Genomic DNA, 72,089 nt, shown 5'->3' with positions numbered 1-72,089 from the left:
TGCAGGCCGTAGTATTTTCGTAGCCTCTCCAGGCCGTAGTATTTTCGTAGCCTCTCCAGGCCGTAGTATTTTCGTAGCCTCTCCAGGCCGTAGTATTTTCGTAGCCTCTACAGGCCGTAGTATTTTCGTAGCCTCTACAGGCCGTAGTATTTTCGTAGCCTCTACAGGCCGTAGTATTTTTGTAGCCTCTTCAGGACGTAGTATTTTCGTAGCCTCTACAGGCCGTAGTATTTTTGTAGCCTCTACAGGCCGTAGTATTTTTGTAGCCTCTTCAGGTCGTAGTATTTTCATAGCCTCTCCAGGCCGTCTGCTGGTGTTGATGATGTGATTGCCCCTTGACGAGGATTGTTGATAAGTGGTGCCCTTGTGTTGGTGGGAAAAGGAGTAGATGGTTGACAGAGATTCTGGTGTTGCCCCTGCCATGTGAGTATTGTGATGTCTCTCCAGGCGAAATGCTGAGTCCTTTTGATTCATTGATTGTTGTGGAATGGAAGACTGCCCCTAAGTGGATGGGCAGGAGATGTTTGTTGTGCCCCTGTGTTGGTGGGCAGGGAAGTGGATGGCTGGCGGGGATTCCAGTGTTGCCCCTACCACGTGAGTATTGTGATGCCTCTCCAGGCGCTGCTTGTGATAGATTTTTTTTGAAGTTCATTTTTGTTTAGCTTCGGCTCTTTCATGTTTGAAGCTTTCCTTTTTCTGCTATTTTTATAAATGCTTCGACTTTTTCAACATGTATGAAGCTTGCCTTTTTCTGTTTTTTTTTTTATCTTTTGTTGTCATCATTGGTGGAGGGATCACATGATGATGTTATTTGTTGAATCTTTATTGATGAGTGTTATTTTGGAAGCCACTCCTGGCTTTGGTTAGGAAGTCGTTCCTGGTCTTGGCATTCTCTTAGATCATCCTTCATTCGGTTGAGGAGTAAGGCGCGATGGCCTCTTCATGCTTATAGGCTTTCTTGTTTAATTGTTGAGCTTTTATGAATGCTTCGGCCTCTTGATTCCTCCAGCAAGTGATGGATAGACACACACAAAGAATGCAAGAATGCAAAAAAAAACATGCAAAGCAGAAGTGGATTGGATTTTTTCAAATTTCTTTTTTTTTTTAAAATGAACTTATACCCTTTTGTGCACGCTTGTGCCATATGCATGTTATGCAGTGATGCTTCTATGCTAATGCTTAAAATGCAAATTTATTTTTACTTTCAAGAAATTAATTTATGCGCATTGATCAATGACATGGACTGTTAGCCTTTAGCCCTGTCGAATTCAGTGTTGCTTCTTGAACCTGAGGTTTGTGTAGTTCTGCCCTCTTGCTTGTACCGAATATGATATGTTAGCTCTTAGATTAGGTGTACCTAGACTCTGTTCTAGGACACCTCCATCTTCTCCTTGTGAGTTTTCACTGTGCATACTCCGTGTATCTCTCAAATTTATCTTAATGCCATATAGGTCAAGAGGAAAGAGAGGAAGAGGATATATATATATTTTTTGTAAAAGTTTTGGTAGAAAGGATTTTTTTCAAAAATGGTTTATAGAAGAATGGTTGGCCGAGGTAGGCTAGTGGTTTAGGCTGATGAACAAGCACATTCAAAGTGAGGAAATCATTTTCTGCGTTAGCTTATTATTTCCTTCAAAGTTAAGCGATGACTTGGGATTGCATATTGATTAAATGATCTTCTCGAGCCGCCTTTCATTTTTCAGCTCGGGATGCTACTTTGTCCTAACTTTTGCCTAGGTTACCCTTTTTGTTTGTGAGTCTCCTAGCGAACCTTGCCCTAATTTTTGCGCAGCCCCCTTAGTGGGTTTCCTGCCAGGCTTTTGTCTTTGCAGCATTTGTGATCATCTTTCATTCATTCATTAAAGGGGGATGCCCCTTGCACTGATTTCATTTGGACTTTTATCCACAAGTCATGCCCAATTCGATTGATCTTTATGTGTTTTTTTTATTGCGTATTAAGCCATTGTTTTTGACGACGTCCTTATTTCAAATGTACTTGTTCATTTAAGGTTTGATGACGAGGCTTAGAGTAGATAAAAGGGAGAAGAGAAATGAAGTAGAAAAGTGTATGGCATTAAAATATAATTGTCAATTTACACGTGCCCATTTAATGTAGCTTGAGGGCCCGGGCATGCCCCAAGTTCGTGATTCGTACACAAAGGAAAAGAAGGAGGTTGCCCCTTAGAGAGGCTTAGGTCATCTAACTGTAGAGCTAGTCCTTCACTTGCTTGGATGTGGCGCTTCAGAAGATTTTGTGTAGAGGGAGGGCCTTTGGCTTCTTCTCTCGTGAAGGTTTTCTCAACCCATATCTTTCCTGAGATGTAAGAAGAGGTAGAAGCGATGATAGAGCTTTCTATGAAATCTCGAGAGGAACGTTCAAGCTGTCTCTCAATTTTCAGCTCGAACAGACAGTGTTTTTTTATTTTTTATTTTTATTTTTTTATTTTTTTGCCTAGAACGCCCTTTGCGGGTTTTCATTCTAGCAGCTTCTTAACAAGTAAAGCTTCTCTCTTGTTGAAATCACCTTTCGAGAAAGCTCTAATCGTTTTGCCTCAGTGTTTGAGAGATTCGTCATCCTCAGGTTCTTACAACTCGTTAGGAGTGTGGGTTCGTCCATCCCTATTCCGCCTAGATTTCACGGTTGCACGACACGGCTTTGTCCTCTTAGGGCATCTTGATGATTTACCCTAAACTCTTTATGCACGGTTTGCTTCCATTACTTCCGACTAATGCACATAGGTTAATTTCCCTTTTTATTCTCATTTATTCTTTTTCAAGGAGGGATATGCTCTAAATGAATGAAATGCAGAATGTATAAAAAGTTGAGAATAATAAATATCAGTCTCATTGATTTATTTATATGTGAATGCTCAAATAGATTTTGACAGTATTAAGTGAGAGTCTATATTAGATTCTAAGAAGACTTACTTTAAAAAACATATCAAAGCAAGTGCCCCACTATAGTATTTTTTTAAAATCGATTTGGGCTTTTCTTTAGAGCACAGGTACTGTCGTATATTAGAGCATTCACTTCTCTTAACTTTCTATACATACTGCAACCTAATCCTCCTTAGCTAATAAAATAAAATGAATGAAATTAATGAGCTAATCTAGAATGCATGTCATCTTTTTTTTGCCTAATCTTTATCATGTTTCTATTATCTAAAAGGGAATGATGCATGGTAAATAAGAGACTTCTTTTATTGATTTTTTTTTTACAAAAAGGAAACTATCTATATGATGTTAATGAAATGCTGACCTAAGAATGTACGAAGGGGTATAAAATTTTTATTATTATTTTTATTATTTTATTATTATCTATTTGCTCATTTTAAAATTCCAATCCACTTTTATTAGAAGAAATAGTACAAACAAATGCACACACACATGCTCAATCAATGTACACCCACGAACGATTGTGTTCAAATCCTTGGTCTGTGGTCCCTGTCAAGAAAAGTGTGTGGTATAGGACGGTTCTAATCTCACTGGTCTTTAAGGCCCCCAAGGTGCCCCCATTACAGGGACCCAATATCTCTGTCGCCGTCACCTGACAAACTCTAAGGTCTGTCACAGTATTTCAGGCTAGAGTAACCGGTTATCACCTTGAGTGTGATTTTCGACAAGGCTCGCAGGCTCTAAGGCCAAACTTGGGCCGGTCGTACGTCAACCACTCCCTATGGTTAATACCCTCATGCCCCCGGGTGTAGGGGGAACTGTTGTGTGCAAAGATTTGTGTACAATTTTATTTCAAATAGGTGCGGAATTTAAATAAGCAAACAGATATCAAAGCCAAACAAAGAAAACAAACAAGGTAAAGGGGAAAAATATTTAAATTATTTTTTTTTTATTTTATTAACTTCATCAATTAAATGGGCCTGACCCTCTTTAAATTTCCCCAGTGGAGTCGCCATCTGTCGCAACCCGAAAATTTCCGATCTTGCAACCTATGGTTTAGATATCCTTTTAAAGATCTCATCAATTAAGGAATGCCCAAACACCAGACTAATCCTTAATTAATGGTTTTGAAAATAGGTTCATGGAGTCGCCACCAATATTTTACTCAAAACATTGGAAAAAGAAAAGGTTTTTAAAAGTCCAATAATGGCCTTGATAACCAGAATTGGGTTCGGGGGTCGGTTACGTGTAGGGAAGGTATTAAGCACCCCTACAACGCCCTTAATCGGTACCCTATGACGAAGTTTAACATTATAAATAATAATAATATAAATATTAAATCCCCTTTTATTGATGATTATTTACATGCTTGAAATTTAAATTAAACAATTGACTCTAAAATATCTACATGATTATTTTTAATTATAACAATGTAAAATAAAAGAAGAGAAAGATAAAACCAGAGATTGATGAGTAATACCTCGTAACAAGCTTTATTGGATCTTCAACTATGGGGATTTTAGGTGCTTTGTGGCAACCTTTCACACTACAATAAGCCTCACAAAATTCAAGAAGTACAATAGGAGAGAGAGAGAAAAAAAAGGGAGAAATTTCGAGCTCTATGGAGCTTCAGACGAAATTTTGAAGGTCCCCTTAACTGCTGGCCAAGATTCTCTATTTATAGGCATCAGATGTGGGCCGGAACGGCCCGTTCTGGATTCGGAACGGCCCGTTCCGGATCCGAACGCTATGCAGTACATTTGCACCCTAGAACGGCCTGTTCTGAAACCAGAACGGCCCGTTCCGGGGAACCAGAACGGCCTGTTCTGATTTCAGAACGGCCGTTCTGGGGTACAGATTTTAAGCCCCCTTGATTGGTTCGGAACGGCCCGTTCTGGTCTAGAACGGCCTGTTCCAACCTATATTTTTTAGGGTTTTTAGAAGCCCAGAACGGCCCGTTCTGATTGAGAACGGCCCGTTCCGGACTTGGGAACGGCCCGTTCCGATTTTGGAACGGCCCGTTCCGGGCCACTAAAAAATTGGGCCCTCTGATGTCCTATCTTGTTATTTGTATGCCCCCCGGACGAAATTGGGTGTCTACAATTAGGAATACACAACCTATCCTTAAGTTTCAAAACTCCATCCACTCCAACTTTAAACTCACTAATCACACCTTGATTCAATTTCTCTACCTGTCTCAATAAGAAAAGATCTACCTTCTGACCTTCTCTAATCTCATCTATCAAGCTATTAGTCACTCTCAAAGCTCCCAACTTAATACTCTTAGAGGTCAACTCACACCCTAAGCTCATATCCCTAAACTCCTCAATCATTTGCATTTCCCTAATCATCAAGGAAGACATTCTTAAAGATTTTCTACTCAAAGCGTCAGCTACAACATTAGCCTTGCCAGGGTGATAATTCAATTGAAAGTCATAATCCTTAAGAAACTCTAACCATCTTCTCTGCCTCATATTCAATTCCTTTTGGTCAAACAAGTACTTAAGGCTTTTATGGTCACTAAAAACCTCAAATCTAGACCCAAACAAGTAATGTCTCCACAACTTGAGCACAAAAACTATTGCAGCTAACTCAAGGTCATGGGTAGGATAGTTTTGCTCATGAATTTTAAGTTGTCTTGAAGCATAGGCTACTACTTTACCCTCTTGCATAAGCACTCCTCATAAACCCAATTTAGAAGCATCACAAAATACCTCAAAAGTCTTACTAGGATCAGGTAACACTAACACAGGAGCACTAGTTAATCTCCTCTTAAGCTCTTGAAAACTCTCCTGACACCTAGAATCCCACACAAAAGGTTGGTCTTTCTTCGTCAGCTTAGTCAAAGGAAGAGCTAGCCTAGAGAAATTCTCTATGAACCTTCTGTAATAACCAGCTAGTCCTAGGAAACTCCTAATCTCAAATACTGATTTAGGTGTTCTCCACTCTAACACAGCTTCTACCTTAGCAGGATCTACAGCTATTCCACCCTTGGATATCACATGTCCTAGAAAGTTCACACTATCCAACCAAAATTCACATTTTGACAATTTAGCATACAACTGTTTCTCCTTAAGGGTTTGAAGAACGATCCTAAGGTGCTCAACATGCTCTTCCCTAGTCTTGGAATACACTAGGATATCATCTATGAAGACCACTACAAATCTATCCAAGTAAGGGTGAAAGATCCTATTCATGTAGTCCATAAAAACACCAGGTGCATTAGTCACACCAAAAGGCATAACTAAATACTCATAGTGCCCATAGCGGGTTCTAAAGGCAGTCTTAGGAACATCCTCAGTTCTCACTCTAATCTGATGGTATCCTAACCTTAAATCTATCTTACTGAACACACAAGCTCCAACTAGTTGATCCATAAGGTCATCTATCCTAGGCAAAGGATACTTATTCTTAATGGTCACTTTATTCAGTTGCCTATAGTCTACGCACAACCTCATGCTCCCATCTTTCTTCTTAACCAATAAAACAGGCGCTCCCCAAGGCGAAACACTAGGCCTAATGAATTGTTTTCCTTGTAGTTCCTCTATTTGTTTCTTAAGCTCAACTAACTCTTTAGGGGACATCCTATAGGGTGCTATAGATATAGGTGGGGTACCTGGTACTAAGTCTATGCTAAACTCAATCTCTCTCTCAGGTGGTAAACTAGACACATCCTTAGGAAATACTTCTGGAAATTCTCTCACTAAGGGAATCTCATCTAGCTTACTATCAGTCTCAAGTGTTAAAGAAGCTAAGATCATGTACACTCTTTCATTGTCTTTTAAACAAGTTTTAATGTCAGCAGCACTAAGAAATTCCGTACTCTTACATTCACCAAAGGAAATAGATTTCTCAAAGCAGTTTAAAAGGACATGGTGAGAAGATAACCAATCCATACCAAGAATTACATCTAATTGACTAAGAGGCAAACAAATTAAGTCAACTAGAAACTGCTTATCAGAAACTGTCAAAGGACATTTCAAACACACTAGGGATGTAGTCACAGGACCATTAGTAGGGGTTTTAACAACTAAATCAAAATCTAACAAAGACACAGGCAAATTCAATTTTTGGACACAAGAGACAGAAATAAAGGAATGAGTTGCACCAGAATCAAATAGTACAACAAAAGGAGTCTCAACTATGAAACAAGTACCTTGTATCAAATTTTCTGACCGAGAAGCTTCAGCACCACTAAGAGCAAATACTCTCCCTACAGTCTTTAGACACTCAATTTGCGAACCCGATCCAATAACACGTGTTCTTTGTGATTCAGGACATTGGGTACTGATGTGACCTTTACCATTGCAGTTGAAGCAGGTAACTTCCCTGTCACGACACTCAGACTGATTATGACCAACAAGTCCACACTTCCAGCATCTTACTGAAGGAGTGGACACAGACCCTCCAACACTTCCAGTAGCACTAACAGTGGATCCTCTAGTAAGCAACTTGCTTTTATTAGCAGCAGCTTTACTCCCTTGAAATCTATTAGAAGCGGAGTAAGGCTTGCTCCTACCCGAAGTACTAGAACTCACAGCACGGATACGACCTCCAACTCCTTTATAAAAAGCAGCACGAGCACGGTTGTCATGATCATAAATGCTGCACTTATTGACCAGAGTGGGAAAGTGATATATCTCCTGATAGTTAATTGCAGTTTTTACTTCCGGACGCAGACCATTTACAAATTTTATGCATTTAGCTCTTTCACCAACCTCACCATGGTAGTGTGTGCAATTACGAACCAAAGCATCAAATTTGGCAGCATACACAGCCACTGTGTCGTTCCCTTGATTCAGCTCAAGGAATTCCATTTCTTTCCGACTTCTCACATCATCCGGGAAATACTTCTCAAGAAAGACCTTCTTGAAGTTGTCCCAATTCAAGTGCACCCCTCCATCAATCATCCTCCGAAGTGCTCCTTCCCACCAAAAGTGAGCATCAGCAGTCAACATGAATGTGGCCAACTTCACCTTCTGAGCGATAGGACAATCCATAACATTGAAAATTTTCTCTATTTCTGTTAGCCAATTCATAGCAGCATCTGGGTCATATCCTCCTTTAAAGGTAGGTGGGTGATTTCGTTGAAATTGCTCCAACCAGTTAGGAGTAACTTCAGTCCTATTGTTATTATTCATAGCTTGTGCTAATGCTTGAAGAGCATCGGCAATCGCACGATCATTTCTACCAGCCATAGTCTAAGAAAATAATACAATCAATAAACATAATCAATCATCATACTAGCATACCAACAAGTTTTACAATCAGTTCAGTCCATCATTCATGTACCAAATAAACATAGTAAACTGATAACTCACGGTCGATTAGATCGACCTGCTCTGATACCACTAAATGTGACACCCTCTACCCCATTATTAATATACAACAAATGTAACAATAAAATATTTCTTTTCTTCTTATTGGGTAAATAAAATTTTTCATAGTTGACAAATATTTCAGATATCACAAGGTAGAAGATTCACATTCGTAACTCATAAATCATAACTCCAGTGTAAAAAATTATAAAAGAAAAGAAGTTAAGATTTTCAATACAATTTAGTGAAAAACAAGAAATCATATATATACAAATAATAATAAAGGAAATATAAATTAACTCCAGTAAAGGTGGCAGTGCCTCCTAGTTAGGAATCAATTTATATTTTCCAAATCATGTAATAAAATATAACAAAGATATTCATTCTGGTCTTTTATCAAGAACGTTCAAATTACAATTCTTAACATACATTTTCCTTGAATTATAAACTTTATCTACGTTATCTCTTCGTTAGAAATTACAAAGAAGAAAAACTAAAGTTATTAAAACAATAACATATTAAACTAAAAATAACTATGCCCCGATGTCACATCCTATCAGAGCATGCCCAATTGAAGCCTTTAAGCCTCATCACCAACATCCTCATGATGTTGATCACCTGCAACATAATTTAAACATATACAAAAACTACAAGGGAGTGAGAAACATCTCACTCAGTTTCAGGTGCAGAAATAAAGGCTAGATAGCACCCACACACACAACAAATATAAGTCACTTATAAACAATACACATACATCATCAATATCACATATATATTCATTTATCATGCAATGATGTCATGATCTTGACTTATAAATGCATGCATGTGGCGCCATAAGGAAGTTTCACATATCATCACTGGTGACCCTAAGGCACACCTGGTTACATCACTGGTGACCCAAAGGTACACCTGGTTACATCACTGGTGACCCTAAGGTACACCTTGTTAGCAAGTTACATCACTGGTATGCGGCCTCAGCGGCACACCTGGAATAAGATATGCATATGATGCATGTCATACATTCATTATTTCATTGACTCAACATTTAACTTGTTACATAATTTCATTTAGTACATCATGTCCTCATTTGTTATAGTCTCATAATCATATTTGTCTCAATAGTCCATGCTTAGGTCTCATGTCATTTGTCCATATTTCACATGGTCATGTCATCAATACTCCTCATAAGGTCCGCATAGGTATTCATAGAGAGCATTCTTATTCATATTAAAACTTATTTATTATTAACATTAATTTCATACTCATTTATTACTTTCAACAAAGAACAAAGTAGAATAAATAGAAAATCGAACAGAACAACGACACCTTCAACAAAAACAAAGTAGAGTAAATAGAAAATCAAACACAACAACGGCACCTTCAACACAGAACAAAGTAAAATAAATAAAAAATCGGACAGAACAACGACACCTTCAACAAAGAATAAAGTAGAATAAATAGAAAATCAGACAGAACAACAGCACCTTCAACAAAAACAAAGTAGAGTAAATAGAAAATTAAACAGAACAACGGCAAAGGATTGGGGGCCAATCTGACAAACAACTATCCAACAATTATCCCCACACCCCTGAGCGAGGTTCTCACTCCCCCCTTACCTGGATAAGCAGGAGCTGGAACTTGGGCAGGGCCTCCTCCTCTAGATTATCTCTTTCTCCCCTCTCTTTCTTTCTTTCTTTCTTTCTTTCTCTCTCTCTCTCTCTCTCTCTCCTCTTTCTCTCTCTAAGATTTCACCTTCTCACTCAGTATATAATTTTTCGCCTCCTATTTATAGGCAAACTGATGTACCCGGAACGGCCCGTATTGAATTCGGAACGGCCCGTTCCGGATCCTTCAAACATGGGCAAATTTTTCAGCTGGAACGGCCCGTTCCAAAATCGAAACGGCCCGTTCCCGAAAAACCAGAACGGCCCGTTCTGAAACCAGAACGGCCCGTTCTCAAATCTCAGCAGAACGGCCCGTTCTCCCTCCAGAACGGCCCGTTCTCCATACCAGAACGGCCCGTTCCAGGCCCGTTCTGGGACTACAAAAATTTCACATTTTCAACATTTGGAACGGCCCGTTCCACTTTTGGAACGGCCCGTTCCGGAACCCAAAATACCCCTATAACTTTATTAAAATTACGAAAATGCCATTAAAATAATAATAATAAAAATTTGGGTGTTACAATGAAACTATCATTTACATAGCAGAGTTTCACAAAATAGGGGAATGATATGAGAACAATACTACATTATTATATATGAGCAATGAACAATAGTGTAGTATATTATTAGTAGAGAAAAAATGAAGAAAACAGGAGCATAGAAAAAAAAAAGATGAAAAACTCACTTGAAAATTCTTGAAACACTTGAAAAATCACTTCAAACAACCCTTCAAAATTCGATGGGTTTGGATGAGATTGTTTTATGAATCTGGTATTTATAGATAACACTAGAAAGTCCTTCAAAATCCCTCTCACACAACAATCCTTTAAAATCCTTATATTTTTGAATACCAATGGATTGTTTTTAAGTTGTAAAAAATCTCAAATGAATATCAGTAGATTTTAATGGACTCTTTAAAAAATCTTGAAAATTCAGATTGAATACCACTGGATTGTTTTTAAGTGACATAAAATCATGATTGAATACCAATAGACTTTTTTACTCAAAAAAAGTCTTTTAAAATCTTACGAAATCCTAAACCAATACACCCCGTAAGTATACTTTTTTACGTATGTTCGTTCAATCCAATTTTTTGTTTCTCTCTTACTTAGCTTCATCTCTTTGCTTGTGGTTGTGGTGAGTGGTAACACAAACCATATGATGTTGCCTTGGTTCAAATTCGAGGGTATAACGTCTTTGGAACTTCTTCATCTCTTGATATCTCACAACCACACTGGAGTTTCATGTTCACGATTGGAAACACTATTGTGGTGCATGCTTAAAACTTGTTGTAATCCACCCGACAAACCCGCAATCTGTCAAGTTAAAAAACCTGATCGACTGAGTTTTGGTCAGATTATACAACTTTTATATTTTTAATATTTTTAAGTTCTTTAAAATTATACAGCTTTTATAACATAGTTTTATAAAATAATAAAAAAAATGGAATGAAAATTTAATTTTTAATTAATACTAATATTTTTCATACAGTATATAAATTCCTTTCCACTTTCTTTTCTACTCATCCAAACTGATGAAAAGAAAATTTTTCAATCATTTCTTTTTTATTCTATTCTTCCAACCAATACACCTTTTGCACTATGTTTCTCTTTTATTTTCATCTTTCTTACTTTTTTTCCCTTAATTCATTTCTCTCTATTTCACTTGTAATCCAAACAAAGAGTTAGAGAAAAGGAAATAGATTAGTGTGATGTTGTTAGGAGGTGTAATGAAAAAAAAAAAAAAAAAAGAAGGAATTCTTAAGCAAGTGGATGAAAAAGTAATAGAAACACGGAATTTTCTGTGTTTATTTTGTGGGTGAATATTAGGGTTTCTAAACCCTAATATTAGTGTTTATTTTTTATTCTGCGTTTTTTTTTCCTTTTTTGCGAATATATTAGGGTTTCTAGGTGATTTTTTGTTATACTTCATCAGATGTTTCACTTGATTGTATTTTGGGGCTTCTTGGTTGTTACCTCCCCTCGTTTCTGTTGATTTTTCCCAAAAGTTGTTTCTTTTAAATTTTAAAAGGGTTAACTATGTTTTTGACCCTTTAAAAATTAACTCTATTTAATTTTAATTCTTAAAAAACTGGTCTCATAGAAAAATCAGTTATATTCTCTCCAACTGTAGAAGTAGAACAACATAAGAACGATTCTTACTCTTAAGAACCCAATTAACAATCATGCTTCTAAAGATGCTCTTAGAAATTAATATTAAAAGTTAACAAGATCCGAATGTTCAAGCTGTTTTCGACTAGAGAAAAAATTACTCTTCAATTAAAATATACAGTTACAAAAATCATGATAATTACGTAATTTTTTTGACAAAAAACCAACAGCCTAGAAAAAATAATTGTTTTTCCATAACTTGAAAATAACTTTATGAAATAATAAATCAAGCAAAAACATTCATGACCTTAGTACTCATGCTTTTTTGAACCTACTAGAAGCTACGATAATCAAGTGATTTGTAATAGTTCTCAGCATATACATCGGCCCAAATCTTATTAAAATCTGCACGACACCTTCTCCACTCTTTCCGTTTCTGCTTCAATCTGGTTAAAATGACTGGCAAAACTTGAGATGCATTATTCCTTGCTGCATCCAGCACATTAAGCCCTTCATCGCCATATAAACGCTCAATGCACCTAAGATTTTGAGCTAAAAGAAAAGACAAAAACAATCCGATCTTAATATAGAAAAACATCAACAAATATCTGACACAGCAGAACGTGTTTTAGAACATTTCTTTGATCAATTGAAAAGCTCATAACCTGTAAAGTGGTGCTCAATGTTAATTGGATTGTCTCTTTCAATTATATTGGTGGTGATCTTCTCTATGAGCTCTTTAACTTGCTTAGTTGTTGATTTTGCAATCTCTATCACCATGTCAAGTTCAAACCTGCGTGTCATAGGGTATACTTATATCAGCGACAGCAAGTGCTAGTGATAGAGAGCATGTGGAAATAACAGGTAAATTAATTAAGCTACGCCAAAACTAATCAAACTGTGAAGTACAGCAATTATGACTGCATCTAATAAAAGATATATCAATAAGAAAAGTACTTAAAGGGAAAGAAAAATCATTGGTATGCTCAAACCTGTCATCTTCGCATTTAAACAAGATCTTTTCGTATGGATTTATGCTCTTGTGTTTGAAAGAAGAGTCCTTAGTTCTTGAATTTACACATATCCAATGATCATTCAATACTTCTGCATCAAATTTTGTTCTCTGGCTAGAAGACGGTGTTTGGAACTGTATGAACATAAACAATACACATGAAACACAATCATCAAGAAAATCCCAGATATTCCCTTAGGAAATAAACAATATGGCAAAAAGATAAGCAAATCAACTATACCTCTTTTGGTAGAAGGTAGTAACTTGGAGTGCCCTGTTCACAGATAGATACATCCAGCTCCATAACAGATTTTGCAGAATAGTTCTTCTTATTGGCATATAGAGACAACTTAGGACCAGAAACATTCTTGTTGACAACTGCACTAGATTTGTCCCATTTTCGGCATTCACCAATCATTTCCTTTACCCGATCATCACTATCATGATGTCGTTCTTTGTCCCAATCTTCCACCTTCAATCGTTTCGGCCCATGTTCTTCATCCCAAGAGGATTCTGAAGCTGATAGATACATACAAAAGTTTTAGTACCAGAAGATGTAGCTGAAAATGTTAATATTTGCCCATGTTACCTAAAAGTAAAATGTGAGCATCACCAGAAGACAAAAAGAAGATAAAAACATGTTACATAACTTGAAAAAATAACAAAAAAATATTCAGACAGACAAAATATTGGGTTGAAAATTACCTTTCATCTTCTCACATGGGGTTACACATTCATTAAATCCCTTCATGAGATCTGGGGATTTTTCTAGGAAATCAGTCACCTGGAAGAAGCAACCACACATTAGTTATTGTATATCATGGTTTGTCTTCTAGAAAAAATTTCCTCTGCATAAAATTAAAGAAAATCAAGCCCACCTGTTACTTGATTCAATGGAGTAAATTTCTACTATCTCCCAGCAGATAATTTTGTGCAAAAAATTATTCAACACTTTCTATGCTACATTCACTATTTGATTTTTAGCCTAGAAGATTTAGAAATGATCTTCATGAAAGGACAAAATACATTAAAATTTGTTATTTCATTTCTAGCTATTTGAATTTTCAAATTCAGTTTCAATTAATCCAAAGCTTAGGAAAGTATAAAGTTGAAGTAATTTAACAAGGCAATGAAAATAGATCCTTGAAGATGGATAAATATGGTTTTTCCCAAAATTTGTTCTTATATAATACTGGACAAATCATGCAGGTAACAGAAAAATTAGAGTGAATAAAGAGTGAAGAACCACAAGTTCTTTGTCATGTAAGTGATTAAAATTGAAAGTTCGTTAAAAAGCCAACGCTCATTTAAGAAACAATATAACTCATTGCTGAATCTTAACATTCACCCCTAATATAGCCGTTATGATTACTTCCTCTTATGAGAGAGATGGACACGTTTAAACATGCATGCATGACCTTATCATGATAAAATTTGCATTAGAGGAGCCATTTTCCACTCTAAAATTGTTACTCCTTTCATGAAACAAGCTCAGTTTTATGCAGCAATTTTTAAGGTCAAAGTTCAATGCCAACCAAATTAAATTTAACCATATAGACATGGAATATGAGAATAAAACCAATAAAGCAGCTAATAAACATTATATGAATAAAACTTACCGACGACTGCAATTTTTGTTGAGTAGTTTTTTCCTTGCTCTGGACATCCACATTCTTAGAAAAGCAATTCTTATGATTTTGTAATTTTTCATTGCCTTTTGCACAGACAAGAAACTCTTCACTACCTGAGATGATCAGATGACAAAATTAAATTAAAAGAAATTGTAAAAGGGAGATAGGGAGTTAAAGGTATACTGTCCAAAAAGGACTTGCAAAATAACGATAGAATGAAGGTTTTTCCTTTAATAAAAATATTGAAAATTAGATAATGACTTATCCAGTGTTGTGCTTTTTTCTCTTTTTCCTTTCATTTATTACTTACATGAAAAAGATACTGAGACATAAATTTATGTTCCAAAGCTAAAACATTGTTTGTCATAAGTTTGTAACATCTGTTGATGGTAAGAAAACATAAAAAATAAAAAATATAAAAAGTAGGTCTGGATCAGAAGTATTGGCACACTTACTTTTCATAGAAGTTTTATGATAACATGTGGATGACATCGGGTCCATGCCAAAAATTTTATCAGCATTACAAAATGGTTCAGCCCTAGGGTCTTCAGCCATACAACTAGAACTGCCTTTCAGTACAAGCCTCTGGATACCATCTTGATAATAAATTCTATTCTCCTTTTCCCCTTCACTCCAATCTCTATCTGATCTATCATCAACACTGTATTGGTGATCATCATATGTAGTTTTTGTAAGCTTTCTCTGGCAAGTAGATGAGAGAAATTTCAGCTTCATGACCAACTATAAATTCAAAGAGACATAAAAATATTGAGATAGATAAACCTTGCGAGCATGCCCTTGTTTCCCTTTTGGCACGGCAGAGCTCCTTTCACGAAACACAGAATTTTGACCATGAACAATATGAATAGAGTCTGTTTTTGAAGTATTAATAGATAAACGAGATAACCCATTAAGAAGATCCACAGAGTTCTGAAGAAGTTCAGTGATCTGGAGATGTCCAATATATAATTAAAATGAATGTCTTGAGCAATTTAAAACTCTCATACAATATCAAGATAACAAAGTCATAAACAGTTCAAACCTCCTTGTAAGCTGTGGTGAGAGTCTTATTGCCGATTCTGAACATCCTCAATACAGCTAGAAACGACTCATAAACATGATCTTGGCCTTGAAATCGTGTCTGCATGAAAAGAACTAATTATTCTCAAAAATTGAAACTGTCCATTCTGTGTTGAACTTCATGAAAGAAAATTTCAACCAAAATGCAAAAGGGGATTGTTGTGATGTGGCAATATGACTGCCAAGAATTCAATAGGTATACACCTAAATAAGCCAGCACAGCACTCAAGTTTTCAATGTGTGCATGGGTGTAGGCTTTTTCTTTTGTGTGGGTGCATGTGCAGCATAAAATACCTCACATTCAAAGTTTTCACCTTAATCATGAGAAGAAATTTTTCAGCTTCTACAAATGCATCAGGCTTCCTTTGTGGAGGTTGTTGATCCTGCAATGGAATTTTGATTTCATATCCCTTTGGCAAGAAGATGTTAAATCCCAAAATTAGATCTCTATGCCCTTTAAACAGCTCCTGCACTTCTTCTATGACTCTAACAATGTTGAATCTGTTGGGATTCATCCCAAGTCCCACATCTGTAAAATGAAGGAACATTGGCTAGTTTATAAGTGTCCACCATTCCACATAGTATGAGGCCTTTTGGGAAGGAGCCCAAAAACAAAACCGTGCGGGCTTGGGCCCAAAGCGGACAATATCATACTATGGTGGTGCAAAAGGTGGACAATCGGTCCCTACAAGTGGTATCAGAGCCAACGGTTCGTCTGGGTTTGATGCGGGAAGACCCTCAGTGTTGTGCCTCGCGATGGAGATTCGAACTTGGTGCCTTGTGTCGAAAGTCTTCCTGATATTGTGGTGTTCAGGCGGCGTGTCCCGTAGAGTTAACGGCGGTACAAGATGGTGACGGATTATCGCTTGAGGGGAGGAGATCACGAGACATGTGGTCCTTGGTCTGAGGGGAGGTTTGTTGGGATTCATCCCAAGTCCCACATCTGTAAAATGAAGGAACATTGGCTAGTTTATAAGTGTCCACCATTCCACATAGTATGAGGCCTTTTGGGAAGGAGCCCAAAAACAAAACCGTGCGGGCTTGGGCCCAAAGCGGACAATATCATACTATGGTGGTGCAAAAGGTGGACAATCGGGCCCTACAGAATCTACAAATGAACAATAAAATTCATTCATATATATCCATCTCACAATAATATACAACTATAAACTAAAGAACAACATGATCAAACCTTTCAGTTTCAGCAGTGAAATTTTTCATGAGTTCCAAAAATTTGTCATATTTTTCCCTCTCATTTTTAAACGCATCCTTGACTGCATTGAGATATGCTAAGCCACTATATGTCATTTTTGTTTCGTAGCGGCACTTCCTTTCACTTATGCTTGACAACCTGTTTATACCAAAAATTTCATAAAATGTTTATGACATTGGCATTGAAGAAATTTATCAATAATGATCAAAAACAAAATCATGAAAACTTAGGTTTAGAGTGAACAACATCTAACCATTGTGGAGATGTATATGCAAATACTCTCATAAAAAGAATAAAACCATGAGGGTTTAAACAGAAAGCAGATAATATTTTCTGTAAAATTGTGTATGAAATAATGCGATAAGAACAACAAAAATATAACCCTCTTTTTCGATAAATGCATCCTCTCAAACAAGAGTACAAAAAATAAGCCTAACACTCCGTTGTGGAGCTGTGGAACGACGAGCGCACGCTTATGCAAACACAGCCAAGGCTGGTTGACGGAGGATATATATCCAGAACTGAAAAACATGTGAACAGAAAAGAAAGAAAAGCATATATTGAAAGGCTTACTCTTTGAGAGAATGAGTGTCGTTGAAACGGTGGACCTTGAGTATGAATGGAGGCGTGTAGTGGTTGAGTGACTGTTGCATGAAGAGCGAAGGCGGGTTAAGAGACGAGTTTACAGTTGACACCGGTCACCTTGCGATCATTGTTATAATATAGTATCAAATTTTTATCTAAAAAAATTATAAAGATAAAAAAAATAAATTGGGTTTTTAAATTATTTTGGTTTAAACTTTTTTACTTTTGAAACAATGAGAGGGAAACTTTTTAAAAAACTAATTTATTCTTTACTTTTATAATTTTAAATTTAAAATATAAATAAAGATATATATTAAATATTATATTAAAAATAATTTATTTATTTTTTAAAATTTCTTAATATTAGAGGGAAATTCAAATTAGACGAAAACTTACTTCTTTTTATTTTTATTCTTTTTCTTCCTAAAAATTAAATCAAATAAATAAAATTATAAAAAAAATTTCATTTCCCTCCAACTAAATATTATAGTGATTTGACCGTATGTACTTTGATCCTATTTTTGCTCATTATATCTTATATATGACATTGTAGACTATACTATTATCTTCAATTTTAATTATAAATAATAAATTAAATTTTTCTTTGATTATAATTATAAATAACAATGATTAGTTTTTAAAGTCACTCAAAATTAATTCTTTTGTACTTTTTTATTTATTGATTTATTATACATCCACATATATAATTAATATTAAATATAACAATCAAATAAAATATATTTAAAATAAAACTTGAATTTATGATTAAATTAGTTAAAACTAGTTATATTAGTCAGTTTTCTATATATGAATGATTTTTGCTATGTTGCTTAACTAGAGTGGAGATAGTAAGTATCTCATATATAAGCAAAACATTCAAGACTCAAGAGGCTGACCATGTCCCCTCCAAACTTTTAAGTTTTTATTTTTATTTTTTTAATTTATATAAATTAAAAATTATTTATATTTTCATTTTTTGTAATATTTTTACAATATTTTTAAATTATATTTTAAAACTAATTAATCAATTATTAATAATTTTTGGTCATTAAATAAATATAGAACAACACTTTAATTAAAATCATTCTTCATTCATTTTCTACATTCTTTAAATTCATTTACTTTTCTACTTTTATATTCTCATTATGTATAGAAAAGTTTATGGTTATACAATATAATTTAAACTTGCAATATTACTTTCTCGTGAATTTTTCATGCAAATTAATTTTTTTATAAAAATTTATGATTTTGATTACAATTTTTTCTTCAAATTTCTCTTTAATTTTGTCAAAAATATAATTATTTTCTTAAGTATACAAAAAAAATTATTGAATTTGACAAACTCTCGTTCACAAGGTTTTTTTTTACAAATCTTGATAAATTCTCTTTCACAAATTTTCTTACAAAATTTATAAATCCTCATTCATAATTTTTAAACGCAACTTGAAATCTGTTAAGACAAGTTTTATAAAAGCAACTTAGAAACCTTCGATATAACTCACGTTACATTATTAATCTAATATCTTAATCTTAAAAGAGAAAATAAATCTCTTAAAATAAATATAATATTTTTAATTTTAAATAATATTTTAAAAAAATTAATATATTTTTATTTTAAAATAATATATTAAAAATTTGAAATTAAAAATTTTATTTGTTTTACCCAACGTATTTTTATTAAAAGAAAAAATCAGGTATAGATATCGTTAACAAGCGAAGGTGCAGATATGTAATGTTTTTTTTGGTTCGTCCCTGGAGTATCCACCGCTGACAGCAGTGACTAATCTCCTCGCTACCTAATCTCCTCGCTACGTTGGAGGCACCTCAAAGAGTGTGATAGCTGGCCCCAAGATTTAACGTGGCTGCATACACAAGGCAGGATTCGAACCCCTAATCTTACTTAAGCGTGGATCAACCCCTATCGCTGAACCACATGTTTGGGGTTTGTAGATATGTAATGTCTAAGGCCAAGCAAAAAATTCATTTGCATATTTCGCGAGGCCCAACTCAATTTAAAAATTCAATTGTTTGTTCATTTTCATTTTGTGAATTGATTTTTCTTTTTTTAATAACTAAAATGGTAAAACATAAAGTATAATTTAAAAAAAAAAACATAAGTTATTTATTTATCTTAATTTGAATTTTCAATGTTATTGAAAATTTCGTGCATGTATAAATTATAAACTTAATATTTTGTTTAAGTATAATGTAATTATAATAATTTTAAAAATTAAGATTTAGATATAATTTTTAAATAGTTTTAAAATTTTAGTTTTGTTAGGATTAGTTAAAATAATAACTTCTATATAATCTAGAGAAGAGTGAAAATTTGAAATATAAAAGGACTTTTTAATTCATTGTGATTTACTTTAGGATTATTTTAGTTTTTGAATTTAAAAATTAAATAATAAATTACACTCTCTCACTTGAAAGGACTGAACTATATGAGAATTGAACTGGACAAAAAAATAATTCGTCCGAACCAAAAATCCAAACTAATTGAACTAAGTTTTTAGTTAAACGAAATGATCTGTATTCTAACTTGAATTTAACTATATTTTTTTAAAATAAAAAATAGAAAAATAAATTGGAAAATTTTATACCTTTATAAAAATAGTTTAGTTTTTATAATTAAGCTTAGTATAATTCTCAAATAGTTTAGTTCAATATTGTAAAAAAAAAATAAAAAAAAATAGTTCAGTTCAATTTCTTTTTATTGAAAAGTGCAGTTATTAATTATGATAAAAAAGTTCAGATTTTATAATTAATTTAGTTGAGTAACTCTCATGCAACATATAGTTAAAATGAATATCGAACAATTTAAAACTTTCATACAATATCAACATAACAAGGTCATAAACTGTTCAAACATCCTTGTAAGCTGTGGTGATAGTCTTGTTTCCGACTCTGAGCATCTTTAATACAACTGGAAACGACACATAAACATGATCATGGCCTTGAAATCGAGTCTGCATATGGAAAGAACCAATCATTATCAAAATGTGAAACTATTTATTTTGTGTTGATCTTCCATGAAAGAGAACTTCAACCAAAATATAACAGCGGTTTAACATTAACTATTTGCTGTTAAAAAAAATATATATAACAGCGGTTTGTTGTGCCAATATATCACTGCCAAAAATTCATTAGGTATACGCCTAAATCAGCCAGCACAGCACTCAAGTTTATCACACTCACTGTGCATGGCTGTTGGCCTTTTCTTTTGTGTGAGTGCATATTACAAAAAATATGGTATTTATCTTAGTGACGGAATTAGCAATCAAATTTAAGTAATTGTAAAAATCTTGGTCGCAAAGTTATATAGTAAAAAATTTTCGGTCGCTGTTTAGCAACCGAAAATTTCGGTCACAAAGTGATTGCAATGGTTTTGGTCGTTGATGTGTATGAGGACCAAATTCGCTGATGTGTATGGGAACCAAATTAGTGAACGAAAAAATCGATCGTTAAATATTTATTTTTTATTTTATTAAATTTTATAGACGTCGCAAATTCGGTCGTTACTATTCACTCATGTTTGGCCTCTCAATGATTCTATTTCACAATACTTCACTTTTCAGCATGTTTTGTCCTTAATTACACAGTTTCTGAGAAATTTTCTAGAAGGTCACTCATCCTTATATTACTCCATGTCAAGCACGCTTAAATGTGGAGTTCTAATGAAATAAACTACTAAAAATCATATGTATGTTGTTAGTATAAGTAATACAAATTAATTCATTTAAGTCATCCTCAACTATACAATCTCATACTTATACTATTTTTGGATCCTTCTCATTTCGGTGTGTCCGGACCGTTATAAATATATAATAATATATATAATAATTATATTACTAATAATTATTATTATATTATATTTAATTAATCTTTATTTATATATATATATATACTTATTTTTATAATTAACAATCTACTTATTTCTATTTAAAATTAAAATTATGATACAATTTAAATTATTTATTATAAATTTAAAAGTTTAAATAATAATTTATATATTTTAAAATGAGAAGGGTTATAATAACACTGGTATAACTTTTACTAAGTATTACACTGCTCAATAACTTTATATTAAATGTAAATTTTATAAATTCAACTCTTAGATTGAAAGTTCATATCACATTAATTATATGTTTATATCAAGTTTTGTTAAAATTGAACAACAACTTAAAGGTAATCAAAGTGCTCATATTTTAGTATGTTTTGGAATGTATATATTACGTCAATTTTGTTTTACAAGAATGAAGTATCAAATCATCTTGAATTCATATAAAATTTTGTATATATGATCTAAGAGTAAAAAATTTCGATCTAACGATTGAATTAATTCACATTTAATATAAAGTTGTTGAGCAATGTAATACTTAATAAAAGTTACACCGGTGTTATTATAACCTTTCTCTTTTAAAATATTATTTTGATAAATTAAATTTTAACATTTTAAATAAATTATTAATTAACTTAATATATTTATTCATCTTAAATCTAAGATATAAAATTCAAAAAAATGTATTTATCCTTGTTTTATTTTCTAATTATCAACCATTAATAGAATACTAATTTAAAATCTTATCAAGTTATATCATAATATTTTCATATCAAGTTTAAAACCATATATTAATTAGTTATACAAAAATATCAAAATCATATAGTAAATTATTAATTAATAAGATTCTAGTTAAATAATTTAGAATAATTAATTTTTCAACTATATTGTTTGTAAATAATTTATTCCAAAGCTAATCAATATTTTTTATATTAATTATTAGTAAAATTTAATAACTTTTAATTTAATAATTAGATCGATGAAATTCAACATATACTATGAGTTATTGAGGGAAGTAACTTTACTAAAGTTACTTTGTGAGTCATTATTTAATTCCTCCTCCTCTCTTTCTCTCTCTCTCTCTCTCTCTCTCTCTATATATATATATATATATATATATATATATATATATATATAAAGTTCTATTAATGATCTTTTTTAATATATGATTGCCAATTTTTGTCAAAAATTCTTACATTTTTGACAAATATAAATTTGTCAGAAATATTCTATCAGTAATATAGCTCACGTGTTATTAGTGTGTATTTATATATATAATTTATTTTATAATTTTTATTTATTAAATTAATTGAATATTAATTATATTTTATCACTTTTTAATTAATTGAGAGGATGACAATGAATTAATAATATTAAAAAAATATTTAAATTAAAAGTATCTTTTTTGGTGAATGCTTAATTTAAAAGTATTTTTTATGAATAATTAAATAAAAATCTATTTTAAATGCATCCTTGACTATATGTTGAGATATGCTAAGCCACTATCTGTCATTGGCTTTTGTTTCTATGAGCAGATCTTCTTTTTCACTTATGCTTGACAAGTGACAACCTTTCACTTATGTCATTAGACGGGTTGGATTCATAGCCACGAAAATAATTGTCTGACAGTCTCAAATAGTAGTCAAACTAATAGTCTTTAAACTTTTGGCAAAAACTAAGTCTTCAAACTTTTGGCAAAAACTAGTTGAACAAAACATGTTCACATATTTATATATTTGTATTGAAACATGGATTTACAATCTACAATAAACATAAAAAAATGACAATAACATCCATTGATCAAGATTAGTTGTAGTCTCAGTGGTGAGAAAAATTAGTGTTAATTTCTCTTTTAGTTTGTTACTTGTTACATCTGTAAAAAGATGTTGAAGTTTTTAATAGACACAATTTAACTTCTTGCTTGTGTTTGTTTTAGCTCCCCAGGATGGCACCTCCACTCCATATTTGATGGTGTGGAGTTTATTAAAGTTTAAGCAAGGATCAATTGGAAGAATCATCATTAGAATAGAGTCCACAAGAAGCCTTATCCATTGGCCTTTATGAAGAAAAAAAATGAGAGCATCATCAAAGTGCATACTAGTCCATTCAAACTATCAAAGATAAAAATGGTTCACTTTGATGACTCTTTAATGGCATTGGTCTTCAAACCAAAGACGTATAAATGGTTGTTGGTTAGTCCACAATCATTCTAGATTACATTGTAGAAACTTTGATATATTCACCTTTTTTATGTAAATTCTTGTTGGACGATTAGCCACATAATCATTCTCCTATTGGATGAGACATCTATCACTAAGTGAGAGTTTGATTTTGGACAATTGTTCGTCAGTTCATGAACAAATGTTGGGTACTACTAGAAAATTGCAAAATAGCGACCGAAATTTATCAGTTGCTATTTAGTGACTGATTTAGCTATTGATTATGAATAATCAAAATAGCGACTGATTTAGCGACCAAAATAAGTCGTCGCTAGAAAATCGATCTCTATTTCGGTCACTAAATAAGAAATTTTGATTTTTTAGCGACGGAATTAAATTTGGTCGCTATTTCGGTCGCTAAATTATAATTTTTATTTTTTTTAGCAACGAAATTAAATTAAGTCGCTATTTCGGCCGCTAAATTATAAATTTTGATCTTTTTTAGCGACAGAATTCAATTTAATCGCTAAATATTAGTTAAAATTAGCGATAGAATTGAATTCTGTCGCTAAATAGTAATTAAATTTAGCGACAGAATTGAATTCGATCGCTATTTCGGTCGCTAAATTATAAATTTTAATTTTTTTTAGCCACGAAATTTAATTCGGTCGCTAAATAGTAGTTAAAATTAGCGACAAAATTGAATTCGTTCGCTAAATAGTAGTTAAATTTAGTGACGAAATTGAATTCAATTGCCATTTCGGTCGCTAAATTATAAATTTTGATTTTTTTAGTGACGGAATTTAATTCGATCGCTAAATATTAGTTAAAATTAGCGACAAAATTGAATTCGATCGCTAAATAGTAGTTAAATTTAGCGACAGAATTGAATTCGGTCACTAAATAGTAGTTAAATTTAGCGACAGAATTGAATTTGGTTGCTAAGTATTAGTTAAAATTAGCGACGAAATTGAATTTGGTCGCTAAATTAGAAATTTGATTATTTTAGCGACGAAATTGAATTCGGTCGCTAAATATTAGTTAAAATTAGCGATGGAATTGAGTTCGGTCGCTAAATAGTAGTTAAATTTAGCGACAGAATTCAATTCGGTCGCTAAATATTAGTTAAATTTAGCGACCGAATTGAATTCGGTCGCTAAATCAGAAATTGATTTTTTACGACGGAATTAAATTCGGTCGCTAAATATTAGTTAAAATTAGTGACGGAATTGAATTCAGTCTCTAAATCAGAAATTTTGATTTTTTTAGCGACATAATTAAATTCGATCGCAAAATATTAGTTACGGTTAGTGATGTAATTCTATTCGGTTGCTAAATATTAGTTAAAATTAACAACGAAATTCTATTTGGTCGCTAAATATTAGTTAAAATTAGCGACAAAATTATATTCAGTCACTAAGTAAAACTTAAAAAAAAATTATAAATTGCTTAAAAGTGAGGATAATATTGTTGTTGAGTATCAATCCCATTTTTTTTTGTAAGAGCAAGACATTAATTTATAATTAAAAAAATATTTATATGCACTCCTACATAATTAATACCAATAGTTATTTATGTGAAAAAATATTTAGAGTTTTTTTTTACAATTGGATTTTTAGACAGTTTTTTAATTAGAGTATATGAATTTTAAAATTTCTTATTTATTTTGATCCATATTTATAATATATATTTCTAACTTATGATAACTTTATTTTTAAATAAATTTTTATATTTAAATTTTAAATTAATATTTTATTAATGGTTGATAAATAGAAAATAAAACAAGGATAAATACATTTTTTGAATTTTATATCTTAGATTTAAGATGAATAAATATATTAAGTTAATTAATAATTTATTTAAAATGTTAAAATTTAATTTATAAAAATAATATTTTAAAAGAGAAGAGTTATAATAACATCTGTGTAACTTTTACTAAGTATTACATCACTCAATAACTTTATATTAAATGTGAATTTTATAAATTCAACCGTTAAATTGAAAGTTTTTTATTCTTAGATCATATATATAGAATCTTATATGAATTCAAGATGATTTGATACTTCATTCTTGTAAAACAAAATTGATGTAATATATACATTTCAAATAAAATATGAGCATTTTGATTACTTTTAAGTTGTTGTTCAATTTTAACAAAAATTGATATAAACATATAAAGTGATATGAACTTTCAATCTATCGGTTGGATTTACAAAATTCACATTTAATATAAATTTATTGAGCGGTGCAATACTTAGTAAAAGTTATACCAGTGTTATTATAACCCTTCTCATTTTAAAATATATAAATTATTACTTAAACTTTTAAATTTATAATAAATAATTTAAATTGTATCAAAATTAATTTTAAATAGAAATAAGTAGATTGTTAATTATAAAAGTAAGTATATATATAAATAAAGATTAATTAAATATAATATAATTATTATTATTAGTAATATAATTATTATATATTTATAACGGTCCGGGTATACCAAAATGATAAGTATCCAAAAATAATCTAAGTATGAGATTGGATAGTTGAGGATGACTTAAATGAATTAATTTGTACTACTTATACTAATAACATGCATTTGCTTTTCGGTAGCTTATCTCATAAGAACTTCACAATTAAGCATGTTTGACTTGGAGTAATATAAGGATGGGTGACCTTCTGGAAAGTTTCCAAAAATTGTGTAATTAAAGACAAAACATGCTAAAAACTCAAGTATTGTGAAATAAAATCCTTAAGAGGCCAAATATGAGTGGTTCGTAGCGATCAAATTTGCGACGTCTATAAAATTTAATAAAATAAAAAATAAATATTTAGCGACCGATTTATTCAGTCACTAATTTGGTCCCATACACTTCAGCAACCAAAATCATTTCAACCATTTAGCGACCGAAAATTTTTCCATCGCTAAATAGCTTAGCGACCAAGGTTTTAGAGACTGATTAAATTCGGTCGCTAAAGTAAATAGCGACCGATTTTTGCAATTTAGCGACCGATTTTGGTGGTCGCTAAATTGCATATTTTTTGTAGTAGTGTCATGAACTCTCACTATAATATAATAGGATTTTCACCCAAAAACAACTCAACTTTTCATCTCAAACTTATCAAATTCTTCTCCAATTCAACATGTCACTACCAATTCAACATATATACAATTTGTACAACTCATATTCATCAAGAATTATAGCATGCCACATCAATACATCTGAAAATCAATCATTCTTCTTACAACCACCAAGAAACTTAAAAATCTTAGAACAAGGTTCAATCTTTCAACTTTTAACATCCATGGAACCTAAGACATGAATAACACAACAAAATTAACATACATCAAATCTTCCATGAACAATGTAAGCAAGAAGAAGGAAATCTTGAGACTCCAAACTCTCGTACGATGACTTCTTCTGATTTTTAGTTCTTCAGTTTTGAATCTCTTCTTAATTACGACATATATGCTCTTTGAGATGAATTAGAGCACTTCTATGAAATTAGAAAAAAGAAAGATCTCCATCACTTCCTTTAATTTTAGAGTCTATTTCTCTAAAACATCGGTAAATGAATTTATAAGTTGAAATTATTAGAAAACTTTATATATTTTTTCTCAAACTTAGTCAACTTTAACTTTAATACAAAACAACTTTAAATAATTAAACTCTTAAAAATTCTTTAATCCTAAAAATTATAAAACACAAAACATTAACATCAACATAATTTGATTAAATATTGAGATTTAAAATAACCAAACAACTCACACCATAACACTAAACATAATGCTGAAAAGTTATAAAATAATTTATGTAAAATATAAGAAAACACAAAAGTATAAACTTTTCCCTCTACTCACACCATTTCGTAAATTGATTCGTTGAAAAATCTCCCAAACACTTTCTTGTCATCCATATATACCATATTGTAGGTTATAAAAAGAATACCAAATATTGTATGTATAATTGCCAAATGATAAGCTTACAATATTATACCCTAATAATTTATTTCAAGTAATTTTATATTTATTTTCAACGCTAATGTAGGAAATTTGATATTTAACATAAATCAATTTATCTTTAGCATGAATTTATAATGTGAACAGTTAACAAATTACATAAATATCTTTTAGACGTAGACTATATTGAAAAACATAAATTTAATGGTTAACATTATTTATTTATTTATTTTGTAGAATATAATGTTTTCTACAATGATAAATATCACGGTCGGCTCAAGGCATGACTTATAAGCAATTAGTGCCTATGCCTTTGGCCCCACTTTTGAAACTATAAAAAATAGTAATATATAGATAAACAATAAGAAAAAGAGATGTTTGTTAAAAATGATATTAAATTATTTTTTATAAATTGATATTATCATTTGAAAATCAAAATATATTTTAGAACTCTTGTTAATTAGCTTTCATCTATTTTATAGAGTAATAATTAATAGTTCATTATATAGAATTTAATGTGTCTTATGTTTTCAACAAAGAAGTATATTTTGGCAATATCTTTAATTTATTTATTTAGCAAATTAAAAAAAAAAAAAGGAATCCTTAGGATTTTAAACATTAATTAGGATATAATTTTAAAGAATATACTGTTCGAATGTTGATTTTTATTTTATTTTAAAAATGTCACTTATGTTGATATTCATGGTTTGAATTTATTTCTAGATTTAAGAATTTTAAAAATATATTATAAATATATGTAAATTCAAACATCACTTAAAATATTAAAATTAAAATATTTTCTAATTCATAATAGCTTTCATCCATTTTATAGAGTAATAATTAATAGCTTATTGTTGAATTTAATGAGCCTTATGTTTCCAAAAAATGAAGTATATTATTTGGCAATATCTTTAATTTATTTATTTAGTAAATTCTCGAAAACAAGGAATCCTTAGGATTATAAACAATAATTAGGGATATGATTTTAAAGACACGTTGTTTGAACGTTGATTTTTTTTAAATGACATGTATTTAAGATATTCATGGTTTAAATTTATTTCTATATTTAATAATTTTATAAAAATATGTTATAAATATAGAAATTCAAGGCATCACTTAAAATATTTCAGACATACGGGAATTAGTTTATAGAATGTTAATAACTATTTCCATTCCTGTACCTTTATATCATAAATTAGTCAAAGATAATACTCATTAAAACAAATTAAAACAAATAACAGACTATTGATTTTTTTATTTTAAATTTTAGTTGATACTTATCCAAAACTATAAAATAAATTTGTTAAAATATTGATATCATTTTATCAAAAATATTTTTAAACCTCAAAAGTAATGCTCGATCGGACATAAACCCCCAATTACTTATATCTTATTACTAAATATAAACATGAACATCAGGTCGATGAAACAATTGCACAAAGTTCAAACATATTCTCTGAAAATGTGTATTTTATAAAATTTATATATACCCCCTCAGAAAAAAATTATATATATATATATATATATAAGAAAATATTAAACTTAAAAAAGTCTAGCTTTAACATATTTTCACCTTTATTTGATATGAGTATAATATGTTTTGAAGAAGCGGTCAAAAAAATATATTTTGAAGAATACAAACTCCAAATAAGTTATCAAACTGTCAAAATCCTGTATCTGATTCTATATATTTCATCCTCTCATAACTTTTGGTCATGTAGTGCATCATGGTATTAGTACAATTTAAAATTTTAAATATAGGAGGAGAATAATCAAATTTAAATATATTTAAAAATATTATTTACTTATTTATAATTGTAATAAAAATATTTTTATAAAATATAGGACAAAACTAAAAATAAAATAAAATACAACTAATAGAAAATGGAGTGTCGGATTACAAATTATATATCTCATGTAGACCTCCAAGATTAGCGAGAAAGCAAGCATTCAAAATTTCTTCCTTGTAGATGAGGAAAACTTTTACTTGCCAATCTCGAGATATCAAAGATTTAATTTTATGGCCAAAACTTCTCTCTCAGACGCTACCATGAAAGGAAGTTCCAGTAAAATATTCACCACCACCTCAAAATTCAACTTAAAGCATATTCAGACTTTCAAGAAATATATATACCCATAATTCGGAAATTTAACCTGATGTAGCTGTGCAATTCAGTTTTTTTTATAAAAAAAACATGTATCTATTCCATTGACTACATATCAAAACTTACTTTTAAGGCTCAAAGATTATAATAAATTACTAAAATAAAACTATTTTTATCATGCCATACTAAAATCGTTGAGTGACGTGGTAATTTTTAGCATCATCTTACTTTTTTTAGAAAAAAAAAATAGACTATATCGATCTCTCATGATATATATGTCACGTTGGACATAGTTCATTTTCTTTTCTCTAATAGTTTGTCATGTAGATGTTATTTAAGTGACTTCTTTGAAAATTTAAAAATAATAAAATATAATATATAAATAATATACTATAATAACTTGATATTAAATAAAAATTAAACTTATATAATATATTAGTGATAAAATAAATAATTAAATAAAGTTGTATAAAATAATATATCTATAAACATATTCATTATAAAAATAATTAAATCAAATTAAATACAAAATTTAAAACTAAAATAAATAAAGTTTTCCTTCAAAAGAAAAATGTTACTCATGATGAGTAGTTACAAGCTAAAATTACATTATATTTTTAACCGGTTTCTTCATTAATTAATATATGAATAGTAGAATACAGTATTTTTCGGCCTTCATTAATAAAATAATCATGAACATGAAAATAAAATAATAACGAGAGATTTAACTTTTAAAGCAAGATTTTTTCTTCTTCATGATATTGAAAATCAATCAGATAATGCGAATAGGAGCTAATATATTTGGTAAAATCTTCTGTAACTTGAAATTGATTCTCAAAACAAATTTGATTGAAAAATGATATGTAAATTTTTACATTTTTTTAACCATAAAACTAATACAAAGTATTCGCAACTAATCTTCCTCAAGACGTTAAGCTCATACAATATGATACGTAACTTCATGATTTTGAGATTAATGAATTTATTTTTACCATATAAAAAATTCATCGCGGATAACTTTTAACCAATAAAATGTTTTATTTTTTTCTATTTATATATAGAAAAAATTGATGTATATTATAGATTTATTAATAAATCATTAGTATAAATAATACTGAACTCAATTTCTTTAATTAAATAAAATTTTAAATTTAAATTTTGTGTATAAAAATATAATTAAAAAAAGAAAATCTCACTAAAGACAATTAATTAGAAATGATTAAAAAAATATGAAAAGAGTATTATAGACGTAATTAATATTGAATATTGAACATTAATATAAAAAAAGAATTAAATTTTATTAATTTCCTAATAAATGAAAAAAGTGAATTGACTAGGAGCATATATAAGCATGGATGTAATAATTTTATCTAAAAAGACCTATGACGGCACCAACGTTAGGCAAGTACTCTGTTTAAGAAAAGAGAAGACATTAGGTCTATTTTTCTCAGGGAAAGAGTAGAGAAGAAGACGCTGATGAGTTTTTTCTTCTCTATTCTATTTTGACGGCTCAACCATCCCAATTCCCATGCGTTCCCACTTCAGAATCTCTCCCACTCTCACCGTTTCCCTTTCCCTCTCCCACTCCTGACTCCATAGCTGCTTCACCCTTCTTAACCACCCTCGCAATGCACCCACATAATAATAATAATGGACCCATCCCCACCAGAGCAAAGCCGCAAAAGGAAACACACGCTGGCGCCGCCAACGCTAATCTCACTTTTTCTCTACCTCTCCTTCTCCCTCTTCCTCTTCCTCTTCCTCAACTCCTCCTCCCACCACTCTTTTTCCACCCCAACCCCACCACCCCTCCACGTGCACGACCGTATTCTCTTCCCCGATCACGTGCTTCTCACGCTCCCCAACCACCACCTCCTTTTCCCTTCTCACCAGCTTCACTGCGTCTACTACAACCTCTTCAACTCTTCATCCCCACCCAACCCGCTTTTCACCCTTCGCTTTCGCCCGCTTCTCTCAACAGACCGATACGATAAGTTTCACTTCATCGCAAGGTGCCCGCTTCCCGGTAACAATTTCTCCGCCGTCACTCTCCGTTGGAAGGATGATCACCGCCCCTTCCGGTTCCCGGTGAAAACAATAATTAACAGCTGGGACAACTTAGCCTACTCCGCCACTCTAGACGGCGACACCGCGGTTGTCTTCGTCAAAGGACTAAACCTCAAACCGCACAAGGCTTCCGACGCCAATTTAATCCACTGTCACTTCGGACCCCGAAACGGTGCGTTTTGGCTCACCACGAAAGCCGTTTCCGCCGCGCAGGAAGTCGTGCGGTGCTCGTTGCCGCAGAGCATTCTTAAGAACCCCGACATGGCCCGCGGAATAAGCGTGACCGTGAGTCACGTGCGTAAAAACAAAAGCGTGCCTACGGTGGCTAGAATTGGCGGGGACGGAGAAAGAATAGGGGAGAAGGAGAAGGAGAAATTTGAACTGTGCGCGTGCACCATGGTGTGGAACCAGGCACGTGCGATGAAAGAGTGGGTGATGTACCACGCGTGGCTGGGCGTGCAGCGGTGGTTTATCTACGATAACAACAGCGACGATGAGATTGATGACGTGGCAAGAGAGCTTGATTCTAAAGGGTACAACGTTACGAGAGTGGTGTGGCCTTGGATTAAAAGCCAAGAAGCGGGGTTTTCCCATTGTGGATTGAAAGCGAAGGAGGAATGCAAGTGGGTGGTGTTCTTCGACGTGGACGAGTTTTTCTACCTTGGCGAGGGGAAAAAGAATGCTCTGAGATCCATTGTGGCGAATTTCTCTCCGTCGAAGTCCGTTGCTGAGTTAAGGATAGGGTGTCATAACTTCGGTCCTTCGGGGTTGAGGAGTCACCCTAAACAAGGAGTGACCGTGGGGTACACGTGTCGACTCAGGAGTCCCGAAAGGCACAAGTCGATTGTGCGGCCTGATTTGCTTCACGTGAGTCTTCTGAATGTGGTGCACCACTTTGAACTGAGGGAGGGGTTTGAAGCGCGTAAGGTGGCCCCATATGTTGCTGTCGTGAACCATTATAAGTATCAAGTGTGGGAAACGTTCAAGGCCAAGTTCTTCAGAAGGGTTGCTACCTACGTGGTGGATTGGAACGAGGAAGTGAACATAGGATCCAAGGACAGAGCACCTGGATTGGGAACACAAGCGATTGAGCCACCTGATTGGCCCTTCAAGTTTTGCGAGGTTTGGGACACTCGCCTCAAGGACTTCATTCTTTCTAATTTTTCTGATCCCAAGACAGGGTTGTTGCCCTGGGAAAGGTCTCTTCAATAGTGCACAAACCAAAAACAGAGTATAGCTTTTCTCTTTATTATATTATTATTACAGGATTTTCTTTAAAGTGATCATGACACGTGGAATATAAGATGAAAAATGTAACAGGGTGACATCAGAATAAGATAAAAAGATTGTAAGAAAGAGATGTGTATGTACATTATCTTATATTATATGATACACACACTCACTCTGATCAGCTGCTCGTATCTTTGGAATTCATGAAAAAAGCGAATATATATATATATATATATATATATATATATATATGTAAAAAAAAAATTTCTGTTTTTGGGCTCTTTCACTGTAAATGGAAAATTTTCAAATGAATTTATAGTATATGAAACAAGCTTACGCAGTTCTTATTAAGCTGTATCAAGGTTTTAAATTGCAATTTGCAACCATGGTTTTGCTGCGTGTTGCAATTTGTGGAGCTTATTATTAAAAAACTGTATATTTATAGATACGAAGCACGTGCTCAAAACATGTACATCTGTGTATTTGTAGCGCTAGGAATGTGTTTAATGCATACTGTCATTATTTACGACTAAGGGAAAAGAGTGTTTTAAAAGAAAAAAATAAACTATAAAAATTATATAAAATAATAAGTAATTATTCAAATAATGTTAGTATTTTGTAAAATAAGTTAAAAAGTGATTAAAACATCGGTGTAAAAAAGATAGTATGTACACAAAAAAATTATGACTTTTATTATAATTATAAATTACCTAATTTGAATTGTTTTTTTATAAAGACGAGTGGAGCACTAGGCTCTTGTTTAGTAAAGGATAAATAAGAAAAAAGAAGAAAGAAGGGAACAGAAGTGTAGAAAAGTTAAAAATTTGATATTATTTGATAAAAAATATTGTGAATAATTATGACGAAAATAAAATGGAATCCACGTAAAAAAAAAAAAATTCTCCTCTTCTATGAGGAAAAGTCCCAAAACATATAAAAAGTTAAGAGAGAAAAGAGAATGAATAATAAAAATAATTTTAGAGTATCCACCGCCGACAGCAATGACTAGAGGCACCTCAAAGGGTGAGATCCGCCGACAGCAGTGACTAATTTCCTCGCTACGAGGGAGGCTGGCCCCAAGATTTAACACGGCTGCATACACAAGGCAGGATTCGAACCCCTGACCTTGCTTAAGCGTGGATCAACCTCTACCACTGAACCACACGCTTGGGATTACAAAATTAATATTATTATTAATAATAAATTTCTATTCTATTATTTATTTATTTATTTATAATTTTATTTTTTTATTTCTTAATTATCTATTATCCTGTATTTCTTACCACTTCTCTTATTTTCTTTTAGGCACTTAAACTCAATAGTATAGGCTAATTCCGGCATCTCCTTTTAAGTTTCGAACTCAATCATGAGGTGTCAGAGGATGTTTGACAAAATTATGGAAAGAAGGAATATCCAACTTATCTTGGATACATGCATGTCACAATCACAGTCACAGAGTTTGAAAATAGGAGAGTCTGAGTAGCTAGGTGCGGGACCTACAAAACGGGGTGGTAGTGGTAATAATGTAAGATCAACTGAAATTTGACATTTTTTTTTATTAAAGAAATTTGACATTTTTAATAGAGTTGTAGGAATAATGAAATTTAGAATTTTTTTAAAACTCTCCGTCAACATGAATAATCTTTTCTCAATCTTACTCTTCTTGACCCATCATATCTGTTTATAATTTTCCATCTTTTTATTTTTCTTTCAGCGATATTGGAGAAGAGTTTTTTCGCATTCAATAACCATGATTAATGAGAATTATAAATAATGATACTTATGATTTTTAAAAAATATATTTAATTATTCATAATTTTTTTAAAAATATTTATATATAATTTTTTAGAATTAAAAATTTTCGTATTTGATTACAATAATATATTTATAAGTTCATAAATATTTTTTTTGTAAAAATATTATTTATTAAAATAAAATTATTATTTATTTATTTATTTACTTAATCTTGTTATAAATATAATACTCCCTCTATTTTTTATTTATAGTCGTTTTGACATTATTTTTTTATTTTTTTTGTAACGACCCGGCTGGTCACTACACACTACACAGTACACCTGAAAATCGAACAGAAAGGAACAAGTGTATATATATAGTGTCTAGAATATACATATATACATGGCTCTGACTAGATTCAAATGTACAAAATACATCAATCGCTACTACACCTAGTAGCTAAAACACCAAAACATCCACAAGAATCAAGCTCTATCTGCCAGCTGCAGACCTGCCGTAAGCCACCAACCTATCCCTGCTCTGCTCCCATATGTAGTATGATCATCGCAGTCCAAACCACATGGAAACAACAAGGGTAAGCTAGTGAAAAGAAACAACATACAAATATATAAATTTAGGAATAGTAAACAACTACCGCTATCCGAACATCAATTAACAATAACAACCGTAAACAACAGTACATATCGATAAATAGTAGTAAACACACAATGCGTCGTCACGCATATCAGCTCGGAGATCTCCTACCACAGCTTAGCCTTACGGCCTACAACAGCTCCTATCAGCACGGAGCACAGCACCACAATAGTGGCTAACAGCACCGACTTAGCGGCTATAACAGCACCACAATAGTGGCTAAACACAGCATACCGCTCAGCAATAAACAGCACAGCAAAACAGCTCATAGCACAGCACAACACCAAAATCAGCATACGGCACAGCTAAGTAGTATTCAACACAGCTTACTACTCACAACTCGGCTCATCATTCTAGAGCACAGCCATATTATAAATCAGCATTTAAAATCATCAATAACAGCCCAGCTCAGCATAGCGAGATACATCTATTACAGCTTAACATCATTTTTCAGCATTTACATCTAGTCAGCACAACATATCTATCAATTACAGCATAATTCAACAACTATCAGCATATAATTCAGCTCGACTCAAACAAACAATAAAGTTTAGCATTAGCATCACATATCACAACTCAGCGTTACATCATTAACAACAAACCGCACAACACAACTTTTCATCACACGGCATTGGCAACATTAATCAGCATAAACAACATTCAGCACAGCTCAGCTTAATAGTACAGCCTATCGTCTTACAACACTTCTAAGCATCTTACAACAATATACACCTAACACAGCTCAACATCCTCAAACAGCAATTTCAGCTAGTCATCCCATCATATTCCTCAATTTCGGCTTAGTTCAGCATAAAACAATATATTATCAGCAATTCAGCATATAACTTCATATCCTCATACGCGCCCGGTGAACTCATGGTCGCGCCTGGCATGGCACAACCAGAGGGCTCCAGGGGCCAGCGCGCCCGGCGCAAGCGTGCCTGCGCCCGGCGAGACTTAGTCAGAGTCCAAAGCTCTCTCGCGCTGGGCGTAATACCCGATTACGCCCAGCGCAGACCAGGCAGAGACCTCCCTTGATCTCGCGCCCAGCGCAAACTAAATTGCGCCCAGCGCCCTCGAGATAGCAATGAAGTAGAAAATGTAGCTTAAATATCCTAATGATGTTTTATGGGAAAAACTTTCTATCGTACTTGATACCTTGTATTGAAAAAAGTTATAAGAAATATTAATATGATCATAGCATACGTTGTTCATAGAAAACAATATATCATAAGAAATAGAACCAGAAGTTAACACCTTCCCAAATCTGCAAGGTGAAATCGAGTGGTTTCCAAAAATGAGTCACAAAAAACCAAATCTTCATGAATGAGAAACAGAGTCATCATGGCTTCCTCCCAAAAAGTTACGGTGAAAGGCATTATGTCTCCCCTACATTCTTTTGTTCTCATAAATTTCAACCGCTATCATCTTAAAACAATTCTTTTAGATCATAATTTATACAGGAAACTCGTGAGGAAGATCAGGGTTGGCCTGCAAAAGTTCAGCAACATAGAAGCACTAGTGCAAAATATACAATATACGTTAGCGTATTCTCGTCAGACGTAAAAGTACTCGACGTTAAAAAAACAGTAATAATTTTAAAAATAAAGCAAACTTTTTTACGTCGGACAACTGAGAGGACCACGTAAATATGAACATTTACATCGGACATTATCCACACATGGCGTAGATTTTCCATTTTACGTCGGCCCCAGGTGTAGTACGACGTAAAATAACCTTTTAATTTTCCCAAGTGCACTTCGTCTTCTTCGTGCACGGCATTCATACAAAACAAAGATATGAAGGGCGTTTGAGGTCACTGCTTTCCGACGAGGTTTGTGATCGTTTTGGTGACTCTGCTTTCTAGCGAGGATTGTGGGCGTTTCCGGTCACGCTGTGGGGCGTTCCCGACGTTTTGACCGATTGGATTTGGCATTTGAGGTTAGGGTTTTGGTTGCGTTTGTAGTTGCATTTATGGTTGCATTTTTTGTTATATTTCTAGTTGCGTGGTTTGTTGTGTTTTTGTGTTTTTTGTTGCATTTTACGTGGTTTGTTTCGTGCGCGTAGAGGACCAAGAGGACGGCCTTGAAGCCGGCCTGGGGCTTCCGGTCGGCGCCGCCGCCGATGACGAGGATGTGTGAGAAAACATTTTACGTTAAATATGATAAATTTGACTAAATTTACATCTCCTAAACATTAACATCAAATAATTTTTCAACTTAAAAATTTTAAAATAACAAACGTAAATTACGTCTTTTGCATAGTGAAAATGAGTGTCGAATATAAAGAATCACACCAGTAGTTATAAGAGAAAAGGCTTTAAATAAAATTAAAAAAAAAATCTGCTAACTTAGGCATAGTCAGAAAGCTTAGCCCATTTTCCTATATGCACCTAATCAATGATCTAGAAACACCAGTATCGCCTGATGAAAACATTCCTCCATGGAAAGAATTCAATAAGACTTGAAAATTAAACTGTCCTATATTTTTATCATGTATATGTTTTTAAAATCGGATTATTATTAAATTACTCGAAATATTAATTTAAAGTTTAATAATTAAATTGTGATTGAAATCGATATTAATATAATAATAGTAATTATTATTAAATAACATTAAATAAATAAAAAGTCATCATTTAATAATATTAAAAATTAAAATATAATTTTAATATTCAAAAAAATATATATATATAATATATAATATTTAAGTTTTAATTAATAAAATATAACAATATTTATTTATAATAACAAATTTACATCTATTTTTTTTAAATTAATGTACAATAAAATTGTTCCGGCCGTAAAAAATTTCTCATGACTAGAGCCCTAACTTACAAAATTTCTCTATTTTTCTTTGGTGTTGTTGTTATGATAAATTGTGTATATCCTTCTAGGATTTTCGTCTATCTAGTTAACCTAATTTCTTCCTATTATTCTTGATATCTCTCTTTCCCGTATTTGCGGTATATTCTTTTGAATCTTATCAATATCCACCTTGTATGCCTAATATTTTGTATTTTGTTTTATCTTTTTATCCAAGATAATCCTTTTAATTGTGACTAAAGTAGATTACATATTTGTATAAATCTTAGTTTTGAGCTGATCTACTAAGTCAAATAAGCTAAAAGAGCAACTTGGTTTCAAACTGTTATAAGCTCAGCTAGGATTTCTTAACCGTCCTCAAAGGTGATAAGCTCGTCCCAAAATCTAGATCTACTCAAGAAGAGGTTCTGAATTCTTGTAACTTGTTAAATCGATATGTATCTAGGAAGTGTATTATATGAGCTCGGTTGCTGAGCTATCAATAAATATTTCAGTCTGACACTTGGATACTTATTTAGTAGATCTCATAAGGCAGGTTGGATCTAGGCTGAGAAGAGTACACAACCTCTTAGTCTTAAGCCTAGTGAGGCATAAAAATTATCGAGTTTTGACTCCAACCTCTATAACTTATTAGAGGTTAAGGTGCTAAGTTATGAAGAGACATCTTAGTTTGACACTTGGATACTTACTCATTAGGTATCATAGGTCGGATCCAGGCCAAGGAGAGTACAAAAATAAATAAAAAAAATATCAAGATATAAAAAATTGTAAATTAATATAAATGACTAAATTATTCTTTATAAGGAAATTATTAAAAAATGATAAAAATAATTTTTTAATTTATAATTTTTGACAAATGTTTTTATTTGTTATAAGTATTTTAAATTTAAAAACCTGTCAAAAAAATCATTTTTAAAAAAAAATTAATTGTAGCAGTTGAATATAATTTTTTTTCCACTGACTTTAGATTGATTTGATCGATCGGTTTCAAATCCATTCATACCGGTTTTAAATCTATCAATTTTTCTAAGTTACCAAACCGGTCACCAAGTCGGTTCTCAGTCAAAGAGATCGAACTAATCTGATTTTAACAACTATAATCATTACCAACAATTTAAAAAAAAAAATTCATTTAAACTAAATCAAAGTATTTAAATGATCCATGAAACTGTGATTGTGAATGTAGAGAGTCATATATTAATGTCTTACATTAAGCAACGTCTTACCTTTATTTTGTGCATAATTTTTGTCTTTTGTAAATGCAAACTCAAAATGTTCTTTGTGAAGTGCTTGTTCTTCACCGAATGGAAGTGTCATTTGATATTCTTCTGGCAAAAACAGATTGAATCCTACAAGTAGATCTCTGTGTCCATTAAATAGCTCCTCCACTCTTGCTGAGACACCCGCCACATCAATTCTACAAATGAACAAAAGAGAAGATAGAAATAAATTTCTGCTATCAAGCCGCCATTTTTCTAATAGAATATCGCAATAATATAATAGAGGTAAGAAATATTTGGATAAACTTATCTAATTTTTAAGAAGGAAAAATAAAAAGAAAATCTTATCCAAATTTTTCAATAAGTTAAAACTAATTTATATAAAGATGAGTTAAAAATAAAATTTTGAAAAACTAATAAGAAGGATTTTACAAATTAATTTGTTCATAAGCTAATTTTAACTTAAAGACAAAATTTTCACACACATATATATATATATATATATATATATATATATATATTTTTTTTTTGAAAGTATTTTTAAAAATGTTTATCGAAACATGTTTATAATTTTTATTTTTCTTTTTCTTTTTAAGCAGAGAAGGGGACATAAGTGTGATGTGATAATAAACCTTCGAGCCCTGACATCCTTTGCAAAAACAATTAATACTTTTCCTTCACTTCTTGAAATATATACTTTACTATCTTGACATAAGCTAGGGCACGATCTATGAATGTCTGTTTTTCTGTACTCGTAATTGACCTTTTTTTTCAATCTACAAAATTTCATAAAAGTTTTGTCAACGACGGAGAAATTGATGAGAACCAACATGACAATTATCACATTAGAAGAAACCAAAAGCAAGAACGACACCGTATATAAGGGAAAAATTATAAATGTACAATATGGAAAAGAAGAAAGGAAATGAAAAATATTGAAAATTGATTAAGGATTATAATATTGAAATTATAGATGTAAGGGAAACATTGAAAGAAAGGCCTTATTAAAATTGATAGATTCTTCGTATTAGTGATATGGTGAAAAAATAACTGTAAAATAAGTTATTGAATGATAAACTTTGTTTTCAACAAAACTTGCGAATTATAATAATTTTGAATAAGACCATTAGAATTATTTTAGTGATCAGGAAGAATGAGATTGAAGTAGTTAGAACTTAAAAGATTTAAATTCGATCCTCGTCGCGTATTTGTAATTTTGTTTATACATCATAATTTTTTTAATAAGATAATATGAAAAACGAAATAAAACCAAAGTTTTGGAGGAATTTGTCAAAGTTTTGGAGGAATTTGTTATCAATACGATTGTTATGATGGTTAATTTGATGTTTGTGTGATAATATGTGTTTGATTTGCAAAGCGTGTGAGTGCCGGAGTGATAGTGAGAAGGGTGGGTGATGTATTATATACACTAGAGGGGTAGAGTCATTTTGTGTCTCTAATAGTTATTCACTAATAAAATATTAAAAAATTACGTATAATTATTTAAAAAAAATTTAATTTTTTTTTATATTTAGGGGTATAATGGTCCATTAAAAAATAGAGACCAAAAAAACGGTTACATTTCTTATATTCCCTTTATAATAGTTATAGATGTGTTTAGGAATTAAAAAATTACTAGCATTTCAACACGACAGTACTACTACAAAATAAATAAATTTTAAAAATAAAAATAGATTCATCCAATTATGCTTGAACCCAGTAAAACCAGGCGGGAGGGATGAAGATGAATTTTAAAAAATAAAAATAGAAACTTGCTTCTTTTAAACCTGATGTGAAAATTTGTGAGAAAAAATGCAAAATCTGTCTGTCATGCTATGCCTAATGTGATATTTATATATTCTAATCAATAGTTTAGACAATACAAAGAGAATAACTAATTTAAACAATAGAGAGTGAACTCTCTCTTTTTAAATTATATTGAATTTGGTATAGTCTATTAAGATTTAAAATTTAAATCAAATTTGAAATTAAAAGTAAATATATATATATATATTTAAATGGAATAAAATATTAAATGTTCAATGTATAAGATTAGGTTAAGCTATGTGAGTTAATAAAACAGGAAATAGCCTCCCTTCTATATATGTATCTAATATGTCAAGAAATAACCTCTACATAAACACAATTATCACCTTCATTCCCTATTGAAAAGAATCCAATAAACTTTAAAAAGTTAAACTCTCCTACATTGTTATACCAACAATTCCATACACAAAAAAAACCTTTATTTTTTCCACAATTATATATATATATATATATATATATATATATATATATATATATATTTTATTTTTTATTTTTTGCAATGTACCTTTTGTGATAGTTGTTTATGGTTTGATGGAAGTGTGATTTCATAAACCTTTGGCAAGAATATTACATTAAACCCCACAAGAAGATCTATATATGTAATATATAATGCAGTGCCTAGCAAAGCCATACAAGCGCCTTAGGTATCCAAATTTTAAAATCCTTACTATCCCCTAATTATGTAAAACAATTTAAAAAGTTTAAAAGTTTATTGTTGACTAAATTTAAGGTGTGAATAAATATTAATTGACAAAATATATTTTTGGTATTTTTAAAATTAATATTGACTAAATTTAAGGGGTGAATAAATATTGACAAAATATATTTTGATATCCTTAATATTAATAATTAATTGTATCATTTTTTAGTTAATATTTATTGCTTTATTTTTAATATATATAACATTATTATTTTATAAAATCGTATCTGAAATAATAAGAAAAATATAAGAAGTGTTAATTATTTTTTTTATATATATCTTACAAAACTAATATTTTTTTATCTCAAATATTCTTCTCATTCTTTTCATACTCTTATTTGTGATTACCTTTTCATCATTTTTGTATTTTTTGAAGACTTAAATTGAATTGTTAAAGTAGATAATTGATATCAAATTATTGTTGTGAATAGTCGAGCAATCTATTTCTTCTAGACTCAATTTAAACAATTTTTACAATATAAAATTATTTTTAGATTTTTATTTGAATCTAAAAAATTTAAAACTTTAAGAGAAAATGAGTTAAATAAATATTGTATTAATATTGATTTTTTTAGGATTTGGTGAACATTTTGATATTGATAGTCTTAATTTATTTTCAAAATTAAAAGTAACGTGAGAAGTTTTACAAGAAAAAATTAACACTCCAATAAAAGTATTACACTATATAAAAAAATTTGATTTTTTTCCAAATGCATGTATTGCTTATAGAATATTATTAGCAATACATTGCTTTTGTAGAAAAGAGTTTTTTAAAATTAAAATTACTTAAATCTTATTTAAGATCAATTACGTTACAAGATAGATTAAATGTATTAACTATCTTATTTATTGAGAATAAAATATTAGAATTAATTAATTATAGAATATTAATAAATGATTTTAATATTAAAAAAACTAAAAAATTAATAACTAATAAATTTATTTATAAATTTTGTTTTAGGCCCTCAAATTTTCTAAATAACTCCTTCACACTCTTATGGCAACTCCTTCAAGACGCCTTTTCCAATAAAATGCAACAACAAAGCGACGTCGTAAATGCTTTCTTATTTTTTGGCAGAGAAGGGGACATACGGGATGTGATATGAGGTGATCTAACCTTCGATCCATGAAATCATTCATGATGCACAAAAAGTTTTCATACTTTTCCTTCTCATCTTCAAATGTAAAATTTACAACATGTATGCTAAGGCATCATAATACGATGGTTAATTTCTTTTTATCTCTAATCATAGCTGACCCTAGCTTCAATAAAAAAATAGTAAAAATAAATCACCAATAAGCAGAAATTTAAGGGACACAACTATCATCAAATTAAAAGGAATATATCAAGAACAACAACAACCTCTAATTTAACTAACAAAATCACACAATTTAGAAGAGCAATAAATTCTAGCCATACAATTAATAAAAAAAACTTAGAGTTTTTAGATATCGTTAATATTATTTTTCAATTAAAATTAAAATTTTATTTTGATATTATGTACATATATTTAATATAAGTCCTATTAATAAATATTTACTTATACTATTAAAATAAAATTTTAATTCTAATTGAAAACAGCATAAATTCTATCTAAAGAATTCTTCTTTAAGTCTAATAATAAAAAATATGTTTTAGGTTATATATAAACCAAAAACATTCAAGAAAATTTCACCCCAAAGTTAAAAATTAAACCTAAGTTTCCATATATTTATTCTAACTCCAGGCACAAATTTAAGTATATTTAGTTCCCTTTGCCTCTATTTGATCCATTTCAAATTTCATATATTTTCATGCAGTTCTCCTGACCATACGAGGGTTTGATCGATATATCTTTGTCTTAGAGAGTTTTGTCCATAATCTTTGATATCCTTGTCTTATATAAAGTTTTGTTCATAATCTTTGGTTTTAATATCTACAAGTAGGTTGAGTGAGCTTGTTGCTAAAAGGATGATGTTGTTCTCACTCTCTCTTTGATGTCTCATAAAACTTGATCGATATCATATGGATGATATGTTTTCATCTGTTAGTTTCATCCAGGGGTTTCATGTACTTCTTTCTTTTATGAACCATCGTCAGGAGTTATGGACAGTTGATATCCTCATGATCATATATCAAAATATCTTTTAGTTTCAAAGGATGGATAATTGAAAAAAAAAAAATTGATAGAGCATAAACATGCTTCTTGCATGTGAGAAGAGAGAAAACACTTTTAAATATAAACTAACACTTCATTTATATTGTCGGACTCTATCTCTTCTATAGAAGGAGTCTAAGTATGCTAGCTAAGCCGCTAATATATAATTATTGTCAGCATGGCCAATGCTAAACAAATGCAAGTACATAAATGACCCAAGTTGACTCTTGAATAATATCTTCCTAACCATTACCTTAAGCCAACACTAAAGTCAACACTACCTATTTTAATATTAAAAAGATTGGCATTCCAAAGATAGCTTCAATCTTGTGTTGACCTAGCTAGCCGATATTAGTAGTATTGGTGTGAAAAATATACATATGTATAAAATTAGTTTTGAGATTTTTAAAAAATTAATTTAATTAATGAAATATTATTTTATCCATAAACATTTCATTATGCAAATTAAAAATATTAAAAAAAATTAATTTGATTTAACAAATAAGATTATACATTTGACTCTTTTAAAATAAGAGAATAAATTAAATAAATAATTTTTATTATTAATTAAAAATTAACTGTTATTATTCCAATATATCATATATGTACACTTAATCAATATCAACCTTTAGTTTTTTTTAATAACTATGAAATATTTAATTATCATTAAAAATAATAACTAATCTCTATGGTAACTATGAACACATATAACGCGTGTATTTCTTTTTCAACATAATATATTTCAAAGTCTAGAAATATTAACTTTGTGTACATTTATATTCTTTAACATAGATTAATTACTATTTTTTATATTGCATATTTCCTATTAATATTATGATTACTACAAAAAAAAACTTTAATTTTTTCTTCTATTATTAACTTAATTGAATTACTCTTCTTATAAAAGAAAACTTTAAGACAATAATCACAGAATTAACTACATAAAAAAAAAAGTACATACAGAAATTATAGGATTGTTATGAAAACACATATATAATATTTTCCAAATTCACGATGATAGATAATATTTTACTTTATTTCTTCTTTGGTGGCTGCTGATACTTGCAATGATACCACTAATCTTTCAAAAGAAAAAAAAAAGTTAAATATAAAATTAAAGGTGGCCTGAAATCATGAATAGACCCATCAAAAGGAAAAATAAAGAAGCAATTCCTTGGCCACAAATGGCTGAGGTGAACAGAAAGATAAGTGGGGTCTAATCCTATACAACCAAAATCCACACTCAGCCTCTTGTTTTAGATGATCATTGATTAATAAAAAGACAAGTGCATAAATTAATTATAAATTATTTAAATAATACTAAACAATACCAAGTCTTCCATGAAAGGGGCAGCGAATATGCCTAATTCACGGTGCAAAACGGCCTGCTTCTCCACCATTCCCTTTTCTTCTTTTTGTGTTTTTGAAAGGCACAGTTAATTAATTGATTACACTATTAATTGAAATAAATTCAAATTATGGCTTTTAGGACAGATGTATTTTCCATTTACAACTGACATTTTCCCGATTGTATATACTACTTGCAACTTTCAACATCAATATCAAAATATAGCCAATCGATATACAAATGTGATAAACGATGAAATCGATAGATGTAACGATGTAATAAAATAAAGAGCGACTGAAAAAGAAAATTTTAAATATGTTTTTAAGTATGATTTTACTTTTTTTAATTCTGAGGTAAATTTATTTTTCTCTTTTAAATTTAAATTTTGGATTTTAATCTATATAATTTGATAAAATTTTATTTTAGTTTTTATGTTTAAATGTCGTTTTGTAAATATATTTGACAAACACTATCACAAAATCTATTTATTAGTATTTTTATTTGTAAAAATATCATATTTATAAATTTAAATGATGATTTGATTTTATATAATTTTCAATTTGTCGTTATTATAAGTTATTGGTGATCAGAAAGATAAAATAATAAAAATTAAAAAGATTAATTTTAAATTTGAAGAAATAAAAATAAATTTATTTAAAATTTGATAAACTAAAAATATATTTAAATTTAGTAAAAACTAAGTTAAAGTAGGACGAAAGATAAATTGAATGTATAAATAAGAATAAATATAAAGTAATAAATTTCAATAACAATTGATACAGAAAATAAAAATTTGGACAAAAAAAATTAAAAAAATTGAAATCTTATATTTGATTATAGGTTTAAATATGTTTTTAATTCTTCAATTTTAGGATATTCTTGTTTTTTGTCCCTCAAATTTAAGACTGATATTTTTAATTCTTATAAAATTAAAAAAAAAATTGTTTTAGTTTTTCAAATAGTAACATATCTGAAAATTAATGATAATTTTGAAAATATGAATTTAATCTAATTCTAATAGAAATTATACATTTAGTATATAGTTTTTATTTTGTTGAATCGAGATATCCAAAGTCAAAGATTAAGAACTAATCATTCTAAATATTGAGATCTAACAAATATTTTTCATACATAAGAATCGATGATGATTGAACTTTTGACCAGATATTAATGAATCACTATAGATACTAGCAAATTATAATAGTATGCTTTGTTAACGTTGTACCCTCTCCGGTATCTTACATTCATTTTATTTAAATATTCTTCTTTTATAATCAGGTGCACTTTTACATTTCTAATGCGCAATTAAGCCAATATTTTTATATATCAAAGGAGAAACAATATGCTATCTATCTGAATATCAGACTTAAATAAACATATAATCTTTAAAATTTAAATGTTAACTCTATGTATCATTTTATGTTAACTTTAATATTTTTTTAATCTCTAATCCTTTTTAATATATTCTCTCAAAAAACAATTTTTTAATATATCATTTTCACATTCATTTAAATATTTTTTAAAAATTCTAATTTATCTGAACGTATCATCTTTGTATTTATCAATATTAAAAAAAAAAAGATTATCAATAGTAAAAAATAATTGTGTCACAATATAAATTATTTATCATAATATAAATTAAATTTATTTTTAGTCCCTGTAAAATGAGTTACTTTTAGTTTTGATTCTTGTAAAAAAGTTTTTTTATTTTTCATCTCTTAAAAATTTAAATTGTTGTTTTTAGTTCCTGGTGTTATAATTATGAACTAGCTTTCTATTTTTCCTATGGACAAGTGATCATCCTTAATTACACCAAAAACTATATTTGATTTCACATCCGTATGTGACATCTAAATATTACTTATCAACCTTAAAATGAAGATTAAGGACCAAAATTAATAACTTTAAATTTTATAAAAAAATATATTCTATTGAAATCAAAACTAAAATTTTTTCATTTCATAGTGACAAAAAAATAACGATTCTAAATTTTAGAGAGTGAAAAATTAAGAAACAATTTTGTAATAAATAAAATCAAAATACATCCAATTTACAAGTAGTTAAACATATTTAAATCATTTAGTTATATTGAATAAATAATTAATTTATACAATAAATATGTTAAAATATTAATTTTTATATTTACCTCAATACTTTTTAATCAAATATATGGTTTTAAAATTTATTTCAATATCTTTTGAATATGTCATTTTTAAATATCAATAATTAGGAAATATCACAATATGAAAATTAAAAATATAATTTATATATTTAAAACTATTATTTATTACAAATTTTAACCTGTACTAATAATTAAAGAAATACCCCTTTTTGATTTTTTAATTATATCCTTTAATTAATTACAATAAAAAATTATACATAACTAAAAAATTGTTCACTAATTAATTATTAAAAACAAACCACTATTCACTTGAAAGCACAAAATGACTCTTATATTGCTAGTTATAATATATATATATATATATATATATATATATATATATATATATATATATATGTGTGTATTATAAATTGTTTTGTAAAATATAATTATTATGTACTTTTTACTTGTTAAAATGATAGTACTTTTTCTGTATAAAAGTTTTTTGTTGATTTTTTTTTTCATATAATACGGGAAAAAAGACTGAAATTAATTTCAAACTTATTTAAATTGTATTGTGAGAATAAAATTTGAAACCAAGCTGAATAAATAATAAATTAAAAAACAGAAATAATTAAATGATAAAACACAAACACACATATATAAATATAATATTCCTTTCCTGTTCCATTTTGTTTGACTTTAAAGATTTAACATCAAATTTTAAAATTATAATTAATATTTTTGATTTTACAAATTAAATTATATGACTTTCTAATATATTTTTAATAATTTTAAAATTTTAATGATAATTAAAAATGTATTATAATAATTAAAACTATAAAAAAATATATTTAATGTTCATTGATATTATAAAACCATAATCAAATTAAAATGCATGTTAAAACGTAAAAACATAATGCAAGTAGCATTTAATAACTCGTGTATAAAAAAAATAATATATATATAATAATAAAGAGTCATAATTTGTTGATAATACGTTATACCAAATTTTATATATTTAATAAATTTTGTATAATATAAATTTAATAATTTAATAATTATATTATGTGATGTTATAATAAGATCATATATTAAATTTTACATAATTTTATAATTATTTAGTAGTTTATCATATTTCTTTATTTTAATATATAATAGGATATTTAATATATATATATATATATATATATTGATAATAGTTTTTATACTTATATAAATATAACGAGTGTGAGGATAAAAAAAAAAAAGAAAAAGAAAAAAGAGTATAGGAGGTATTTTGGAAAATAAGATTGGTGAATAAGAGACTAAGAGTGGAGTGGGTGGGTAGGCTAAAGAAGCACGTGAAGAAGGAGAAGGGCAGCGAAAAACAAAGGAAGCTGAAAGCCAAATCCACCCTCTTCTCTTCTTTTATCACCTTACATGGAGATGGACTCACTCAACCCAAAATGTCTTCCGCGGAGGACAAGGATCACGGGATCATGCTCTTCGGCGTGCGCCTCACCCTACCCGATAATAATAACCCCACTTCCTTCCGAAAGACCTCCAGCATGACCGATCTCTCCCACTACCACCCCGCGCCGCACCATCCCAACACAGGCTACGCCTCAGACCACGTCGTTCATCCCTCCCATCGCACGCGCCACCGCAAGCGTGGTAACTGGTAACTCATTAATTAAATAATATTTCTGTTCGTTTCAGAATCATTAATTGTGTTTATAACAAAAGGTGTCCCCTGGACCGAGCAAGAGCATAGGCTATTCCTGTTGGGATTACAGAACGTTGGAAAAGGAGATTGGAGAGGGATTTCTAGAAACTTCGTCAAGACTCGAACGCCCACTCAGGTCGCCAGTCACGCTCAGAAGTATTTCCTCCGCCGTCACACCCACAACCGCCGCCGCCGGAGATCTAGTCTCTTCGACATCACCACCCACACGGTATTATCGTAACAACAATTTTAATTATCACGCGGATCTAATTTTAATTTTTTTTTTTGTTTGTGATTTGAAATGATGAAGGTGATGGAATCGTGGATGGTAAAGGGAGAGGAACAAGCGGTTGCATCAGGTAGGTCGAAACCGGTTCTGCCGGTTCCTCCGTCTTCGAAGATGGATGAGTTGGACTTGAATGGGAAGTCACTGTCGCTGAAGCTGCCGGGGACTTTTCAGGCTATGAGTGTTGAGAATTTTGGCGGTGGCGGGGATAGCATTATCAGCGTTGCTTGAACAAAGTCATTAATTAATTAATTAAATGTGGTCTTGATTGAATTTTTTTGTATGTAAAGTAGAGATGAAGAGGGTAAGAGATTAATTAAAAATTGAATTGTGTGTATGCATATATGATTATGATTGCTTGCAGGAGAATGGATAGGTTGTAGGGAACTCGGGAAATTGATTGAATTGGTTGTTTTGGTGTGGGTGTGAGAGGAAGGATGAGGTGTCGCATCGTTGGGTGTTGGGGGATTGTTGTTTAGTTTGTCTCTCTCTGAGGTGGGACTGTGAAACGATGGGGCACCTGTTCTATGCCATAATGCCATTGGCCAACTTGTTGCCATTTCATTGGTATCTAGAAAAAGAAAAGGAAAAAAAAAAAAAAAAACAGTTGGACACTGTATTTCTTTTGTAAGCAAAATTTTTATTAAAATATTAATTTATCATTTTTAAAATGAATAAAGTATAATTTTAGTTCTCAACTTTACAGCACTATAACATAATAGCCCTTAAGTTAAATGATACATTAATTCTCAATTTTAATTTCCATCACTCAAATTGTTAATTACTTTATCTAATGGAGTCATTAACTTATTTTGTTAAATCACTAGTTAGAACATTATTTGTCATAGATTAAAATGTTGCTTATGGCATATAACCTGACAATCTTTTCAATGTATAATTTGGTTAATCTACTCAAATGATACAGAATGTTGATTATAATAAAATGGACATATTTCGTCGATCTATTTACTTTATCCAAATAGAGCCCAAGTTTTTTGTGGTTCTAGATAATCCAATCATAAAGTTTATGGAAATATTGTCCCACTTTTGTGACACCTTGTTTTTCTTTTCTAACTATGATTTTTTATTTATTTATTTCTAATTAAAAAATAATTATAAGATATTAGTTTTTTTAATTAAACAAGCTTGAATATCATGTAAATACTTGCAGTATATTAAAAATTCAGACACTTGTTAAATAGATACCTGCATTAACACAGACAAATGATACTAATGTCACCCATCTGACTCCATTTCCATCTCTAGTTATATCTAACAGGCCACGTCAGTAAAAATCGTAAGAAAATTGATGGCACATTGATTGAGGGAAGTTTTGTCACGACGGCGAGCTCAATATGAAAATTAAATATGGGAAGAAACGTTGTACATTAATCGTGATACTAACTAGAAAGTAGAATTAAAACTACACTTTTTTTTATTGATCTTTTGAACAGAAAACGAAACATGGGCAAGCTAGCTAATTAATATAGCTTTACACAATAAATCATTAAAAGTGCAAAATCTACTTGACTATACAAGAGAATTAGAGAAAAGCGTTTTCACTTTGTATCAATGATGAACATTAGCATCATTCCTTATCTTTCCACGAATATGGCTGATATAGTTCTCAGCGTTGACGTCAACATCGTCTTGTGCTTGATGCACATAGGTTGTTGGATCCTCCTTTGGTGGTTTCGTTAGGTAGGAACGAGGCATGTTGATCCTCTCCGGTTCATGTGTTCTTCCACTAATGTAAAATTTAGAAACCGAAGATTCGTTGCCTTTGCCCACCGTAGGTACATGGATTGGTTCCTCTTGATGAGGAGGTGTAAGTTTTTTTGTGAAACTGTGGCCAGAAAATCTTAGAGATGATAATCTGATGATGTTTGCCACCAACAACATTGATGTCTCACAAACTGATCTCTTGTTGTTTCCATAGTCCTTGTTGGCCATTACGGAGGATTCAGAAAAGTAGGGAAACTTGAGGCATGAAAAGAGAACAATAAGCAAAAATGGTCGTTCCTAATATAAGAAAAAAGGATATTAAATGGGTTATAGATATATATAATCCATTGGTGTGGTTGACAAATAAGTATATATGTTGCTTAGAATGTGATCGAGAATTCGATCTCTATATATAATTATACATACACATAAAAGAATCATACTAGAATATCCTGTGCTCAAAAGAAAAAGAGAGATACATATATGTACAACCATGATCAGACACGTACCACGTTCACTTTAAAGATACTTATCAATAACAATAATTTAGAAGGTGACAAATCACGTAACTATACGAACCACGTATCTGTGTGTTGTTCATGGTAAATGATAAGGTTGATATGGTAAGTATGATGTAATCATTAATGCAAACTTGTGAAAAAGGATATTCAAAGAAGAAAAAAAAGGAAATTGCTCTTGGTGTTGGCTCCTAATATGTGGATTATATATGTTTCTCGGTATCTCAAACAATAAACGCTGGCAAGGCATAGGTATTTGGTGGATGTGGATACTAAATATGCAACACCACACGTAAAACAATCGTATAAAACACTACGTACTTTTGTCTTTGGATTCATGTAAAACAGTAATTTTGTCCTATTAAACTATAACTGATTATTAAAAAAAATAATTAATAATTTAACCATCACGAAGTGTCATTTCGATCGTTTTTCATTTTCCTTAAGTGGTGAGAACGAAGTTTAAGCAACAGAAGCATTGATTCCTGCAGCCTTAGGTTAACTTCTAAAATCGTCCTTCTTTATATGGATCAAATGCTTTTGGTGCAGGCCCACACAAGGCAGGTGCAGCTCTCACGAAAGACTTCCACAAAGGTTCTGATATATACAAAGTACCAACGAATTTCTTTTTGTTTGATTGTTTCCCCAAGTTCTTCTGCCCCTCGACTTCAGATAAATCGAACAAGACCTTCTAGGACCAATGTCTTTGTCCGAATCTATACTATGGATCTTGCGTGGTCATTTCAAATTGTTCTCAATGTTCGTTATTGCCACGATTTTTTTTTCCTTCTTATAATTAAGATATCATATGGGCCTTGACCCCCTAATTTTTTAATTCTAAATTGTTTAATATATATAAATATTAATGTTAAGTTAATTATATATGATGTCATAAATAAGGTTAGATGGATAAGGTGTCATTAATAAAATTAGAAAAATATTTTTATCAAGAATTTATAAGTATGTTTACAATAAACTTTGTTAATCATGATAAAATGTCATAATAAAGTTAGATAAATATCATATAATAGAATTTATCATTTTGTGAGTCATGGTAAGATATCATGCACAAAGTTACATAAATGTCATAGGTTAATTAATGACTTTTCTATTTATTAAAAATTGCACTCAGTATCAGAGGATATTTATAATAATTTGCGCATATTGTTCTCAACTAAGTTTGATCCCATTATAGCATTTAAGTATTATTTTTGTTTTTTAATATTTTTTTTTTATTTTAGATTTTTATAAAAGTAATAGTACCTTGTCTATAAGGGGTGGTGGCGCAGTTGGCTAGCGCGTAGGTCTCATAGCTGTAGAGAAATCCTGAGGTCGAGAGTTCGAGCCTCTCTCACCCCATAACCTTTTATAAATAAAAAAAAAGATAATGATATTTTTCCTCTTTTAAAATAAATATTGAATTTTCTTATTATAGTCTTTATTGAAGAAATAATTATACTTTTTTTATTTTAGAACAAAATATTTAAGTTTTATTTATTAGCAATATTTCTTTATGATTGGTTATTGTTATTTTAGATGTTGTGATCACGTTTTAATCAAATGATTTATTAGCCTTACTTTTTTATTAATTTAGTTATAATTGATTCGAGAATTAACTATTTATTAGTATTTTAGTTTTATATATAAGAAAAAAATACTTGATTTATTAATATTAATAAATAATAATTAAATTAGTTAGTTATTTTTATCAATCAAAATAAAAAGAAAATAGAAATCAATGAACAAAGACAATGACGATTAATTGTGTCCGACATTATCATGGGAATGGGATGAAGAGCTTGAGGACAAACATTCTACCTCACACAAACATTGGTTGGTATAAACAAATATTGGTTAGTATTAAATATAATGATTGTGTCTTAATCAAAATATCAAAAGTTCAAATATTAGTCTTGAGTATGGAATGCTGAAGATTCCCAACGAAAACTAATTACATATTTCGAATACTTCGTACCATGTTAGAAAAATAAAATCCTACATCATCACCATAGAAGCTCCAGAGCCAAGGAAAGGGATTATCTGATATCCATTTAATAGCCATCAAGGAGTCTGATTAAAATATGATTTTTCTAAACCCCTTACTCCAAGCTAAACGGAGACCATGGAGAATAGCTTGCAATTTTGCATTCATGTTTGTAGTTACCTAAAACAAAAGTGACAAAGAAATCAAGTTTTATAATTAAAAAATTGTCTCACTTGAATGTTTTCACGCATGCTATGAGTGCGTATTATGCGCATGATGGAATCTCCAAAATAGCTTATAAAATTGATCCTAAGAACTTAAAATCATTTTTAAATTATTAATGTACGGACAATAATAATTGGACTTGATTGGTTTATGTATACTCTTAAAAGTAAAAATTAATTTTCTAAGTGGTACAATCAATTTAAGTAAATAATAATTAATTATTATAAGTAGTTTGGTTTTTAATAAAACAGAACTCTCTTAAATAATTATGTATTGAGATAGTGATTATTTTTCAATTCTCGAAAAAAAAATTCATGCACAAAGAATCGATTATGTGCTGGATTAATTGACAATATATTCATGAGAAAAATATAGAAACTTGAAGAATAAATAAGTGATTATTGTTATCAAATAGTTGAGTATGAGTGAGAATAATCCATCATGACATAATATATATATATATATATATATATATATATATATATATATATATATAATAACAAACTGGGCGAGTTTCATAGAATTTTCTTTATTTTTCTAAATTTTTCAGCGTGAAAATCAGTTTTATCAAGAACTTTATTTGAATTCGAGATTTTTCATCACTAATGTGCTCAAGGAAAGATCAAAACTTAATCAAGAAATAGAGACCGTCATGGTGAATTGATTTGAGTGTTTCAATTTGTTTGTCAATCACATTCGGGTGATACCATACATTAAATCTTTTGGTGAAAAATATTATGTTTGTGATTTTGATTTTAGACAAGGCATCTTTTTTTATTGTAGTGGAGTTCTACAATTTGAGTGAGACAAGTTCTTAATAGAGTTCAAGATTCCTTTCTTCTTTGTGACTGTAAAGAGATTGTTTGTAAAACAATTATTGTGATTAGCAGAAAACTCAATATTTGAATTGAAGACTAGATGAAAATCACTATGGAGTGATTACACGAGTAGTAATCTTGAAACGTTCTTCTCTTTCCCTCTATCTCTTTTATTCTATCTCTTTCATTGTAGCATTTAATTTGATATAATCTGAATATCTTATCTGAATTAAGTGCATCATTCATATTGTAGTTCATATCATAAAAGGAATCTCAGTCAGTATCTCATAGGAATCAAGTGTGACAATAAAAATTGAAAAACGCTTTTTGAAATTACTTGGAACCTATGAATTTTTAAAGATCCAATTCATGCTATAAATCTTGTTAAAACATACTTCCTAATTTACGCTTAATGTGAGTTGAGTTATGACCACCTCATATCCCATAGTATTCGTTAAACACAGCCACTCAAACCCTTTGAAGAATTTGGAATGTTAACCCACGATTGGACACAGGTTATAAATTTGATAATCACTCTCAGCTCAACATAAAAGGCAATCAACGACAAAATAGGCAACAGCAAAACCAAAGGGTATTGGTTAAATAAAATAAAAAAGAAAAACACTTTAAGGCTCCTATTCTGTAGGTCTCAAATGTACCGTCCCAACTCAACCCTCTACCATGATATAATTTAATCACGAAAAATGAACACCTGAACTTTGATTTGGCACCATCAAAAGTCTCAAATGACATCATTGTCAGGACTCAAAAATCTTCTCTCTACCTTGAGATTTAATTTAAAGAGGAAAAAAAGGATTACAGAACAAGATATACCATGTTATTGCCGTTTCCTCCTCCCAAAAATATACAACCCCAATTGGTGGTTTGTATCAGTTCTATTGGTTTCTTGTACAAATAAGGCGGCGGTAGCGGCTGCAGGTAAACTCCGAAAGAAAGAATTATGTTGATGACCACCCTCCATTAAACAGTAAAATCCTCTTTCCTGAAAGACACATCTACAGTAATGGCAGAAAGCAGTAACTACAAACAAGCAGATAAACGAAGTTACAAAAAATAATCTGGAGTCTTGCGTGTGGTGTCAGGCTCAATTTGCCTTGGAGCTGGATCAAACTGAAGAAAATTCTGATCCATATTCTCTCCTATTTCTAGTATGGCAGCCATATTCCCACATCGGTAACAATAATTTGGAGCACTAAATACGGTCACCACATTCTTTTCCTAAGAGTCACCAACATAAAGACAATAGATAGAATCAATAAGGTATTCCCAAAGTGGGAAAAAAAAAACCATTATATTGATTTAAAAAAAGTTGACAGTCACCTGGCACCAATTGTATCCTTCCATAACAAGCTGATGAGCTCTGGATATCAGGGAGAGACCATTGGTATGATTGAACTGTGCAGCTATGTCTTGTCCAAATGTGTATCCAGCACCACGTGGAGATATTCCCCATCCACAGCGATCATCAGGGTCAGACCACAAGAGATCACACATTGGCCCTTCATGTGGAACCTGTAAAATACAAGTACAGTTGTTAGGCAAACCATGTGACCTAATTACTGGCTATGTATTCGATTTCGATACAAATGTTATGAAATGGCATTCCATCTTGGAGTAAAAGATGACATACCCTAAAAGCTTTATGTTCCTGTTTAGGTCAATAAATGAAATTTAAATATTTTATTAAACTAAAGAGGGAGAGAAGCAGTTTAGATGAAACATCCCCAGAGAAAAACAACGATATTATAACTAATATTACAACATCAAGTAAAAATATTTCTAAAGCCACATTAAACATTAGATGCATATCTAGCTCAAGATATCATTCTCCAAATAAAAATGTTATTCATGGTAAATTGATCATACGGAAATTCAGTGCATTCGTGGTAGCCATTACATACAAACCTCTTGTATACGATCTAATGCTCTGATATTATCCAGTGTATCCAAAGAAGGTGAGAGACCTCCATGCAAGCAGAAAATCTGTAATACACGAAGTTAGAGGCTGGCATAAAATTAATCAGATGAACAATCTGCAACATATTTAACTCAAACCTGACTCTCAATGAGGGCAGTCAGAGGTAAATAATCAAACAAATCCGTAAAATATTTCCAGACATTGGCATTTCCATATTTTCTCAAGCATTCATCATAGAAGCCATACCTGAAATCAGTAGGTAAAAGATATAGATGAAATGACAATAAGAAAGAAAGGAAGGGAAAAAAAAAACTATTGTTTATAGTGTTTATAGAGATTTTCCATTTTTTCCTGTTTCATTTCTGTTAAATCATTAATGAATTGGTTTTAACAAAAGTCATTAAGATGCCATGAAAAGGTAACAAGGTACTCGTTTGGTTTGAAGTTTGGTAAAATTGATTTTGATAAAAATTAATTTTGAACTGCAATTGAATGTGATTGAGATGTGTCCAAATTAATTTCAACCACAAATTACACATTGGAAAGCTTCTAGTAGTTTACCACACAGGCATAATGTAACCTTGCTACTCATTCGGTGATAACCATTTCTATAACAGCATTCACCATCTGATAGATAGCTAAATGCAACAAAGTAAATATTTTATTATTCTAATTTATAATGTTCTAAAACTAAATATTCAGTCCGCATAATAATGATGAGAAAGACAAACCTAGAAAGAGAAAAAAGTACAATCTAAAGCCATTACAAAACCAAATTGTTGCTCTTAAGCCCTTTGAAGTCTTCCACAGGATAGATGCACTTACGAGAGCTCAATTGGGTAATAAAGCCAACAATTAGAGGTGGTGAAGCTGCAACTCCACAACTTATTCTCAAAATTTCAAGTTGCATACATAGTTATCATACCTAGATAACAGTGTGGAGTGGCTGACCCCAAAATTGCTACAGCAAGATAGCGAACACGAGGAAGACCACTAGTGTAATTTTAGAAACACGTCAAATGACATATATACAACACATATATTCATGCTCAAATAATATAAAGTTATCCAAAATTAAGACATTCGTTATTAGCAATAAAAATTCAGACCAGAGAACAGAGCAAAAACGATAGAAAAGATAACAGTTAGAGGTTGGAAACAGGGATAGCTGGAAAATGGCTACAAGGGTCATGGATAGACAGAAACCATCTCAGCAGGCCAGAAAATGCAGGGAAATGTCACTACTAGCTGGACAATGTTGCCGGAGAAAAGTGAGTGTTCATAATAGAGATTATAGAATGAAAGCAAGTGTGAAACTTTGGTGTTTCATTTGAAACTTCGATTCAATGAGAGAGGGGAGCAAAATGTCAAAACCATCCACTAAATAGACTGTTACAGGGCTAAATTAGGTTTTTTGCACCCAATCACATTTGCATCCATTCCAGCTGCAAAAGACAGCAGTCTCAATGCTATAGCAGCTGTAGTGGCTCACATTCAATACCACAATGCTATTTGATTTCTGTACCTTTGGTTTAAACATGATCGACCATAACATACATAAATGAGGTAGTTCCAAGATTGTGTTGTGAGAAACATTGAATGAGAAGAAAAGGATCATACACTTGAGTAATTTGACGGCTTTCATGATTTCCCCTGAGAATCGTGATTCTATCTCGATAACGGACTTTCAATGCCACCAGAAGTGAAACAGTCTCCACTGAATAGTATCCACGATCTGCATTAATTAAGCAATTATCATGAGGATATGCCAAAAGCATCCACAGACGTGAAGAGTATAACTTGAAATTACAAAAAGCAGTGATAAAAGAAATGATGATAATGACCAATGGTAAAACCTATGATGCACAGACACAATATGGAAACATGTCTATTCTTGCAAGAAGTTGTATACAATCACAATGTCTAGGATATGCATATAGATATGCATGAAAAAATCATAAACATAATTAATTCATAATTTGCAATTCCCAAAAATACAAACTTTGAACATATTTCATAAGCATTACTAAACAAAAGAGGAATTACAATTTAAAAACCATTATCATCAGAAATCATTGCCTATTTCCTAAAATCAGGAACAGTATCAAATCCCATTCCCCTCATCCACCATCATATATAACGGTGTGAAAGAAAATACATATTGGACATCACATAGCTTCACCCCTCACATATATATCCCACGAAAATCCACCCATACAATTTTCAATTTAATTTGTCCATCAACTGTTTGACGATTAAAGTTTCAGTTCTTCTAACACAAACTAAAACTACACAGAAAATCACCACAATCAGGATTGTTATAATTTACACCACATCCAGTGGCGACATGTATATCTCGCCAATTCATTTCCTCGCACCACCAGGAACACTCCCATGACAAGATCCAATACCCACAACTTCAATTTTAAAGAAACCCTAAGCAAAATCCCTATCGTAGATGCACCCCAATCACCTCCCAGGATGAAGAGAGGGAGAAGGTTTCACTAAACAGTTCTTCATCTAACAAGCCCCGGGGAGCTAAAAGGTTCAAGTTCTTATTATTAAATTAGATTTCAGCACAGGCATTAAATTCACAAACACCACATGGAACTCAAATATGGAAACAGACGAGTTCATTTAACATTTTGAAAAGAAAAAAAATAACCTAAAAATATTTCAACTAAAAAATCAAACATGAACATCAATTACACGTTGAGCCCCTCCCCACAAACAAAGACAAAAATAAATAAAAGGGAAATTGAATTGAAGAAGTGTGACTGACCTACATAATCACCCATGAAGAGGTAGTTGGTGTCAGGGGCGCTGCCTCCAATCCGAAACAACTCGATGAGATCGTAGAACTGGCCGTGAATATCGCCGCAGACGGTGACGGGGCACTTCACCGGTTGCACGTTCCACTCTTCCACCAGAATAGCCCTAGCTTGATCGCACAGCGCCTTCACCTCCGACTCCGCCAGAGCCTTGCACTCCATCAACTGCTCGATCTGACGCTCCAGATCCGCGTGAGACGGCATCGTTTCGCTTCCTCCGACGAGATCGCCCTTCTTCCTCTTCCTTCAGATCCACTCGCTCTCGCCCACACGCTCAAATCGCTCGATTTCTTCGGGTTGCGGCGTTTAGCGCGACGGACGTCGTCGACGGCGACCGAAGGGATGGCCGGGGCAGGGTTAGGGTTTGGGAGCGGGCGAGGAGAGCGAAACGCAGCGTTTTGGGGCTGGCGTGGTTGGATTTGGTCTCTCAATCATTCATTCATTCATTCTCCCGACTTGCCCTTTTTTTTTCTTTCTCTTCGTCTCTTCGGCTTTGTGTTTCTCAGTCAGACATAGACAAAAACAAAAAAACAAAACCAAATTTAAAAAATAAAAAATAAAAAATAAAAATAAAAATTAATATAATATTTATATTTATATTTGTGTGAATGAGAGAGGAAGAGAGGGTACTGGCCAGCAAGAGAATAACTAAATAGAAAAATGAAAATGAAATTCAAATGTGGAATAAATGTCAAGATGAAATTTTCTAAAGTTAAACTATATATATATATATATATAAATATGAACTTTCACCTTAGAAATTTCGCTTTCTATAATTAATTTTTTTAAGAAACTGATATTTATTGATTACCCATTTGAAAATTCTAAAAATAACTATCAAAAGTTATAGTAATAGATACATTTTATATTTATTTATTTTTTAAATATTTATATGTTATAATTTTAAATAATAGATAAGTTTAGTATAAAAATATAATAATTAAAACGGAATATTAATGTTAGTAGCATAATATAAAGAAAATAGTTTTAAAATTAGTGCCAAAATAAATTTAACATGTGTAGGGTTACCTTATGAAACTGATCAAATCCCATTTCTCTTTTTTTTTAAAACAATAATTCATCTACCTTGGATGATTCAAAGAAAAGGACTTGGTTTTGGCAATAAAACTTCCAAAAAAAAAATTAAATAATGTAAAATGGTTTTGAATAACTTTAATTAAGTGGAGATATCTTTATATTTATAATAATTAACGGAATCAAAACATTTTATAATTTTATTAAAAATAAAAATAAAAATAAAGATAAAATAATAAAAATATATTAGTTTAATTAGTGTCACAGTGTGCTTTTAAATTTCAAAGTTTGAAATTGGAAAAAAATATTTATTTTTTATATTTTAATAATAAAAAATATAATAATTTATCAAATATGCAAGATCAAATTAATATTAAATTAAGAAGATATCGCCTTTATATAAAGTATATATAAATGGAAGGAGAGATTATATGCATCTCTTTTTATAATTTTATTTTTCTATAATTATTCATCATGTAATTATTTATTATGACTATTTTTAAGAAATACTCCATTTGAATTATATATCAATGAAAAAATAATAATATAGCATTCAAATGAGAGTTGAACTTAATTTTAGGGTATAAGAAATATTTCCTTTCAAATATAAGAAAATATAATTCTAATCAAATATGAATATATATTTTATTATCTTTTAAAGTAGCAGAATAAATATTGAATTTTTAATTACAGTAAATTTTTTTAATTTTAAAATAATGAATATTAGAATATTAGCAAGATTTTCAAATTAATTTTGTACCATTATTGTTGTATAATTGCGATATATTTTGATAATCACAAATTAATTATTAATATTTTGTGGGTAAAATATATTTTTATTCCTTCTAAAATATTTGACATTTATTTTTAGTTCTTTTTTAACTAAATCAACCTCTCTTATATTTTAATGTGTTAGCACTCCTCCTTGAAGTTAACTTTATTATTATAATAGTTGATGTGGTATATAGAAGTATCCACATGTAATTATTATTATTATTATTTATTTATTTTTTCACTCTTTAGTCTCACTCTCAATGCGTGTTTGGATCATCAACGATCTATGTTTTCTAGCAAGTCCACATTCAAATTACGAAATTGACGAAGAAGCAAGTATTGTTAGCTTCTTATTAATCTACATTCTGATACACTTGATGCAAAGACAAATAGGCACTCAATTTGTGCAAATTGATATAGCTCTTGCATGCATTCTTGAATTATAAGAAGCTCAAGGGTTCTCGTTAGTATTATATGGTACATGGCTGACATTAAATGTCATCATTTTCTGCAAGATTGTTGAAGCTTGTCGAATTAATTCCCATTTGTCTAGGTTTGACTAGGAGGTCGGCCAGAATTTCTAACTCTCCTGAACGAAATTAATTGTACATGTCAAATAATATTTTTAAGTAAGGTAAAGCCAATATTCATGTAGGATATAGTTGACTAATAAAATCACAATCTACTTGTTTATAAAGCACAAACACATCATACTACTTTAGGTTAATTACCTTTGTTAATAGGAAGATTTAAAACAATGAATACTTTAAAATATTTTCTTGTGTCGCGTTGACTAATAGGACATTCCGTGGTAAGAAAATAAACATGCATCCATAATATAAAATGATTACATTTAATTACTTACATATTAGTCGATGTGTCATGTTAATAATCATTAATAATGTCAGATAGCCAATAATTAGAGTAACAAATTATACAAAAATTTAATAATTAAGTAATAAAATATGTAATTTTAAAAGTTAATTAATAAAATTTGAGAAATTTGAAATGAGAATGACAAAAAACGCAATTAAACATTTTTAAAAATATTAAACGAATTAATATTTTATTTTTATGAGTTTAAGGGTGTTATTATCATTAGTTGGGTTAAGATACTTCATGGCTCTATATTTATTTATAAGTGTTTAAATATTATTAATATTTGTTAAATCAATTGGTATTATGTTTAATCTTTAAATTTCAAGATTTTGGGTTTAGTTAATTTATATTTTTATTTTTTAAAAATATAAAAATAAAATAATCTAAAAATTGTGAACACAAAAATAAAATATCCCTTTATAATATGTATAGATTAAAGTCAACAAATTTTCATAATTTGTAATTTATTAAATAATAGTATAAAATCCCTTTATACTAATAGTATATATAATATTTTCTCAAATTTTATTATTATATTATGAAGGAAAAATCTTAACTTATAATTTGGTATTATTTAAAATAATAAAAAAACAAAAATATTTTAATCCACTAAAGTAAGCCTAATAATAGAAGATTCTAAATTTTTTGGTGTATAATTGATAATTACAAGAATCGAACCCAAGTTCTCATACATTTATATCAATTATCTACCACTAGACTAACCTTAGTGATTATTAATAAAGTTCTAAATTATAATCTTATTATTGTCATAAAAAAAAATATTTTAAAAATATATATTTGTTAGATAAGCAACATAAACATATAAACTAATATTTAAAAAAAAAGTAAAATATTTATTAAAGTATCTTAAATATTCGTGAATTAACTTTTTTTTTTGGGACATATTCTTACTTCAAAAATAATATGAAATAATGATTTTAGGTCTTTAATAATAAAATTTTATTTTAATTTTTTAAAATATGATAAATTTTTTATTAAGTATTTTGAATATGATTTTAATGAAAAGGAAACATATTTAATATTGTTAAAAACTGTTTAATACTTGTTTAGTAATTTAACACATTTAATATTACCTTCCATAATGTACATTTGTCAATAGTTGGCAATATTAATGAATCCTCGTGTTATGTCCACACCAATAACCTAATTATATAGAAATTGAATTTTTTTTTTTCACTAAACTTTCTATTTTTTATTCATAAAAAATTTACAAACATAAAAATAAGGTTCAAACTTAACGTTTTGTGTATATTGTCCTAACTATATATAGGGATGGCAAAAATACTCGCACTCGCAGGTATCTGTGGGTAAAATCCATTACGGATAATAAATGGATAGGCTAATTGGATACCCACGGATAATGGGGACGGATAATTTTTTACTCGTTTATAAATGGGGCGGGGGCGGGTATGATGATATCCATACCCGTTGGTACCCGTTTAATAATAATTATTAAATATCCTAATTATCCTTATACCACATAACCCTAAAACTACACTCTCATCTTATTTTCTTTCCACAGAATTATGTTGGATGTAATTTGATTAATTTTCTAGCTTTGATTGGACCAATAAGATTTATGTATTTTAAGTTGTTTACTTACGTTTGGAATTATGAGATTGAATTATTGTAACTTTATGATATGAGACTTTTCCTTACTTGTGTAAGATTGATGTATTTTAAGTTATTGATTATCTTGCATTTTTATTATTATTTCAACCGAATTAATGTTAAATACAAATTCAAAATTAACATTGAATTTTTATTTTTAATATTTCATTGACATTAAATATAAATTTAAAATTATTTATAATATAATTTTTTAATTTCTTAAAAAATTTATAAATATCCATAGATATCCGTGGATATTTAAGAAATTCATGGATACCTGCTTAAGGGATACCTGCGTAAATATAAAGTGGGTATGAGAACAATTTTCATACAGCAAAACGGGGACGAATTTACTATTACCTGCCCCATGAGGTCCATTGCCATCCCTAACTATATCAAACTTTAGGCCAATCCTAGCTAGTAATTAAGTTTTCTATTTATCGTCTAAAAAATTAAATTTTATGTGCTTTTCATTTAATACTTTCTTTGCAAAGTATTATAAAAATTAATAATAAAATAGCACTATCCATCATGTAACATTTTTATAATTTTTTATCTATAAGATAATGATGACTATAGGATTTGACATTTTTTATAATACTTATCTGTCTATTCATGAAAATCATTTACAAATTATTCATGACCATATGGGAATCGGATCCAGGTACCAAGAAAGACCTTACTCAACTAACTGAACTAAATCCTCTAATAAAGAGTAACTTATTTAATATTTACGAAGAGAGACATAAATATAAATATAAATTTGTTTTGCGTAAAAAGGACTCCTACAAGCTATGCTATTAAAAAACTATGCCTTAATTAATGACCACAAGTTAACCTAATTTTCGTAGTAGTCAACATTAATCCCATGTGAAGCTTCATTAGAGCAAGAACTAAGTGTGTATTTGTTTCGGAATCAAATGTTAAGTATCAAACTCATGTCAATATGAAATATTGCAATATATTGTATAAATTCTGTTGTAACTCACAGTAAGTATCTAAAGCACAAAACCAAAAATGCAGTTAAGAAACGTAATTCTTTTACTTTAACGTAAGAAACATTATAAATCAGGGATCTGTAAGAGGTATGATACTATCGGGAGAATAAGGAAAAAGATAGACTCCACGTTCGACAACTATTTTAAGGTTGCTGTGTTTGTTGACATCCTTCTTCCCGTTCTTAATATAAACAACAACAACAAGAAAAAAAAATTCACATCAATTAGGAAATTTAGTTAATATTTTACTTGTCTTACAATGATTAATATTTAACACTTATTTTTTAAAATGAATAATATTTTTACTTTTAATATAATATTAATATTTTTTTTTCTTTCTAATTTATATATCTTCATAATTAAATTATTCAATTACTACAATTAAAAGTAGTGTATTTATTGAGAGAGTAAGTTATTTTAATAAAATTGTATAAAAAATTATATTAACTAGAGAATGGTTACTAGTTAGAACACATCTATTTTGATACACATTTTGTGTGTTAAAATTCATTAAAAATTACATAATTGGGAGATAAAATTATCAAATAGAATGTGAGGCAATTTACTAAATTTTGTATAATTTTAGATAAACTTAACCAAAAACAAAGAAATATGTGTTTAAAAAAAATGTCATATATATAGTGAGTAATTCTAGCATTTGGTTAATAAAATCATAAAGACGGGTCAACATTCTATAAAAGGTTGTAACAAAATTTGACTATTAATATAAATTTATAAGAGTTTTTAGAACTTCTTTATTAATTATTTTTTTCAACGGAAAAGTTCTATAAAAAAAATCTTGGATCAAACAAACTCAATATCAAAGGTTGTGTTTGGATGAGATAGAGAAACCTGTTATGAATTGGATCTGGTCCATTGGGAACTCTTGATTTGGTGATGAAGGTGATATCCAACTCTGCACGGTTAGGCTTATCACTCCCTATCACATGTTTCTGCTTCAGATCATTTCCTGCTGAATGCTTTGATACTGTAGTTCCCTTTCTAACGCCACTTTCTATGCTTCCAACTACTATAAGACAAACAAGCCCCATCACCAAGAGTGCTCCAAGGAGGAACCTTGGAACAAAATAACTATAACTTATAATACCCATATGCAATTCTTTTTATATATGGTTATATATTTTGTGTCATAGGAGAAAGAGATAGATGATATAAAAAAACATAAAACCCTATCTTTGCATGGTGATATTGGGTGTGCGCTTGGTTTTTTTTTATAGGTGCGACTCACTTTCTCTAAAGCTGTAAAAGAGAAAGAAAGAGAAGGCTTAGTTTGATTCGACCATGGCTTTGTGTAAATAGGAGAGAAAAAGTCCATCAATTTAATATTCGTCAAAATTGAAGTTACTTGTTGTAGGTTTAGCATTACTGACGCCAACTTTTAGTTCGATCTACGCATATAATATTTACTTTTTCAATCAGCTCTACTATATAAATATTACCATCACGTTAATTAAATTATAAAATAAATATATTCAATATAAAATTAAAACTAAAATATATTATTATTATCATCATCAATATAATATTTTATTGGTTAAATACCTCTTTTGGTCCCTGATAACATTTTTTTGTTTCAATTTAGTCCCACTTTAATTTTTGATCTCAATTTGATCTCCAATAATTTAAATTAGTGCAATTTGGGACTTCCGTCCAAATGATTTAGACGGAGTTAATTTTTGGCCACGTGGCATCTACGTGGATGGCACGCGGATGCGTACATGGACGCCAAAGTTTCAGGAAAAACCTAGAACCAGAACGGTACCAAACACAAATGGTCACTAATTATAGTTTACGGTTGTGAATCGTGAAAGAAAAAAGACCCAACGTACAAAGGATTTCAAACACTGAATTTGGTAATATTGTAAATAAAAATTGATAACTTCAATTGCTAAACAGTTGGGCTATACAGTCTATCATTAAAGACAATGCAGTGTATCATTAAAGACAATGGTAGCAGATTTTATTTCATTGTTAGTCAAACTAGAGTGAACCACTTACTACCAAATTGATACTATACAGTTAAAGATGAAACAAAACGGTGTTTTCCCTTGAAGTCATTAACGATGTACCCCAACAATAACAACATGTTCTTGAAGAGGTACAACCTGGATTTTTGTGGTTTAGGGTTTCCCTTCAGCGTTACCCAGATGATTTCCTTTCTCAGTAATTTTTTTGAACTTTTTTAGTATATGTTATGTTCTGAATTTTTGTTTTCCGTTTTTGAACCATGTTTCTGTCTTTGAATTTATGATATGTTACGAATTTTTATTTTTAATTTTTGAATCACGTTGCAGCATTTTGGTCAATGGATGCATGGAGTTGGCTTTCTGGAACGGGCCGTTCTGAATCCAGGTCCGTTCTAAATCCAGAACGACCCGTTATAGTTTTAGAACGGCCTGTTCTGATGCACTGATGGTGTGTGAAATTTGCATTTGGAACGGCCCGTTCCGGTTGCAAAATTAACACACCAAAAGTACATCCAGAACGGGCCGTTCTGGTTTTAGAACGGGCTGTTCTGGTTCCAGGTTTTTTCAGAAATTTTGGCGTCCACATACGCATCCACGTGACATCCACGTGGTTGCCACGTGACCAACAGTTAACTCCGTCTAAATCATTTGGACGGAAGTCCCAAATTGCACTAATTTAAGTTATTGGGGACCAAATTGAGACAAAAAATTAAAGTGAGACTAAATTGAAACAAAAAAATGTTATCAGGGACCAAAAGAGGTATTTAACCTATTTTATTTTATAAAAATTTGTCTATTAAATTAATTTTTTATTATTAATACACAATTATTTAAAATTTGTTTTTTAAAATAATATTATATAAGTGATGTTTGAAGAAAATGAAAACTTTTTTTTAATGATAATCACTGGATTATAATAAATAAAATTATGTAATAAATTAAAATTTAATTATAAACAACTTTTATAAGATAACTACTATTATCACTTTTACCACGATTATTATTATAGTCATTCATACTTGATGTTGAGTTTTTCAAGACTTTCAACGAACTAAAAAGTATAGTGTCATCAATTATTTAAGTATTGTACTTGCATTTTTTTATTGTAAAATTATCAATATGTTCAAAAGGGTCTAGTCAATGAACCGATTTAGACATTATTTCAAGGTTCAATAATTCAACAAATCATAATCAAATCAGTATTAATAAAATAATTATTATTATTATCAATACAAAGATAATATTAAATAAATATAATGTTATAAATTTATAACACTAAATATTAAAATAAAATATTACTTATAGATTCTTAACATTTAATATACATATAAAATTTTAAATATATAATATAATTTTTAAGTTTGAATTTTAATAAATATAACAATGTTAACTAATAATAAGTTTACATCTAAAATAAAAAAATATTAAATTAATATATATAAACTATAAAAGCATAAAAATATTAAAAATTATAATTAACATAAATTATTAAATTATATTTATGTGACAAGTATCAAAAATAAGTTATTCTAATTTATAATTTTTTTATTGAATTTGATTTTTATAAAAAATACTTTAAATTAAATTTAAAAAATAAAAAATTAATTGGACCAATTCAAACTAATTTGACTGATTCTATATTGGTTCAACTGGTTTTGACCGGTTCGATGCAAAATAGTTTTTTGTCAAACCAAATTGGTTGATAACCTGATTTCCCAATAATAAAAATTATTAAGATATCAAAAATATTATTTGGATCATTAATAATAGACACCTCATTTAGTACCATTTTTTAGTAATTCATCTTGTAAATCACTTCTAAGATCATTTCATGTTATTAGATTGTAAATGTCTAATAAACTATACTAACCAGGTTATCTAACATGAATATGTTAATTTTTATTATTAAAATATTTAATTTTATTATGATAATCATCTTCATTTTCACTATTTTTAACTAAAATATTAAACTCTTTATTATTCTTATATAATTTTTCATTCAAAATTATTAGCTTTGGATTCTAGATTATTTATATTTACATTATTTCCAAAAAAAAAATTATAAGATGTCTAACAAAAAAATTATCAAGAGCATCTTTTGAAATAGATAAAAAATATAAATAATAATCTATGATTCAAATTATGAGTTTTTAACGAGTAAATGAAAAATTTTAAACAATACTAACTAAATGCTTATTTTAAAGCCTTTACCTTAAACTCTCAATTTGTTGTAATGAAAAAAAAAAATAGCAATAGTGACACATTACCAAAAAATTTGTAGTGACTAAACAAATAGATGTTTTTAATTTGATTTTAAAATTTCAACAAAGTATAAAAATTCACAATTAAGAATTAAGAGATTATATATATATATATATGCATATATATATATATATATGCATATATATATATATATATGTGCATATATATAGTTATTTATTTGTAATGACAGAGAAATTTCAAGATGATTCTTATTTATTAACAATAAGAGAAATTAAAAGAAATAAATTTTAATATATTATATTATATATCATACTTTCCTCTTTATACACTACTAGAATTTATCTTATTACATGCGAATTTTTCTATGAATTTTTCATAAAAATTCATAGGAAACGTTGTTCCTGCAAACAGGTAATACCTTCGTGGATAATATTTTTTTGTGAATTTTAAAATTCGCAGGAAATTTTCCTGCGAAATTTTTTGCAAAAAAAATTTGCAGAAAAGTTTCCTGCAAAAAAAAATTTGCAGGAAAGTTTCCTGTGAATTTTTTCGCAAGAAATTTTGCAGGAATATTTTAAAAAAAAAATTAAAAAAAAATACTATAAATTCTATCAATAATTTTTCAACTTTCAAATGCTCACAATGAATTCATCCGAAGCATTTTTTTTATGCCTCCAACATGTGATACATCATCTTTTAAATTCTAAGATTGTAGATTATAAGCCTAACACTCAACCATATAAATCAACTTATTAGGTAAGTGTTGCCCCAACTTATATACTCTTTAATTGCTTTATTTTTAATCGAAGTGAGACTTGAAGTTTTTTTAAAATATTAAACTTATAAATTTAAATATATATTTTTTTTTATTTTTCCTTCAGATTAAAATTTGTAAGAAAATCCGCAGGAAAAGTTACCTGCAAAATTTTTCTACCATTTAGTAAATATTACGTGCGAATTTATTTTTGCAAGAAACAAAATAAAATTCTTACAATATTTTCTACAAATTTTTTTCTTTGGAAAAAAAAATTCTATGATTATTAAAATTGTAACAAAATTTGTAAGAAATATTTGTAAATTATTTTTCGCAAATAAATTCGCAAAAAATTTCTGCGAATATTTTTTTGCAGAAAAATTTACAAAAAATTTCTGCTAATATTTTTTTGCAAGAAAATTCGCAAAAAATTTCTACGAATATTTTTTTTTGCAAGAAAATGACACTTTTCTAGTAGTGATATTTAACATTATTGATTTATTTTTTAAAAATTACAAATATATTTTTATTGAAAAATAGAAACATCAAATATCAATTGATTAATTATTTTATTAATATATTTTTTATATATAATTTATTTATGTAAAAAAATTTATATTTATATAAATTAAAAAAAATTGATGTCGTTACTTAAAAAAAATTCTAGAAGATCATTTATTTTAACTATATTCATGAGTACTATTATTGTCGAGGTCGATCATTAGATCATAATCATGAAGGCTATTAAAATTACGGTGAGAACAATATAATTTTAATCCTTCGTCTAGGATAATAGGCTTTTCATAACATGAACACACTTCAAAATTGTGACAGCAAAATGCATACCTTTGTGTGTACTTTTTGGTCGTTTGGAATTAAGGAGTATCCACCGTAAAGAAGCTCTTCGTACATTTTTTATTTATTAGTTTTCTTCTCTTCACTACATTTAATAGTACAGACATGAACATATGCATATTTAATTGAGCAATGGAAAAATTAAATTGCAAAACTGAAAAGAACGAACTGTAAGGCACATTTTATGTTATCCAATCTTAATGAATCCACAATTTAAAAAAAAAAAAAAAAAAGCAGAGTAATTTTTGTTGGAGAATCCAATGCTTTTTACTGTAATAGCTTCAACTAGAAGATACGTTGACAGCTTACTCATGGCAGAAAGTAATATATTAATCTATGTAGCTTTTCGAATTGATGCCTTGACACATGTTAATTTGAGTGAAACCTATATAATACACGTTTTGACACTTACAGTGATTTCTACTTGCGGACACCTATTTGATCCATTCGAGTGGTCATATTCTATTTTTCATACTGCTGTGACATTTCTCAAATTTTTTTCCTCCGTAACCATTCTTTTCATAATCAAATACAAAATATCTACTAATTTATTGATATAATTAATATATTTTCAATCACTTTTTCTATCCACAAAAATAAAATGAGATTTTTTTAATAAATTTATTATCACTCAAACTAACAACATAATTAGAAAACCATTTGTATCGAGACAAATGAAAAATATAGAAAGTGAAAAAAAAGATAGAAAGATAAAATTATACTTTATGTATAAGTTAATTTATAAAAAGATTTATATTATTTTCCATAAAGGAGTTATTTAATTTATACATAAACTAATTTTGGTATCCTTTGATAGTGTCCTTTGCTTATGTTACCTGTTACGAGCATTAGCTTTTTGTATTTTTAAGTATTTATACAGAGATGGGTATATGAGATGTGTAAGTATCTGTGATTAGCATTAACTTAACAAAACAATGTTCATTTATAGAGATGAGCATATTCTAGTCTTATCACATGGCTGTCAAACAACATTTAGATTCCAGATTAGACAAAAGGAAAAACATTTGGAATTTGAACCCAATTGAAACCGATTAGTCAATGCACCCAATAATTCATGCACCCTATACGAACCTTTTGGTATCAGTTAGTCATAATAGAATTAGACCCCATGGATCGCCGTAGGTATGTCGGATTATTTGTATAAACAAAAGGTGTTCAGATGTAAATTATTCTGTGTACTAATGTCTATTGACAAACTTTTCTGCAGAGTATAAATCAATCAGAATTATTTTTAAGAAAGTGATTATAGACTAAATCTATCTTACAAAATTAATTTATATAATGATAAATACTTTTTATTTATAAAATGAAAGGCACATGAAGAATATAAATAATGTGTATAGCATTAGTGGAACTGTAGAAGCAAGTTTTATTGTTTAATTATTTTACTAACTAGTACATCATCAAATCAAACAGTTGAAGTGTCTTTGGGAGAGAACCACTCCTGTGAATGGCTAAAAGTTGATACTAAAAGCAAAGCCTA

At 29.9% G+C, this 72,089-nt stretch overlaps 4 protein-coding genes and 1 non-coding gene across 5 annotated transcripts; 3 read left to right on the top strand and 2 right to left on the bottom strand.

Moving 5' to 3' along the window:
• Positions 1–11,933: 11,933 nt before the first annotated feature.
• On the bottom strand, positions 11,934–16,206 carry LOC145955423 (paired amphipathic helix protein Sin3-like 4). The gene is made up of 8 exons (XM_083070085.1): positions 16,026–16,206; positions 15,087–15,772; positions 14,620–14,744; positions 13,706–13,784; positions 13,242–13,519; positions 12,981–13,135; positions 12,654–12,781; positions 11,934–12,540 (listed from the first exon to the last, which is right to left on the bottom strand). The coding sequence occupies exons 2-8, from the start codon at positions 15,364–15,366 to the stop codon at positions 12,323–12,325; spliced, it is 1,263 nt and encodes a 420-aa protein (XP_082926211.1). The 5' UTR covers positions 15,367–15,772; positions 16,026–16,206; the 3' UTR covers positions 11,934–12,322.
• A 14,753-nt stretch (positions 16,207–30,959) lies between these two features.
• On the top strand, positions 30,960–33,111 carry LOC109813432 (glycosyltransferase family 92 protein RCOM_0530710). The gene has a single exon (XM_020377623.3). It carries the CDS (start codon positions 31,220–31,222, stop codon positions 32,846–32,848), a length of 1,629 nt encoding a protein of 542 aa, XP_020233212.2. The 5' UTR covers positions 30,960–31,219; the 3' UTR covers positions 32,849–33,111.
• A 15,600-nt stretch (positions 33,112–48,711) lies between these two features.
• Positions 48,712–50,105, top strand: LOC109813416 (transcription factor MYB1R1). The gene is made up of 3 exons (XM_020377599.3): positions 48,712–49,069; positions 49,142–49,350; positions 49,432–50,105. The coding sequence occupies exons 1-3, from the start codon at positions 48,862–48,864 to the stop codon at positions 49,636–49,638; spliced, it is 624 nt and encodes a 207-aa protein (XP_020233188.2). The 5' UTR covers positions 48,712–48,861; the 3' UTR covers positions 49,639–50,105.
• Positions 50,106–52,924: 2,819 nt separating this feature from the next.
• On the top strand, positions 52,925–53,009 carry TRNAM-CAU (transfer RNA methionine (anticodon CAU)). Its single transcript is given in 2 exon segments — positions 52,925–52,962; positions 52,974–53,009. It is a non-coding gene; the product is annotated as a tRNA-Met (tRNA).
• A 2,240-nt stretch (positions 53,010–55,249) lies between these two features.
• Positions 55,250–59,957, bottom strand: LOC109813418 (serine/threonine-protein phosphatase PP2A-2 catalytic subunit). Its single transcript, XM_020377602.3, has 6 exons — positions 59,399–59,957; positions 58,237–58,351; positions 56,754–56,862; positions 56,604–56,681; positions 56,019–56,210; positions 55,250–55,916 (listed from the first exon to the last, which is right to left on the bottom strand). Exons 1-6 carry the CDS (start codon positions 59,649–59,651, stop codon positions 55,743–55,745), a joined length of 921 nt encoding a protein of 306 aa, XP_020233191.1. The 5' UTR covers positions 59,652–59,957; the 3' UTR covers positions 55,250–55,742.
• Positions 59,958–72,089: the final 12,132 nt, after the last annotated feature.

The sequence above is a fragment of the Cajanus cajan genome, chromosome 3 (genome assembly GCF_000230855.2).
Source record: "Cajanus cajan strain Asha chromosome 3, NIPB_CcT2T_4, whole genome shotgun sequence".
NCBI classification, from domain to species: domain Eukaryota; kingdom Viridiplantae; phylum Streptophyta; class Magnoliopsida; order Fabales; family Fabaceae; genus Cajanus; species Cajanus cajan.
The sequence above is the reverse complement of the archived record's forward strand: the minus strand, read 5'-3'. Positions and strand labels throughout refer to the sequence as shown.

What these genes read in the sequence shown, in the direction of transcription:
- LOC145955423 (XM_083070085.1), bottom strand. Translation starts at nt 15,366, where the DNA reads ATGAAGCTGAAATTTCTCTCATCTACTTGCCAGAGAAAGCTTACAAAA. An exon ending in CCCATGTGAGAAGATGAAAG is followed by an intron (nt 13,520 to 13,705) that starts GTAATTTTCAAC and finishes TGTATCTATCAG; the next exon opens with CTTCAGAATCCTCTTGGGAT. An exon ending in CATTGAGCACCACTTTACAG is followed by an intron (nt 12,541 to 12,653) that starts GTTATGAGCTTT and finishes CTTTTCTTTTAG; the next exon opens with CTCAAAATCTTAGGTGCATT.
- LOC109813432 (XM_020377623.3), top strand. Translation starts at nt 31,220, where the DNA reads ATGGACCCATCCCCACCAGAGCAAAGCCGCAAAAGGAAACACACGCTG.
- LOC109813416 (XM_020377599.3), top strand. Translation starts at nt 48,862, where the DNA reads ATGTCTTCCGCGGAGGACAAGGATCACGGGATCATGCTCTTCGGCGTG. An exon ending in CACGCGCCACCGCAAGCGTG is followed by an intron (nt 49,070 to 49,141) that starts GTAACTGGTAAC and finishes TTATAACAAAAG; the next exon opens with GTGTCCCCTGGACCGAGCAA. An exon ending in TCGACATCACCACCCACACG is followed by an intron (nt 49,351 to 49,431) that starts GTATTATCGTAA and finishes GAAATGATGAAG; the next exon opens with GTGATGGAATCGTGGATGGT.
- LOC109813418 (XM_020377602.3), bottom strand. Translation starts at nt 59,651, where the DNA reads ATGCCGTCTCACGCGGATCTGGAGCGTCAGATCGAGCAGTTGATGGAG. An exon ending in AGCCGTCAAATTACTCAAGT is followed by an intron (nt 56,863 to 58,236) that starts GTATGATCCTTT and finishes TACTGATTTCAG; the next exon opens with GTATGGCTTCTATGATGAAT. An exon ending in AAGGATACAATTGGTGCCAG is followed by an intron (nt 55,917 to 56,018) that starts GTGACTGTCAAC and finishes GGTGACTCTTAG; the next exon opens with GAAAAGAATGTGGTGACCGT.